The 72,089-nt window shown below is 45.4% G+C and overlaps 2 long non-coding RNA genes across 3 annotated transcripts; one reads left to right on the top strand and one right to left on the bottom strand.

Annotated features, from left to right (window-relative positions):
- The first annotated feature begins 36,069 nt into the window (after positions 1–36,069).
- LOC126067726 (uncharacterized) lies at positions 36,070–52,613 on the top strand. The gene is made up of 3 exons (XR_007515459.1): positions 36,070–36,230; positions 40,052–40,189; positions 52,509–52,613. It is a non-coding gene; the product is annotated as an uncharacterized LOC126067726 (long non-coding RNA).
- LOC126067724 (uncharacterized) lies at positions 39,669–57,016 on the bottom strand. Of its 2 annotated transcripts, none has more exons than XR_007515458.1 (3): positions 56,923–57,016; positions 45,278–45,352; positions 39,669–40,516 (listed from the first exon to the last, which is right to left on the bottom strand). It is a non-coding gene; the product is annotated as an uncharacterized LOC126067724 (long non-coding RNA). The 2 variants fall into 2 exon arrangements; XR_007515457.1 differs by lacking the exon at positions 39,669–40,516 and adding an exon at positions 43,229–43,351.
- Positions 57,017–72,089: the final 15,073 nt, after the last annotated feature.

The following is a 72,089-nucleotide window of genomic DNA, read 5'->3' as shown; positions in this document are numbered from 1 at the left end:
CACAGGGTCTCCTGTCCTAGCCATATTTGTCCCAGGACAGCTTGCTCAGGTATTTGGCCTGTATTACTTTACCCTCACCTCTCTGTGTCCAAGGCTTCCTTGTGGTGTGTGTGTGTGTGTGTGTGTGTGTGTGTGTGGTGTCAGGCTTGGGTAGGGATGTCACCAGTGCTGGGCTGGGATGAGGCACCCGTCCAGGATGGGCCAGCTAGTAAGGCGTCAGTCTGGGGTGTGGCCTAGGGTGCTGCATTCAATCGGGGGCATGCCAGCATTACGCAGGTGTGTGTGTGTATTGGGGGGGAGGTCGCTGGCTCTGCTCAAGTCCCAGGCGGTGCCACAGGCGCTGTGACAGTCCAGGACCCTGGGTGTGGTGCTGGTCCCAGGGCAGTGTTCTGGGCCCCGCACAGGTCTGCAGGTCCTTGGAAAATGTCTCAGGGTCTGTGCGGGTCTAGGGGCTTGGTCCTGGGTGCTTCAGGTTTTAGGGCTGGGCGTGTATGTCTATGGGGTCAGGTTTGGGCGGGGCTGTCCACAGCAATGCGCAAATGCTGTCTCCATGTTGGGCTGGGGTGGGTGTGTTTATGGCACCAGGTTGTGGTGGGTGCACCTTGAGGGGACGGGCCCAGTCTGGAGCAGGTCGCCTGGGTGTTCCTGCCATGGGTGTCGGGGTGGAATTCCCACCTCAGGCCAGTCACCTCCCTGGGAGGAGCTCAGCCTATGGGTGCTTCCTGCCATTGATGGCTAGGCTAGCCTCCGATGGATGGTGGGGCTGAGGGGCACCCCCAGCCGTTTACAACAGATGGGCTCCCTGGGTGATGCGTTCTTGCAGGTGTCCACATTGTTGCACTCCCTTAGGCTAGGGTGGCACAAACCTGTGCGGCGCCATGGCACTTTCTCTGTGCTCCTCCCCCATGACACTGGTACCAGCCTTACTGTTCCTTGCCTGGGATTTCCTGCAGTCAGGCTGCACCACTCCCTTTGGGTAGAACTCCCCTGGAGTTCCCGGGATGCCCCTCTCTGCTACACCCGAGCCCTCCTTTTGCCCAGGCCTGCCCAGTCCTGGTACATGCCCCGCCCATCTTGTTTCTGTCCTGCGACTGGTTCCCTAATTTCTCAGCTTCCGTCTTTTGTCAGAGTTGCGACCTCCCTGTGCTCTCTGCTGGGAGGTGCCTTTTGTCCCTGTCGGTGTTGAGCGGAATCTCGAGTCGGGTGTATATGTTTTGGCCAAACTCTGCTTTCCCACTGTGTTTATTCTACCCTCCTCTTGCAGCTTTCCCTCTGGTTCTCCAACTCTTCTTGCTGTCTGGGGTTTCAAAATCTTTGGTTACATCACTTCTTGGCTGTCTACTTCTGACATTGCTGCAGGGCGGATGCGACTGTAGAACCAGGTATGCCACCATCTTGCCCTCCTTCCTTATCTTTCACAAAGAAATCTGCATCTCTGTCTGAGTGAGGCAGAAATAACCTCCTCCTCCCTACAGCCCATCAACCTTGAGCAAGAACCCCAGGTGTCCGCACTGCCAACCTCACAGCATCTGAATTCTGGTGGAGAATCACTCCTCCCCAAAGCGCAGCCCAGAGGAACCCAGCAGACCTGAACTCCATGGCTCTCTGACGGCATAGTTGGACTAGAGGCATGGAGTCTGGGGCCATGGATCAGACCAAGATGAACTCTCCCCACCTTTGACATTGCCAAAACTGTGAAGCCACGTGACTGGGAGCTGCACTTTTCCTCTTGAGCAGAGATGTAATTGCCTTTTCTGGGAAATGCCCAGCCAGGAATGGAAAAACTTAAAATTTCTCCTTTTTCTACTCCGTAGAACAATTAGTTTATGGTTAGAACAGGAAGGTCCTAACATATTGGGGTGGGGAGAAGGGTGAGAACCACATCTTAAACCAAATTTAATCCCTACTTTCAGTACCAAGAGTAAAATCTCGCCTGTAACCTGTGAAGGAATGTGTGAAAAACCAGAGCACACCCACTCCACCCTCTAGGTTTGAACGATCGAAACTCTAGAGGCAAAGAGGCCTTCCAGAGGGAGAGAGGAAGCAGGCCATGAAACAGACCTGCAGCTGTGTGCGGTGGTAGTGTGTGGTTAGATGGTGACCAGCTGTGTGGCCTTGAAGGAGTCACCCACCCCCTCTGAGCCTGCATATAATAAGGAGTGGTCTGAAGAGCACCATAGTCCCTTCCTAATGTGGTCTTTTTTATTGGCTTAAAGGGAAAATTCAGGGAGACCTGGAGGGGCTTCTGACTTTTGGGGAGTGTCCACTCCACCACAGGAGGTTGGTACTGACCCCTTTCCAATAGCACTTAATGTACTCATTGTAATGATGTGGACACAGTGGTGACACCACACTCTGGGGTCTCTGCAGTTCATACTTGGCCTTGGGATGCTGTCGGACTACACACATCTAACATCGATTCCCCCTTCCCCTCCCACCACAACCCAGGAGTCAGGGACCTTGAACCTGATTGGGTAGAGGGAGGAAAAGTCAGTGTGTGGAGTGGTTAATTAGCCATCACACCATTAATGAGCTCACTGATGAGCTGAGTGACCCTGGGCAGGTTACCCCAATACGCTGACCTTCCATTTCTTCCTGTAAAATATGTTGTTATATGAAACTTTACAATGTTAAATCACGCAAATACTAAATGAAAATGTATATAGTGATGATACATATAGTTTATATATAGAAAGCACAGAAAAGTTTATTTTTTATATCCTATTGTTGAAAATTTTGTTGACCCAAAGGTTTAACTCAAACAGCCATACCACACACTTAGATATTCTCATTTTTCGGTTTCAGGCTTTTGACTTTGTTCAGTTATCTGTGAACACCTGAAACATTTTTTTTTTTTTTTGGTTGTTGTTGTTGCTGTACTAATTTTTCAGTGCTTATCTAAGACGGTTGTTAAAGGATTAAATGAAAAAAATCTACCTACAGCATGGAGCTGAGTGCCTGGACTTAGCAAATGCTTAACAAACAGCGGCTGCTACTATTTCCCCACAATGCTGGATGTCCCAGCTAATGAGGAATTTGACCTCAGCCCTGGCTGGCAGGGCTACTCAACAACTGTGTGCCAGGGAGGATCAAGTGTTGGGGATCCAGCCATCCCAGTCTTCCACCTAAGGTTATTCTCCCACTCTCCCCTCCTGTTGGGAATGGGATGACAGAGACTTGTCCCTTGTTGCTAATCCCTTGGTTGCTGCACGGATCAGAAGAGACTCAGAGATGTCAATTATGGCATCTCCTGCCTTCAGGTCGGCATCAAACCTTGTCATCTCCATTGTACAGCTAAGGCCATGGAGCCTGTCCTAGTGCCCTAGTGCTGTCATAACAGAAATACCACAAGTGGGTGGCTTTAATGAATAGAAATTTATTTCCTCACAATTAGGAGGCAAAAAGTCAGAATTTGGGACCCTGGCTCTGAGGAAGTCTCTGTCTGCTCTGGGGGAAAGTCCTTGTCTCAGCTTCTCTAGAGTTCTTGGAGATCTGCAAGTGGCAGCTATAGTTCCCCCATTTGTGCTTGCTTCCCTGTGCCCAATCCGCTCTTTTTACAGCTCAAAATTCTTTAGGTTTAAGACATACCCTACACTGATACTGCCTCATTAACATAACAAAGAAAACCCTATTTCCAAATGAAATTACCTCCACAGGTACAGGGGTTAGGATTTACAACACACAATTGTAGGAGACACAGTTCAATCCACGACGTGTCAGCTGAGGCATCTCCTGCCTTCAGGTAGGCATCATGGCATGGATTGAACTGTGTCCCCTCTAAATGTGTATCAATTTGGCTAGGCCATGATTCCCAGTATTGTGTGATTGTCCACCATTTTGTCTTCTGATGTGATTTTCCTATGTGTTGTAAATCCTGTCTCTATGATGTTAATGAGATGGGATTAGAGGCAGTTATGTTAATGAGGCAGGACTCTATAAGATTGGATGGTGTTTTAAACCAATCTCTTTTGAGATATAAAAGAGAGAAGCTGGTGGGGGGTAGGCAGCTCATACCCAAAAACCCACTGCCATCGAGTCGATTCTGACTCATAGCGACCCTATAGGACAGAGTGGAACTGCCCCATAGAGTTTCCAAGGAGCGCCAGGCGGATTTGAACTGCTGATCTCTTGGTTAGCAGTTGTAGCACTTAACCACTACACTACCAGGGTTTCTAGGCAGCTCATAGAGCCAAGAAATAAGAGCCAGGAGAATAGCATGTCCTTTGGGGTCCTGCTTCTCCACCAGGAGAAGACTGATGACGAGGACCTTCCCCCAGAGCCCACAGACAGAGAAAGCCTTCCCCTGGAGCTGGTACCCTGAATTCAGACTTCTAGCCTCCTAGACTGTGAGAGAATAAATTTCTCTTTGTTAAAGCCGTTCACTTGTGGTATTTCTGTTATAGCAGCACTAGATGACTAAAGCAATCTGTAACAGAGTCTGTCATTTTCCTCTTTGCCATCAGATCCATCCCTTACTCTTCCCTGCTCGGCTCTGCGTTGCAGGGCCTGATCTCTGTGGACTACATTTCCTAGGTTCCCTTGTACTCTGGTTTCCTGGTAGGTTCAGCCAATGGGAAGCACTGGTGGGAAATTGGAACTTACAAGGAATGGAGAAGCCAGAGTGATCCCCTGCTCTCCTTCCCCACAGCCCCAGTCCTCTCTGCTTCAGATGGCATCTACAACAATGGCTGTGTCTCTTCCATAGTCCCAGCTCCTGCCAGACATAGTTCCAGCTCCTGAAAATATTTTCTCTTCTTTTATCCCTCCAGCCCTAAGGAAATTAGTGGTTTCTTGCTGCTTCTAATCTCTGGGTTGCTTCATCTTCCCTGTTTAGGTTTTTCTACTCTTCCATCACCTTCGTAACTTGTTTCTTATATTAATTCGCTATTGAACTACTTGGCCTGGGCTCTATTTTTCCTGATCAGAGCCTGACTGCTGCAGCCCCGTAGTCAGACACCTAAGTGGGTCTGAATGTTCTCCTCATTGGAATTCCAAATGACCGTGACTTTGCAGAATAATTTTTGTGGGAATTTTTTTGGATAACTCCAGACAATCTGTCCTAAAGGGCAAAATGCCCAAGCTTCCTGTGGTAGACTGTAAAAATGGCTGTAATTATTCCCTTCCCTGTATCCATAACTCTTTGTAATGTGACTTTGCAGCTTCTCCCATAAAGAGCTGGAGTTAATTTCTCTACCTCTTAAATCAGGGCTGGTCTTGTGACTTGGCCAATAGCCTGGTGACATCCAACCTAGGCCTCAAGGGGCCCAGCAGTCTTCCGTTTGCTGTCATGGAAATCTGCCAGCTGCCATGTGAACAAGCTGGGGCTAGCCTACTGGAGGATGAACAAACAAGTGAAAGCAGGAAAGAGCCCACCCCAGCTGAGGCCATCCTAGATCAGCTCATCCCCGCTTGACCTGGCAGCTGACTGCACAGGGGCAGATTATCTAATAGGCAAGGTAAGCACAGTGCTTACCTGGTCATCTGTGGAGAAAAAATGTGAAATTGTTTACTACAGAAGACCTGGTAAGCAAGGTAAGCTTACCTTGCCTATTGGATAACCTGCCCCTGTGACTGCAGATGCATAGATGAGACCCAGCTGGGGTCAGTGGACTCCAGCCCAGACCAGTAGAACCATTCAGACAACTCACAGGCTTGTGAGTAATAATGAATGGTTGTTAATTTAAACCACTAAGTTTTGGGATGATTTGTTATGCAGCTAATGATACATCCGACTGCAAGTGAGAGTGGGAAGTAGAGAATTCCAGATTTGATTCCTTTGAGCTTCTGACTCATAACACATTCCACGTCCAGCAGACTCCAGTGCTAATGGGGATTTCCAAGGCCGTAGTGAGGAAGTCCGAGCTAGCTAACTCTGGGCTCAGTGTGTCCACTAGGAAAATGTGAGCAGATGGTTAATTAATTGGGTTGGGCTGGTCGTATTCAAAGTGTGGATGCTGGGCATAGTCCTCAGTTCCTGTAATAATCCTAGGTGCTAAGGCGGTGGTGTATCCTATTGTGGAACTCTCTGGATTTGGGCTGGCCACTCCATTCTGCTACACCTGGTTGAAAAGTGAGGCCGAAAAAGACTGCTAGTTGCCCTCAAAACCATTTCCCCTGCCTTCCCAGTTACAGAGTCCCTATACTATTAGGTGTGGCATATGTCCTGTAAACCTACGATTCCTGGCTTTCCTTGATGACAAGGCGGCAATCTAAGCAGAAATCATTGGGTGGGAATCTTGGCTCAGGTGGAAGGCATCTCCTTGTGCCCTTCTTTTTCCCCCTCCAGCTCCATCTCACACAACGGAAGTACACACATGGAGCCACCCCTACTCCATCTGCCCTCTTGCAGACAGTGACCCCTTGGCCACCCCTTGGGCTAGGGTTGTTCACCCACTGGCACTGTGCCCTCTACAGTGGGGTATGTGAATCATCTATCTGGGCGTGTCCCCTTGATCATAACTGGTGAAGAGGAACATAGCCAAAGAGCCAGAATGGGGCTCTATAAAGCTCCTTGCAGGGGCCACTCTCACCAGAGTCAAAGGGTAGCCTACTGCTGGGCACCTTGGTGTCACTGCTAAGACCAGGGTCTTAGGAAAGCCAGAGTCTACCTGCCTTCTTGGTGGGAACATTCCTCACTCCTTGGACAATCAGGAGCTCTTTGTCCTCTTCTAAGGGGCACCAAGCTCAGATTAGTTCAAGCTGACTTCCTGTCCCCACTCACCGTGTGATGTGGCCAAAAGACTTTCTGAAGCAGCAAAAACCCTACATTCAGTCTCTGCTGGGGCATCTGCTTTGGGGGTTACCTAACTAGAGAGGGAAATCGTAGCCCGGCCCTCCTCGGTGCTCAAAAGCCACAGCCTATGACTTGCCTGCTTCGCTCATGTGACCCTGTTCCTGCACCTGCAGGGACAGTGCCTGCCACCCCTTCCTGTTCTAGACCACCCTGGAGACCCTCAGCTCCCAGCTGTCATCCTGGGTCCTTTGCTACTCAATGTCATCCAGGAAATGTGTGAGACAGATGTTTTTGGCAAACCACTGGGCTGTGGCTAACCTGTTGGGGGATGGAGGTAAATGCAGATGTTTGGAGGGGTTTTCCCTCCCTCTGGCCTCCGCACCTGGTCTGGAGGGAGCTATATGTATAATTAGATATTTACAGTGGCAGGCACTGTGGGAGCCCTGGCAGTAAATAACGGCGGCTAAGGACTTTGGGCCCCATGAGCTGGAACTGACTTGGTGGCAACTGGTTCCTGGAGTCTCTGGTTGGTGCAATCAGTTAATGTTCTCGGCTGCCAACCAGAAGCACACATCACAGGGAGCTGCTCTGAGGAGGCCAGAGAACCTCCTGTGAGATGACCATGCCAGAAAAACTTTGCCAAGTGACATTTAAGAAATGAAAGAGAGAGCCTGTGGGTCTATGTGTGTTTGAGGTGTCTGTGTATCTGATGTGTGTATGTGTGTGTCATGTGTATGAGTTGTGTGTGTGTGTGTATGAGAGACAGCATGATATGTGTACACGCATGTGTATGATATATGGGAGATTTTTCTTTGACATGCGCACATGCACACGTCTGTGTGTGTTGGTGTGTATGGATGTGTGTGATGTGTGCATATGTGAGTGTGTATGTGTGCATGGGAATGTGTGTCTGTATGTGTGTTTGACAGTATTGTCACAGCATGCGTGTTTGTTTGCATGTGTATAATTTTGTATGTCAGGTGTATAAGCGTATGTATGTTTGTGTGTTTGTGAGTATGAGGTTCATGTGTGCATGTGTGAACATGTGGTTGTGAAGATCAGCCCAGACATGGCATGTTTCTGGATCCTGATTTTGTCCCCTCCCAGGGGAAGGACCAGCAGGAGGGTGATGAGCCATCTGCGCTGGCCAGTCGTCACTCTTGCCGGCACCTTTTGCTTTAGCCTTTGTTTGGGGCCTGTTACCAGTTTAGTGTTTCCTAAAGATTATCTGTCCTTTCCATTGACAAAACAGTGCATGTTCCTTGAGGAAAATGTGGACAATACAGAAGAGAACAAAGAAGGAAATAAAAATCACCTTTAGTTCCACACCTAGAGTCCTGGCTGTGGCTTAGTATGACCTTCCTTCCCTAGGCCACAAGTGGGACTTAGTGAGGCAGAAGAAGGGGAGGAAACATGAGCACCATCACCGCCCCGGGTGCCTTGGTCCCTGACCCCACACTGGGCTAGTCTTTGGAACCTCGATGTTCTAAGTTTTTTTTTTTTTTTTTACGTTGTTGAATTCTTCATGGTTCACAAAGTCCCTCAGGTAACACACTGCCTATTTTTAACTCACCAGCCTAAAAGTTGCTTCCCCTTGGTTGGTTCAGTCATTTAACGTCTCTAAGCTTCAGTCTCCTCATCTGTAAAATGAGGTAAAGATAACTACCTCGAAAGTAGTTTTCAGGATTAAAAATTGTGTCTTTCTTTTCCTGCACTCTCTCAGGTCCATTTCTCCCCCTTTCCACGTCCAGTTCTACATTACAGAAAGGGATATTTCCAAAGTCCCCTTGCCCTCTGGCTTCTAGACAGGTTTGGCCAGTGGAGTGGAAAGCTGGAAGGTGGGAAGAGGCGAGAAGTCGGGGTACTCCCCACTCCCTTGGGTAGTGTCTGTAGTAGTGACTGCATCTTTTCTGCGGCTCTGGCTCCTGCCAGGTGGCCCCAGACCACTGGCTCTGGTAACCCCACCTTCTTCTTCGTCTCCTCCTGTCCCAGCCCTAGTGGTGGTAGCAGTGACTTTGTTACTAATCTCTGGCTCACCTCACCATCCCATATTTGGCTCCTTGGCAATTCAAAGCCACAAAACAATTTCCTGTATTACATTTCCTCTGTTGAAAGCCCTAGAGTGGTTTGGGTTTTGTGATGGAGTGTGTACAAGTTTTTTAGGACAGCTGTAACAAAGTAGCACAAAGTGAGTGACTTTAAACAAAAGAAATTTATTGTCTCACAGATCTGGAAGCTAGTGGTCTGAATTCAGGGTGTCAGCAGGGCCATGGTCTTTGTGAAGACCCTAGAGAAAGATCTTTCTTTTTCTCTTTCAGCTTCTGGTAGCCTGAAAGGGGTGGGCAAATTTGCAAAGAGGCTGGGAAGTTTTGTGCGAAGAAAGGAATAGAGATCTTTTCTTTCAACGTTCAACGGCCTCAGAGCGTCTTGAGTGGATTGAGGTGGTCACCAACACAACAATAGACCTCACCATGATGAGGCTGGACCAAGGTCTAGATGGTCACAGCCACAGGGCTTGGCGTGGCACACAGTGTGACCACCAAGGACAGATGCCTGGAAGTGAAGAGCAATCCTGGAGTCTGATCTGTTTTCTATCCACAAGGCATTTAGAAGTTCCTGTACCCTGCCTCTTCTCTCCTCCGCACTTGACCCACGTGTTTGCTTCTACCTGAAATACCTTTCCCTTCTTGTCCATCCCTTCAGACCCTACTATTACGTCTGGGGGCTGGTGGTGACACCCCCAGGCAGAATTAAACACCACATTTCCTGTGCTCTCCTAACTTGTCCATTCTTCTATTGTGGCACTTAGCACATCCTCTCCTGTATACTCACGATACCTCGTATGTCCTTTAGTTAGGGCACTTAGCATGCTGCCTGCCAACAAGTAACCCAGTGCCATCGAGTCGATTCCGACTCATAGCGACCCTATAGGACAGAGTAGAACTGCCCCGTAGAGTTTCCAAGGAGCGCCTGGCAGATCTGAACTGCCGACCTCTTGGTTAGCAGCCATAGCACTTAACGACTAAAAAAAACCGACTAGGCACTTAATAAACGCCAGGTGAAATAGAAGAACATTCCGTTGCATCGACATACCGAGGCGTATTAAACCGTTTCGCTTATGCTGCTGGGAATATTTCTGAACGTATCTTTCCCTCCTCAGATGGATTATTTTCTTTGGGTCAGTTCATGGTAATGAAACGGCTGGGCCCCAGGGAGCGCCGTACACCACTCTGCCACGTCAGCCCCCACATCCCCGAGCCACCGCAGCCGAGGAGCGACCACTTCCTGGCCGCTCTGCAGGGCCTGTCCTCCCTGGAGGTGGCTCTAGCGCCGGCCACGCGCTCCCCGGGCCCAGCGGCCTTGGCAGGCGCGGCGCACGGCGCAAGCGCGCAGAGATTTTCCCTTGGCCGGCGGCCTGGGAACGCCCATCCCCGGCGGGGCGGCGGGCCCACCTCGCAGCTCCCCGTCTCTGCGCGGGTTACTGCTCGGCGCCCTCCGCTCCCCTCCCCCGCCGGCTGCCTGCTTGGCAGCTGGACTCAGCCCCGGGGGAGGGGACTGACCACTCCACTGCCTCGGGCTTCCTAACTTGGAGGGAGAGGAGGTGGGGAGGCAGTGGGTGGATGGAAGCAGCCCTGGGGGAGAAAAAAAGTGTAGCGCAAAGGGAGACAAGGAGATGGGCACGGGGGCCCAGGAAGTGGGTGGTGATTAAGCCTCCAGTCCCCCTTTCCATGGCCCTGGGGCCCAGGCCGCAGGAGCTCTCCGGACTCTGCAGACCTTCCCTCCGCTCAGAAGAAAGGCAGATTCTGACCCTGGACTGGGGCTGGAGCCCCTCTCAGGCCTGGGGCCTCTGTCGTCTGGGCCCTTGCTGGCCCCGCGGCCCTGGGGCAGAAGAGCAGGGAGGAGGCGGTGCTAGCAGCCAGGTGGTCCCAGGAAACCGCTCCTCAGCCCTTTCCCCTTCTCACTTACTTCCTCATCTTCTGTGGGTATTTCCATCCCAGCTACAAATAGTCTGTCAGTAAGAGACATCTGGATGAGGCCAGAGACACACAGGGAAGACCAGACACATCCAGTGAGGCCAGACACCCAGTTAATCTCAGACACCTAGTTAAGGGAGTCTCCTTAACTTGTTGAGACCAATCTATTTGTCTGTGTATTTTAGAGTTGCCAGAAAAAATACAAGACGTCCGGTTAAATTTGAATTTCAAACAGAGAAAGAATAATTATTTTAGTGTAAGTAGTTCCCATGCAATGTTTGATGTGTGTCCCAAATATTGGGTGGGACCTACTTAAACACTAAAAGATTATTCATCGTTTCTCTGAAATTCAAGCTTAACTAGGCATCCTGATTTTTATTTGCTAAATCAGCAACCCTAGGGTACTTCCCTTCTTAAACTCTAGAATTCTGCCCCCACCACCAGCTCTGCACTTCCACCTTCTTGGTGGAGACTTGGCTTCTTACTAGGCTTCTTCATTTCTCTCCTCCCTGGGTTTTATTTACTTTAGCGAAGTCACCCTGGGTCTCAAAGTCTTTGATGTTATTACTGAGGACTGGGGCTGAGGCTGCATGAGCTTTTAGGGAGGTTTCTTTAGGACATTGGAAGGAAATGAAACCTCGGAAAATATGCTTGACATTTTTTTTTCTTTCTAGAAAGAAAGTCTGTGGGTCGAGCTCCATGATGGTCACGGGAGCACAAACAATGAAGTTAAGGCCAGAAAGCTCATTTTTCTGCCGGGGCTGCCAGCTGCTGTAGCCCCAGCCAATGCGTGATTTATCTCCAGCTGCACGGGGCGTGTTCTCAGGGCTACCATCCTCAGCTGAACTTGTTCTCAGAGGCCCCTAACTTGTAGGCTCAACGGAATCTGAGAGACCAGCTACACCTGGGCTTTCCAAACTCTACTGTGTGTTTTAATCCCTTGGGGAGACTTTATAAACCCCATTGTCTTGGCTGTACCTCAGTCCCCTTAAAGCAGATCTCTGGAGGTAATTCCAGTTTGAGACCCTGTGGTCCGGAGCAGTACTTCTCAATGACTGATGGGAGTGGGTGGATGAACACACCAGCTCCTTCCCCCTTAGTAGAGAGGTTGTATCAGCCCCTGGCAAAATTATTCTTTCTCCACTGTAGAAGGAATTGTCCATTAGCCTTGGCTTTGTCCAGGGGTGGGTTCTCCAGAACAGATCTAAGACAAGGACTCATGAAGGAAGCACTCCCAGGGCAAACTGGAAAGGGACTTAAGGAAACACATCAGGAGCCAAACAAGGGGCTATTTTGGCAAAGTCCCACAGAGGGTGGTGTCGGCCTGATCCCACAGGGGACTCTGCAGCCTGAATCATGCCTCAGAGATGTCTTAGTCCGAGGCAAGGGGGCTGGGCTGTCATACTCCTGTTCCCATTGGTCATTGGCCGAGGATAGCAGGGTGGGAGGAGAATGGACATTTCTAGGCATCTCCAGCTCACTGTCCTTACAGGCAAAGTGGCCCCAGTAGCTTGAGGGAAATCCTGAAAGAAGACTCCCAGGGAGCCAGGAGGGGCCAGGGACCCAACAACTCCGGCCCTCAGTCATATTTTATTTAGTCACACTCTGCTGACCTGCCCAGTGCCTTAAAACTTTTGAATTTGTTGTCACCATTTAAATCTCAGGAGAGTTTTACAGAAAACTCCAGATCCTTAGCTCCTCTTGAAAAATCGGATTTGTCACCAGAGGCCCACATGGCCACGGTTAGTGGATGCCAGAGTCTGCCCAGGCTGAGAAAGTTTACCTGGTTGCCCTGACAACACAGTCCCCACCACCCTCTCTTGTGTCCCCAGCGCATGTGCTATTATTTTTCTTGTAGGAGAATTATGAGGAAAGAAAATATTTTTTTTAAACCCATATCTCTAAAGTGGAGGAAAAATACAGGGTGCGAGGTGGCCTGTTTCCAAAAACACAGGAGAGAGTAGCCTTTTTTGTGGGAATGAGGTTTTCTTCTATAGTTAACGTAGATAGAGGGTGTGTCTCATCTGAAGAATTCGGCCCAAGATGCCACTGTGACCTGGTGCCCACGGGGCTCCTCTGGGGCTTTTGTGTTTGCCCCTCTTGTTAGGAGCTTTCTGGCTTCACCAGACTCTTGCTTTTCCACCAAGATCCAGCTGCTCTGCCTCCCCCTCCCCCACCCTGTTTTGTGAAAAGCAGCTGTTTTCCAAGTGCTGATTTCATTTCTTTTCCAGCCAAAGTTTGGAGCCAGGAGGGAAAATGGTCTGGCAGGAAGTCAACATGCAATGGAAGGAAGACAACGACGTGGAAGAAGCAAATGCTGGGTGCAGGTCTGGGGCTGGAGTCTGAAGTGAGACCAGTCCGGGCTCTGCAGACCCCTAGAGGCAAGAGCCACCCGACCCAGGCAGGGCATGGGGCTGTATGGAACTCGCTGGTCTCTTCTGCAGTTGCTCCTAATCACCGTAGCGAGGGGTGGATCCCAAAGAGTTCTTTTCCTTGTAGTTTTTTCTCTGGCATGGAGCTGAGAGGGGTTCAGACAAGCTGGTGGGGAAAGAGGTGACATGCCAGAGGCTGCAGTGACTGACTCAACTCCCCTCGACTTGAATCAATGGGTAACTTTTCCGAGCATCTATTTTGTGCCCTGACTGCACTGAAGATAAAAGGAGATAGTTAGGAGATGATCAAAGACGAGAAGCTGGTTAGCAAAGCACACCAGTGTCAATATGGTGGCTCTGAGGAAGGACAGTCCTGGGCCAGAGGAGCCAGCAGCAACAACCAGTGAGTGCCCGCTCCCACTCTCCAGGGTCTCACGTTGTCCCCTGCAGCCACATCCAGCCACAAGCAGCAACCTGGTTTTTCTCATCTAGACCCCCCTCCCCTGCCAACCCAACTGAGCCAACATCCTTGACTGAGTCCTGGAAAAATTCCTTTCTCCTTAGTTATGCCAAAAAAGGGTTCAAAATCTCCAAAAGAGGAAAACTCAGAAAGCAGAGTAACAAGTAGTTTACCGAGTGAAGATTTCTGAGCCCAATGTGACCAAATGTCTCGTCGCAGGTTGGCTTGGCAGGCATGGTGTGTGGTGTCTGCTTCTTGGTATTCCTTGCCTCTGCCAGGCCTGGGGTGGAGGCCAGCAAACATAGGCAAACTTCTGAATGAAGATGCAGCTGGTGGCCCTTCCAGATCTCGCCCAGGTCCTTGTCTGGGAAGGGGTTCTCCACACCCCTGCCCTGCCCTGTACTGAACTAGGCCTCCCTCAGCAGCCCCGTGATCTTGAAAGCCGTCCTGGCTCTGCCTCCTTGCATCCGGAAGGCCCAGAACTTCCTCCTTCACCCTTTTTCTGGAGGTCACTGGCCCCAGGCTCAGAATGGCCTACCTCTCGCTGTCCTCTTACCCCTTCTCTCTCTCTGCCTGCCCAGTTTGCCCAAAGCACATTCTAAGGGGCTTAAAGCTGGTTGCACCCCGGAGCTACCACATCCTGTGAGGCTCTCCATGGGTGAGCACAGACCTCCTGGGGCCCCCTGTTTCCAAGCCTTCATCACTTTGTGGGGTCCTATGGCATTTAGTTTCTTACTCAAGGGACTGAACTCACCTCAGAGAAGACATGTTTGACATACCCAAGTATAACGGCTTCAACATTTTTCAAAATAGGTAATTATCTTAGTATCCTAGTGCTGTTGTAACAGAAATATCACAAGTGGGTGGCTTTAAAGAACAGAAATTTATTTTCTCACAGTTCTGGAGTCCAAATCAGGGTTTTGGCCATGTCGATTCCTTCCTTGTAGGAAGTCCTGGGCATTCCTTGATTCCTTGGCAGTCCTCACATGGTGTCTATCCCCCCCACACCTCGCCTCCCATGTATGTCTCTTTGTGTCTAATCTGCTCTTTTTACAACTCAGAAGTGATTAGATTTAGAACCCACATGTGATGGTTAAGGTTAGGAGGTGTCAACTTGGCTAGGCCATGATTCTCAGTGGTTTGGCAGATATTATGTAATCATCCTCCATTTTGTGATCTGATGTGAGCAGCCAATCAGCATTTCCTTGGGGATGTGGCCTGCATCCAACGCTTATGGTTATTCTGGCAAAGCTCTTTCTCTCTCCATCTTGTGTATGATCCTGCATTCACCTCATCATCCTCTGACCTCCAGTTCTTAGAATGTGAGCCAGCAGCCTGCCACCTGAACTACAGATTTTGGGTTCATTAGCCCTTGCTACCATGTGAGTCAGGAGACTCCTCCAGCCCACCACCTGACCCACAGATTTGGGACTTGTGAGCCTCCACAATTTCCTGAGCCATTTTCTTGAAATAAATCTCTCTATATGTATTTATTCGGAGCCCTGGTGGTACAATGGTTAAGCATTTGGATGCTAACCAAGAGGTTGGCAGTTCAAATCCACCAGCTGCTCCTTGGAAACCTTGTGGGGCAGTTCTACTCTGTCCTATAGGGTCTCTGTGAGTGGGAATCAACTCGAGGGCAACAGGTTTGATTTTAAAAATATATCTATATATACGCTTCACTCGTTTTGCTCCTCTAGAGAACCCAGCCTAAGACATCACCCTACTTGGGTATGATCTAATTGATATAATAAAGAAAACCCTATTTCCAAACAAGATTGCATCCACAGAGATAGGGGCTAGGATTTCAACACATATTTTGGGGGGAAATAATTTAATCTATAACAATAATACTTGTGCATGTTAATATAACCAAACATGAAACGTAAATGTCCTTCCATCCCTGTCTCCCTTCCACTCTCTGGAGGCAACCATTGTCTAGTTCCCTATGCACCTTCCAGAGATACCCTATGCAAACATATATAAATAAGCATGTATGTATTTTCAGCTAATATATTTGGGAGACAGTTCTATATCAGCACATAAAGTGCTTCTTCATTAAAACAAACAAACAAAGAAAAAAAGACTGCTTGCTTAGTATTCCATTGTAGGATTGTACGTTTATTTAACCAATGCCTTATTGTCAGGCATTTGGGTTGCTTCCAATCTTGCTATCTCACAAAGTCGCAATGAGCATCTTTGTAACTAGATCGTCTGGCAGCGTGCCTGCGTAGGATTAATCCTGTAAGTGGGAGTGCCTGCCCAAAAGAGGTGTGCGTTAAAATTTTTTTATAAATATTGCCAAAATGCCCTCTAGAGCAATTGTGCTGAGTTTTTACCCCACCAACAATATCCGAGAGTGTCGGTTTCTCTACACCCTCACCAACACTGAGTGGTAGCAAACGTTTTGATATTTGCCAATCCAAGAGCTAAAAGTAATTGGTATCAATATTATAATTTTTGCTTTCATTAATACTTTTTTTTTTTTTACTGCTGTAAATATATATGTGACAAGTCACTTGCTTTTTCAACATTCTTCATGTGTACAATTTGGTGACAGTAGTTATTTTTATCAGGTTGTTCAACCATTACCATTATTTGTTTCTAAATGTTCCCAATGGTCTTAACAGAAGCTTAGTTTCCCCGAAGCAATTGAGCCCTTCTTTCCCTCTCCCTCCCGCCTGCCCCTGGTAACTATTAATTAACTTTGGTCTCTATACACTTGCCTATCTTAGGTATTTCATGTAAGTAGAATCATACCATATTTGTCCCTTTGTGACTGACTTATTTCACTTGGCAAAATTTTTTCAAGGTGTATCCATATTGTAACATGTATCAGGACTTCATTTCTCTTTTTTGCTGATTAATATTCTGTTGTATGTATATAACATAGTTTATTTATCTATTCATCTGTTGATGAACATTTAGGCTATTCCACCTTTTGGCTATTGTGAATGTTGTTGTTGTTAGGTGTCGTTCAGTTGATTCTGACTCATAGCGACCCTATGTACAACAGAATGAAACACTGCCCAGTCCTGTGCCACCCTCACAATTGTGGCTATGCTTGAGCCCATCATTGCAGCCGCTGTGTCAATCCACCTCACTGAGGGTCTTCCTCTTTTTTGCTATCCTCTACTTTACCAAGCATGATGTCCTTGTCCAGGGACCGATCCCTCCTGATAACATGTCCAAAGTATGTGAGACTTAGCCCTGCCATGTTTGTTTCTGAGGAGCATTCTGGTTGTACTTCTTCCAAGACAGATTTGTTCATTTCCTTGGCAGTCCATGGTATATTCAATATTCTTTGCCAACCCCATAATTCAAAGGTATGGATTCTTCTTCAGTCTTCCTTATTCATTGTCTAGCTTTCACATGCATATGAGGCGATTGAAAACATCATGGCTTGGGTCAGTTGTACCTTAGTCCTTAAAGTGACATCTTTACTTTTTAATGTTTTAAAGAGATCTTTTGCAGCAGATTTGCCCAATAATGTGTCTTTTGATTCCCTGACTGCTGCTTCCATGGGTGTTGATTTTGAATCCAAGTAAAATGAAATCCTTGACAACTTCAGTCTTTTCCCCGTTTATCATGATGTTGTTTATTGGTCCACTTGTGAAAATTTTTGTTTTATGTTGAGATGTGATCCATACTGAAGGCTGTGGTTTTTGATCTTCATCAGTAAGTGCTTCAAGCCCTCTTCACTTTTAGCAAGCAAAGTAGTGTCATCTGCGTAACTCAGGTTGTTAATGAATCTTCCTCCAATCCTGATGCCCTATTCTTCTTCATATAGTCTAGTTTCTTGGATTATTTACTCAGCATATAGATTGAATAAGTCTAGTGAAAGGATACAACCCTGACACACACCTTTCCTGACTTTAAACCACACAGTATCCCCTTTTTCTGTTCAAACGACTACCACTTGGTCTATGTACGGGTTCCACATGAGCACAACTAAGTGTTCTGGAATTTCCGTTCTTCGCAATGTTATCCATAATTTGTTAGGATCCACACAGTCGAGTGCCTCTGCATAATCAATAAAACACAGGTAAACATCCTTCTGGTATTCTCTGCTTTCAGCCAGGATCCATCTGACAACTGCAATGATATCCCTGGTTCCACGTCCTCTTCTGAATCCGGCCTGAATTTCTGGCAGTTCCCTGTCTATATACTGTTGTAAAGGCTTTTGAATGATCTTTAGCAAAATTTTACTTGTGTGTGATTTAATAATATTGTTCAATAATTTCTACTTTCTGTTGGATCACCTTTCTTTAGAATAGGCATAAATATGGATAGTACTGAATTTTTTGCTTCTCTTAACGCAAGTGTGGTTAAGCATACAAACCATTTGTGTCTCCTTTCCTACGAGTTCTGCTCTATCTTTTCCCATTTTCCTCCTATTGGATTGTTGGTCTTATCTTTATTGATAACTAGAAGTGCTTTACATATGAAGGAAATTGGCCTTTGCCAACCACGTGTGTTGCAAATACTTTTACCACTTTGCCATTTTTTTAATAATTTTTATTGTGCTTTAAGTGAAAGTTTACAAATAAGCCTATATACACCTTACTCCATACCTCCACTTACTCTCCCCCTAATGAGTCTGTCACATATAAGCCTATATACACCTTACTCCATACCTCCACTTACTCTCCCCCTAATGAGTCAGCCCACTCCCTCCTTCCAGTCTCTCCTTTCGTGACAATTTTGCCAGTTTCTAACTCTCTCTACCCTCCTATCTCCCCTCCAGACAGGAGATACCATCACAGTCTCAAGTGTCCACCTGATACAAGTAGCTCACTCTTCATCAGCATCTCTCTACAACCCATTGTCCAGTTCCTTCCATGTCTGATGAGTTGTCTTCGGGAATGGTTCCTGTCCTGGGCCAACAGAAGGTTTGGGGACCATGACTGCCGGGATTCTTCTAGTCTCAGTCAGACCATTAAGTCTGGTGTTTTTATGAGAATTTGAGGTCTGCATCCCACTGATCTCCTGCTCCCTCAGGGGTTCTCTGTTGTGCTCCCTGTCAGGGCAGTCATCGGTTGTGGCCGGGCACGATCTAGTTCTTCTAGTCTCAGGATGATGTAAGTCTCTAGTTCATGTGGCCCTTTCTGTCTCTTGGGCTCTTAGTTGTCGTGTGACCTTGGTGTTCTTCATTCTCCTTTGATCCAGGTGGGTTGAGACCAATTAATGCATCTTAGATGGCCGCTTGTTAGCATTTAAGACCCCAGACGCCACACTTCAAAGTGGGATGCAGAATGTTTTCATAATAGAATTATTTTGCCAGTTGACTTAGAAGTCCCCTTAAGCCACAGTCCCCAAACCCCCGCCCTTGCTCCGCTGACCTTCGAAGCATTCAGTTTATCCAGGAAACTTCTTTGCTTTTGGTCCAGTCCAGTTGAGCTGACCTTCCGTGTATTGAGTATTGACCTTCCCTTCGCCTAAAGTAGTTCTTATCTACTAACTAATCAGTAAATAACCCTCTCCCGCCCTCCCTCCCTCCCCCCCTTGTAACCACAAAAGTATGTATTCTTCTCAGTTTATACTATTTCTCAAGATCTTATAATAGTGGTCTTATACAATATTTGTCCTTTTGCCTCTGACTAATTTCACTCAGCCTAATGCCTTCGAGGTTCCTCCATGTTATGAAATGTTTCACAGATTCATCACTGTTCTTTATCGATGCGTAGCGTTCCATTGAGTGAATATACCATCATTTATTTAACCATTCATCCGTTGATGGACACCTTGGTTGCTTCCAGCTTTTTGCTATTGTAAACAGTGCTGCAATAAACATGGGTGTGCATATATCTGTTTGTGTAAAGGCTCTTATTTCTCTAGGGTATATTCTGAGGAGCAGGATTTCTGGGTTGTATTAACATCTTTTTTTTTTTTATTGTACTTTAGATAAAGGTTACAGAACAAACTAGTTTTTCATTAAACAACTAATACACATATTGCTTTGTAACATTGGTTGCCAACCCCATGACAAATCAACACTCCCCCCTTCTTGACCTTGTGTTTCCCACTACCACCTTTCCTGTAGCCTCCTGCCTTCTCGTCCTTGCCCATGGGTTGGTGTGCCCATTCAGTCTAGCTTTGTTTTATGGGCCTGTCTAGTCTTTGACTGAAGAGTGAATCTCAAGAGTGACTCCATTACTGAGCTAAAAGTCTATCTGGGGGCCATACTCTAGGGGTTTCTCCAATATCTGTCAGACCAGTAAGCCTGGGTTTTTTTTTTTTTTTTTTTTTTTTTGGTGAGTTAGAATTTTGTTCCACTTTTTTCTCCAGTTCTGTCCATGACCCTCTATTGTGACCCCTGTCAGAGCAATCGGTGGTGGTAGCCAGGCACCACCTAGTTGTGCTGGACTCAGTCTGGTGGGGGCTGTGTTGGTTCTGGTCCATTAGTCCTTTGGACTAATCTTTCCCTCGTGTCCTTGGTTTCTTCATTCTCCCTTGCTCCAGATGAGGTGAGACCAGTGGAGTATCTTAGATGGCTACTCACAAGCTTTTAAGACCTCAGACGCTACTCACCAAAGTAGAATGGAATATATAATATTTTCTTTATAAACAATGTTATGCCAGTTGAGCTAGATGTTCCCTGAGATCATGGTCCTCAGCACCCTCAGCCCAGTAATTTGGTCCCTCAGGGAGTTAAGATGTGTTTAGGGAGCTTCCATGACCTTGCCTTGGACAAGTTGTGCTGGCTTCCCCAGCATTGTGTACTGTCTTACCCTTACTATTGTCTATTTAGTGTTTTCCCCTCCCACTCCCATCCTCCTTTATAACCATCAAAGATTGTTTCTTTTTGTGCGTAAACCTTTCCATGAGTTTTTATAGTAGTAGTCTCACACAATAATTTGTCCTTTTGTGATTGACTTATTTCACTCAGCATAATGCCCTCCAGATTCATCCATGTGAGACAACATCTTTTGGTGATTCCTATTTTTAGTTTTTCTGGTAGTTATTTCCAGACTCCAACTCACATACAGACTTATACCTGTATTTCTTGATTAGCAGCTTTAGACAAGAGCTCTGGTATCTAAGATGAGAATTTAGTGCACTATTTCCAATGTTTGAACTTCCTATTACTATTTTTGGTTCCTATGTGAACATCTCCTACGCCAACTACTGTTGCTGCTCTCTCTTGATTCCTAAATTTTGTAAGATAAGGGTACCAGTGTCCTCCCTTTCTTTCTGCTTTTCTCCCTTGTTCAGTAGCCTATTTGTTGCACCTCTACTTTTATCACTTCATAACGTTGTAGTGTTTAACACTACAAAATTAGGTGCAAAATTGTGTGTGTTTCAGTTCCATTTCCCGGGGAGAGTCCAGAGCTTTCATTGCATTCTCAAAGAGGTGTTAAGGCCCAGAGGTGGAAAAGGACTCTGTGCCGGATGTCTTCCATCTGCTGCCCAGATCCACCCTCACCCTTCTCCACTCACCCTCTGTCCTGGGAGGTGTCAAAAACCTAAATGTACAGAGAAACACCAAAAATTAGTGTAACAAAATACATTTATTGTCAGTAGATATGATTCGAGTGAGGCAGCATCATCCTGAATGTATTGGGAAGGTGTTCAAAGAGGAAAAAAGGGACAGTGAAAATGGGTTTTTTAGGTCATTGTTATGTCAATGGGGATGATAGCAGCTTAGTTGCTCCTCTCCTCAGGTCACTGCACTGTCTTTTGTGCTTCCACCACACCCATCCACCCACACCGTTGTAAGTAGTCCCTTTGATAACCCACTTTGAAATATCTGAATTTGACTGTGGAATTTGCTTCCTGTTGGAATTCTGTTATTGATCAGGTTCTTTGGACACTGGTTCTGATATGGAGATTGTGTGCAGGAAGTTTTTGTGGGGTGCACTTGGAATCATCTCCTGTGTAAGGAAGCATAATTGGGCAAAGGGAGAAACTGAACTGTGATGTCGTCTCAGTGGAAGTCTGAGCTGATCCTATGGGGACCTCTGAAATGGGATGGCCTTCAGAGTTATCTGGAATTGTGACAAGAGGAACAGGCCTTTAACCACATCCCTGTTAAAAATAAATAAAATTTTCACAATATTAAATGTGTATATGAACTCATTACCTTTATTTTTTTAATTCATGAATGGGGGAACTTCTGGTCTGGAAGTCAGGCGAGAGTTTTGAAGATGAGAAAACCTCCTGCTTTAGGAAATAACATTGGAATCTTTGTTCCCTGTCCTTGAGCATAGAGAATGTGACCCAGCTGGAGCTGGGCTTACAAGGACTCACAAGGACACATCGACTGGGGCCTGAGGTATAAAGACAATAAATAGAATAATCTTGGAAAATGTCTTATAGGGAAACTTTCACATAAGCCAGAACACAAAAGACTTTCCACTCTTATCTTTTTCTATTAATATATAGTAAACAGAAATTTGTTGGACCAGTGAAGACCCCCCTGACCGTCCTTACTGAAACCTGTACCAATGATCGTTAAGAAAGACAATTCAAATTGTAGGATCAGTTTCTAGCCAATCTGTGAAAAGGTGAAGCTTTCAATGGCTTTGCCCATTTGTAATGTTAATATATACTGATGACTCTGAAACCTTCCTTGGACTCAGGCAGACATGGATGCAGCAGCATGCTTGTCTGTTTTCCCATTCTTGCTTACTTCTTGCATTCTTGCTTACTCTGTAATATTTCCTTGGACTCCGGCAGACATAGCTCTGGCAACATGCTTGTCCACTTCTCAATTTTTGTCTTTTTGAATATATGCTGAATAAAACTTTATTTTTGCTTTACTAAACTTTGAGATGTTTTTTCCCCTACAACACTCCAAAGACTGTTATACCCCAACCCGTCAATGCTGCCGTGGAAATGGGGCCAGAACAGTGTTTTTATAGTAACAGTTTATCCTGTTAGTTGTTGTTGTTAGGTGTCATTGAGTCGGTTCTGACCCATAGCGATCCTATGTACTACAGAACAAAACACCGCCGGGTCCTGAGCCATCATTACAATCGTTGTTATGCTTGAGCCCATTGTTGCAGCCACTGTGTCAATCCACCTCGTTGAGGGTCTTCCTCTTTTCCACTGACCCTGTACTCTGCCAAGCATGATGTCCTTCTCCAGGGACTGATCCCTCCTGACAACATGTCCAAAGTATGTAAGACGCAGTCTTGCCATCCTTGCCTCTAAGGAGCATTCTGGTTGTACTTCTTCTAAGACAGATTTGTTAGTTCTTTTGGCAATTCACAGAATATTCAATATTCTTCGCCAACACCACAATTCAAAGGCGTCAGTTCTTCTTCGGTCTTGCTTATTCATTGTCCAGCTTTCACATGCATATGATGCAATTGAAAATACCATGGCTCCGGTCAGGTGGACCTTAGTCTTCAAGGTGACGTCTTTGTTCTTCAACACTTTAAAGAGGTCCTTTGCAGCAGATTTACCCAGTGCAATGCGTCTTTTGATTTCTTGACTGCTGCTTCCATGGCTGTTGATTGTGGATTCAAGTAAAATGAAATCCTTGACAACTTCAATCTTTTCTCTGCTTTTCATGATGTTGCTCATTGGTCCAGTTGTGAGAATTTGTGTTTTCTTTATGTTGAGGTGCAATCCATACTGAAGGCTGTAGTCTTTGATCTTCATTAGTAAGTGCTTCAAGTCCTCTTCACTTTCAGCAAGCGAGGTTGTATCATCTGCATAACGCAGGTTGTTAATAAGTCTTCGTCCAATCCTGATGCCCCGTTCTTCTTCATATAGTACAGCTTCTTGTATTATTTGCTCAGCATACAGATTGAATAGGTATGGTGAAAGAATACAACCCTGACGCACACCGTTCCTGACTTAAAGCCAATCAGTATCCCTTGTTCTGTCCGAACAACTGCCACTTGATCTATGTAAAGGTTCCTCATGAGCACAATTAAGTGTTCTGGAATTCCCATTCTTTGCAGTGTTATCCATAACTTGTTAGGATCCACACAGTCGGATGCCTTTGCATAGTCAATAGTTTATCCTAGAACGTAGCTGTCAGTCAGACCCTGGGGTTTCTGTTACTGGAAACTGACTGACTTCTTCAAAAGATCACAATGCCTTAGGCAAAATGGTCTTACTAACTAGCAAGACTATTGTTTGACTTAAGGAGCCCTGGTGCCGCAATGATTAAGTGCTCAGCTGCTAACCAGAAGGCCAGAGGTTCAAATGTGCCAGCCGCTCTGCAGGAGAAAGATGTGGCAGTCTGCTTCCATAAAGATTTACAGCCTTGGAAATCCTGTGGGGGCAGTTCTACTGTCCTGTAGAGTCACTGTGATTCTGAATTGACACCATAGCACAGAACAACAACATTGTTTGACTTAAAGGTAGCTTTTAAGAGACCAGTTTCTTCCAGGCTCGAAGTTCAAAAAGACATCTAAAGGCAAATGGCCTGGGTGGGTCACTCCAACTCCATGGACCCCAGAAATCTGTGTTCTAGGAGAATTAAAACTGTTTCCCACCCCCAAATGACCAGTCATTTGATGCTGGAAGGGACATAGCCTTGAGCAAAATGGATTTCCTTGGTGAGGGCAAGTCCTGGGAAGGGACTCAAGCATGAGCTATTGATAGGCAACAGCCCAGCCTCTAGGGGAGTGACAGCCTTGGTCTTGAAGGGGGATCAAGGGGAGTACGACAGAATCTACTACAGACCCTGAACCTGGTCTGATGTTTGTTCTCTGCATCTCTGATAACCAGCAGAATGTATGGCACATAGTTGGTGCTCAGTAAATGTCTAATAAATGAATATAAGCCTCAGAGCACTTGTGTATCACTGTTGTTATTTTTTAACTTTTTATTTTGAAATATTTCCTGTGAGGCGCGAAATCACCTTGCAAAAAAACAATTTGACCTTTGTTTTTGGTTGTTTTGAGCTGGACCAAAACCTGAGATTAATGAGTGGAGGCTGATCAGACCAAGAAGGACCACCTAGGGGCCTGATGCTGACTAAGGCACATGAGGCATGATGTAATCTATCATGGCCATATGGTGAGGTTGTTAAAAACCCTGAGCTCTTAGGCTCAGATGAGCTTCCTGGTTGGTGGCCATGCATAGGGGATGATGGCATGTCTCTCCTTGAGATGTGTAGGCTTCACCTTGTGACTTCACCCAGACCTCACCTATGTGTCTCTTCATTTGTATCCTTTTTGGTTGTAATAAAACTGTAGTCATAAGTATGGGATACTCTCCTGAATTCTGTGAGTCATTTCAGAAAAATTAACGAACCCAAAGGGGCAGTGAGAGTCAGCAGGAGCTGGTGTCTGCCTATTTGGCAGCCTGAAAGAAAGTATCCTTCTAACTTTAAGCTCTTACCCAGCTTTGAGTTGCTAAGGTTGGAGAGAGAGTGCTGCTTGGGTGGCTGGCAATGAGGACCAAAAAGAGGAAAGCTGAGGACTAGACCCATTTCCACACTTTGGGAATTGGATTCCTGCTGATCCTGACCATGCAGTTAACAACAAAGGTGGGATTTGTCTGCTTTGCTCCTTGCTTAGTGCCTTTCAAACTTACAGAAATCTTACAAAAATAGGACAAAAAAAATCATCCAGATTTCCCAATGGTTAACATTTGCCACATTCTCCCTTTCATTCTACACACACCCACACCCACACCCACACACACACTCCTCTTCTTATTAATTTCTGAAACACTTGAGAAAGTTGGAGACATCTTGCTCCTTTACCCTTTTTGAATAGGAAAATTAATAACCAACATCTTACTTTGATTTTAAGGTTTTTCTTATCCAGGAAACCAAATTATTAACCATAAAAAGCCTGATCAGAATTTGCAAAAAGCCTGCCAGAAACTGCTCTACAGCAATGTAAATTTGTTTTAATCCTACTAGAATACAATAGCTGTCAAACCATTACTTCCTAATTTAAATCTCAAAAAGTCTCATGGGTGCAGGGTGTGAAGGGCCAAATTATTAGCAGCCAGGCCAGAACAACCTGATATCAGTTGATATCAGTAAAGGGGGGAAGACAGGGTTCAGTTGATCGTGTTAAGATCAGCCAATGGTTGATCTTGTATAGTTCTCTCTCCTCTTGCCTTTATAAGCCTCGCTTCTTCAAGCCATTTGCTTTTTCTGGAATCAAAATGGGCTTCCTAAATGCATATAGAATAACTGCTCAGAATAAACCTTATATTCAAATTTCAGTGAGTTTTGATTATTTTTAACACCTGTAAATACTTCAGAGCCTACCTTTTAAGCAAAGGGCATCTTCCTACACATGCCCAGTACAATGATCAAATTTAGTAGGTATAACATTGACTTAAAACTCTTCCCAGTTTTCCCTATAATGTCCTTTATAGAACCCTCCCCTTCACCCCCTATTGGAGGTCCAATTCAGGATCATACATGCACTCAGTTGTCATGTCTTTAGTCCACTTTCTTTGTTCTTCCACTGTATACTCCTCACATCCCTCAGAGGAGAGGCTGCTACTCATAGTTTCTACTCTTATATCCAGGTAAAACAGTTAAATGACACGCTCAAGGTCATGTACTTCAGTAATGATCCATCTGAGATAAAATTCGCACTCTTAACTACAGCCCAGAATCTTTTCCATTGCCTGTTAAAATATGGGACAGTAATAAACATATTTTCATTCATAGCCTTTCCCCAATCCCTCATTCTCTAGAGGATTTTGCATCTGCCTTCTTAACCCAGGCTTTTGTTGTGCTAATTGGAATAGTGGGTAGAGAGGCAACCAGAAAAAGCTGTTGGTATTAGGTGCCATTGAGTAGTTCTGACTCATAGCTACAGTCTTAATTATCTAGGGCTACTAAAAAAAAAAAAAAAAAAACTTTTTTTTTTTTTTTTAGTTTTTAGCTATAACAGAATTACCACAAGTAGATGGCCTTAACAAAGAGAAATTTATTTTTCTCACAGTCTATTAGGTTACAAGTCTAAATTCAGGGTGTCAGCTCTGGGAGAAGTTTTTCTCTCTCTGTTGACTCTGGCAAGAAGGTCCTTGTCAACAATCTTCCACTGGTCTAAGAGCTTCTCAGAGCAGGAACCCCAGGTCCAATGGATGTGCTCTGTTCCGGGTACTGCTTTCTTGGTGATAGGAGGTCCCCATGTCTCTCTGCTTGCTTCTCTTTTTTGTTTCTCAAAAGAGGTTGACTCAAGACACAATCCAATCTTGTAGATTGAGTCCTGCCTCATTAACATAACCGCTACTAATCCCATCTCATCAGCATCACAGAGAGAGGATTTACAATGCATAGGAAAATCACATCAGATGACAAAATGGTAGACAATCACACAATACTGAAAATCATAGCCTAGCCAAGTTGACAGATATTTTTGAGGGGACACAAATCAATCCATGACAGCAACCCTGTGTACAACAGAACAAAACACTTCTGGCCCTGCGCCATCCTCACAATCATTGTTATGTTTGAGCCTATTGTTGCAGCCACTGTGTCAATCCATCTCTGAGGGTTTTCCTTTTTTTCCGCTGATCCCCTACTTTACCAAGCATGATGTCTTTTTCCAGGGACTGGTCCCTCTTGATAACATGTCCAAGGTACTTGAGACAAAGCCTCACCATCTTCACTTCTAAGGAACATTCTGGCTGTACTTCCTCCAAGACAGATTTGTTCATTCTTCTGGCAGTCCATGGTGTATTCGATATCTTGTGCCAACACCATAATTCTAAGGTATTTGTTCCTCTTCAGTCTTCCTTATTCATTGCCCAGTTTTTACATGCATACGAGGCTTAGATCAGGTGTACCTTATTCCTCAAAGTGACATCTTTGCTTTTTAACACTTTAAAGAGGTCTTCTGCAGCAGAATTGCCCAATGCAATACATCCTTTGATTTCTTGACTGCTGCTTCCATGGGCGTTGATTGTGAATCCAAGTAAAATGAAATCCTTGACAACTCCAATATTTTCTCCATTTATCGTGATGTTGCTTTTTGGTCCAGTTGTGAGAATTTTTGTTTTCTTTGTGTTGGGGTGCAAACCATACTGAAGGCTGTGGTCTTTGATCTTCATTAGTAAGTGCTTCAAGTCTTCTTCACTTTCAGCAAGTAACGTTGTGTCAACTTTATAGCACAAGTTTTTGATGAGTTTTCCTCCAAACCTGATGTCATGTTCTTCTTCATATAGTCCAGCTTCTTGGATTATTTGCTCAGCATACAGGTTGAATAAGTCTGGTAAAAGGATGTAACTCTAAAGCACACCTTCCCTGATTTCAAACCAGTGTAAAAATGGCATGGCAGAGGAGTCTGACCTCCTCTAACTTCAGGGGAGGAGAATCAAGATAACAGCCCAATGCTGATTCCTAGGAGGCAGAGGTCAGACATGCCTTTTCTCCAACCTTTTGTAACAATTCTGACAACAACCATCCCTCCCTTGGTGCTCTCTCCTTCTCCACTGGGTTTGATGATTTTGTTACGATGGCCGTACAGAACTCACAGATCATACTCACAATAAGGAGTTTATTAGAGAAGTAACAGGCTACAATTTAGTTTCAGAAACAACTCAGGATACAGTACTTCAATCAGGACAGCTTTTTTTGAGCCATGCCAGCAGGCAGATCTATCTCTGACCTGTAGTCCCTCGGCCTGGCCTCTGCCCTACTCTGGCAAGTGTTACATAGCTCTTTTAGCTCTGCCAATAAGTACCCAGAGGCACCCCACTCCACCAGTCAGCCTTGGCTGAGGGCACTCAGCTCTAGCTCAGTGGGTCAGTAAACCTAGCTCCAAGTGCCCAGAGGCATCCTAGTTTGCCTGCAAGCCTCCTGCCTGACGGCACTCAGCTTTCTCACTCAGTGGGCCAGGAAGTCCACTGCATGCTGTCCTGCCAGTCTCCTGCTTCTGCTGCCACTGCTTCTTGCCATCTTTGGTGCTACAGTTTTCTCTCCCAGTCTCCTGATTCCAGGAGCTTCTCATCTCAGGGATCCTGGGTCCAGAGGATGTGCTCTACTCCTGGCTCTTCTTTCTTGGTGGTGGTGAAATCTTCCCTTTCGGCCCATGAAATGGCTCATTTAAAGACTGGTGAGACGGCTCATTTTAAGACTGATGGGATGGTAAAACTGACCAATCCCTTCGTTAGGGTTCTATGTACTTATTTGCATGATCCCACTCCTGCAAGGGTGTCATGCACCTTATTTACATTATCAGCAAACCATCTGATCCCCTTGGTGGGCAATAAGCACCTCATTTGCATGGCCCCATCCAGTCATTTGGTGGGAGTTACAAAGGCTATGGCTAGAAGGGCCATATTAAGTACTTTACTGCACTGCAGCCACACAGTATCCCTTTGTTCTGTTCAAACAACTGCTTCTTGGTCTATGTACAGGTTCCACATGAGCACAATTAAGTGTTCTGGAATTTCCATTTGTCATGGATTGAATTGTGTCCCCCCAAAATATCTATCAACTTGGCTAGGTCATGAATCCCAGTATTGTGTGATTGTCCACCATTTTGTCATCTGCTGTGATTTTCCTGTGTGTTGTAAAACCTAATCTCTGCCTGTGATTAATGAGGCAAGATTAGATTACGTTAAAGAGGATTAGGGTGGGATGTAAAAACCTTGCTCAGGTCACATCCCCGATCCAAAGTAGATGGAGTTTCCTTGGGGTGTGGCTTGAACCACCTTTTACCTTACAAGAGATAAAACGAAAGGGAAGTGAGCAGAGAGTTGGGGACCTCATATCACCAAGAAAGCAGCGCTGGGAGCAAAGTGTGTTCTTTGGACCTTGGGCTCCTACACAGAGAAGCTCCTAGTCAGGGGGAAGATTGATGACAAGGATCTTCCTCCAGAGCCAACAGAGAAAGCCTTCCCCTGGAGCTGACACCTTGAATTTGGACTTCTAGCCTCCTAGACTATGACAGAATAAATTTCTCTTTGTTAAAGCCATCATCCACTTGCGGTACTTCTGTTACAGAGGACTAGATAACTAAGGCACCATTTTTAGAAATGTTCTCCACAATTCTTTACGATCGACATAGTTGAATGCCTTTGCATGGTTAATAAAACACAGGTAAACATCTGGTATTCTCTGCTTTCAGCCAAGATCCATCTGACATCAGGAATGCTATCCCTCGTTCCACATCCTCTTCTGCATCCAGCTTGAATTTCTGGCATTTCCCTGAAGATGTACTGCTGTAACCATTTTTGAGTGATCTTCGGCAAAATTTTACTTGTGTGTGATGTTAATGATATTGTTCGATAATTTCTGCATTCTGTTGGATCACCTTCCTTTGGAATGGATACATTCCAAGAGAGGTTAAATTGATTTTCAAAACAAAGCACTTAGAGCTACTCTGTTGTAAGGAAAGAATATCTCTTGAGAATGGTGTGTAGGAGAGAAAGAGAGGGTGGGAGAAGGCAGGAAGTGAGACAAAAAGCTATCAGGGCTGAAACGTTTGAGGATGAGAGAAGAAAGTCTTCGTTCGTGCCTGTCCTCTGGTGTGGCACTTTGGAGAGAGAGAAGTGAGCAAAATAATTTTTTAGAAAAAAATGTTTTAGAAAGTTTGTGGTGGTGTGTCCATGAGGAATTTGGCCCCCTTACTCTCCCTTTTTTCTGTACTTACTCGCCCTTTCCTCTCCTTGGTCCCCCTTTTTCTCCCCTTGATCCTCCTTTTCCTCTCCTTATATGTTTAACTCTTCAGGAGACTTTGTTGTTGGTGTTGTTAGTTGCTGTCAAAGGGACTCTGACTCATGACGACTTTATGTACCAGAACAAACATTGTCTCGTCTTGTGCTATCCTCTTGATTATTGTGGCTATAGAGAATTTAGAAGAGAAAAATTTAGACTTTAGAAAAGAAAAAATTCAAAGCTTTGGGAGCTAACTGTGTTTCATTCGAATGTGTCTCTGTGTTCGGATTGGCCCCAAGGGAACCCAGTTATATTCTGGTTATATATGAGTGGAGGTGATTTCTTTTGTGTCACTTATAGGTAAAATAGATTGTCCTAATTGGATTCCTGAAGGGGCTTCTTCAGGCCCAAGGTCATTTGAGATTTTGAGTTAGAGAAGATCAGGGGAAGAGCTTATCTTTATTTCCTTCTGATTATTTCATGAGTACAAGTTTTGCATCTCCAAGTAAGCTGGTGACAAACTGTTTTAATTTCTCCTGGAATCCAGATGGAAACCCTGGTGGCGTAGTGGTTAAGAGCTACAGCTGCTAACCAAAAGGTTGGCAGTTCAAATCCACCAGCTGCTCCTTGGAAACTCTATAGGGCAGTTCTACTCTGTCCTACAGGGTTGTGATGAGTCGGAATCGACTTGATGGCAGAGATTTAGTTTTTGGTTGGAATCCACATTTCTGGGTTCATGGAATTGGGGTGATCCACTCAGGCCATCTGCTCTTAGGTGTCCTTTTGAACCTTGAGAATTTAAGGACCTGTTTCCCTGGCGTCACCTTCAGGTCAAACAATAGCCTGGTAAGAAGTTTAGTGGAGATTGTTTTCCTTAAGCATTGGGCTCTTTTGGAGAATTATCTATGTGCAGTCAGATTTGAGGAGCAAGAACCCTAGGGTCTGACTGGAAAATGTGTGCCATGCCCTTAGTGACTCTCTCTCCAACCTACCAAGCCCGAAACCCTGCAAGTATCCTGATGCTATGGCCTGAGAAATCAACATGACAGCGACCTATATAACCTGTTTTCACCGTCCCCTCTTCAGAGTGCCTTCCTGGTACATTTGGGTAAATGCTGTCTGATTCATATTGTATCTGCTCACAATAAATATGTTCTGTTACACTAATTTTTGGATTTTCTCTACAGGTTTAGGTTTTTGACACCGGACATCCTAAGGCAAAAACAGGGGAAGGCTTTCTCTCTCTGTTGGCTCTGTAGGAAGGGCCTTATCCTCAATCTTCCCTTGGTTGAGGAGCTTCTCAGGTGCAGGGACCCTGTGCCCAAAGGACATGCTCTGTTCCTGGTGCTGCTTTCTTGGTGGTATGAGGTCCCCAACTCTCTGCTTGCTTCCCTTTCCTTTTATCTCTTGAGAGGTAAAAGGTGGTGCAGGCCACACCCCAGGGAAACTCCCTTTACCTTGGATCAGGGAGGTAACCTGAGTAAGGGTGGTGTTATTATCCCACCCTAATATTCTTAACGTAAAATGAAAGTCACAAAATGGAGGACTACCACACATGGCCTAACCAAGCTGATACATACATTTTGGGGGGACATAATTCAACCCATGACAGAAAGGGAGGCCTTGGAGAAGTCTCCTGTTGCAAAATTTCCCCTACAAGCTGCCATTAGAGAGCCCTTCGTTCCCTGTGTCTGGGAGACCTAAATGTGTGCAAGAATTGACCATTAATATTTCACATTTCTCCTGGAGAATACCTTCTCTGAGCAAACTAACAAATTATCCCTAGGCTTATAGCCTCAGAGTCAAGTCTAACATGGCTCTTTGACTTCTGTCCTGTTAGAGCCTATCTGTGCAGCTGAGTCCACTCCCTCCTCTATTCCACCTTCAGTCTTTGTCTCATTGTCTTCTATTGGGTGGCCCTGCCTCCCAGACTCATTCTGCTTCCAGTCTACCCTCCAGCCTGTTACCTAATTGGTCTTTCTAAATCATGTCAGTTACATCTTAAAAGCCTACCCTGGTTTCCCACTGCCTGATGAATTAAGTATTCACCCCTCAGTTTAGCTTTCAAATTCTTCCGAATGTGGGGTTACCTTGTCTTCCCCAGTCAGATCTTTAACCATTCTTCTCCTCCTCTCCAAACTCTGCCTGTCACTATTCTTCAAGATAGTCTAGACTTTCAAGAAATGGTTATTAATTCTTTTTCTAAACTGGACCTTTTTTTTTTTTTTTCCTAAACTGTTGCTTCTGCCTGGAATGTCCTCCTTGAGCTCTCTCACTAATCTTTAACCATCTGTGAGGTGAAGAGTCACCTGGCAAAATGCAATTTGGCCTTTGGCCTTGATTCCTGAGAGCCAGACCATACCTGAGACTAATGAGTGGGGGCTGACCAGATCAAGAGGGACCACCTGGGGGCTCGATGTTGACTAAGCCTCAGAATGTATGACATAATCTGTCATGGCCCGTGGGGAGGACAATAAGAGTCCTGCACCCTAAGGCTGAGATAAGCTCCCTGGTTGGTGAAAGGCATCCATGCCTGGGAGAGGGTAACCCATCCCTCTTTGGACATAGAAGCTTCCAAGACCTCAACCTACATGTCTCTTCATTTGTATTCTTTTTGGTTGTCATAAATCTGTAGTCGTAAGTATAATATACTCTCCATGAAATTCCATGAGTTATTCCAGTAAATTAACAAACCCACAGTGCTGCAGTGGTTAAAGGCTTGACTGCTAACCAAAAGGTCGGCAGTTTGAATTCACTAGCCACTCCTTGGAAACCCTATGGGGCAGTTCTACTCCGTCCTATAGAGTTGCTATAGGGTCGCTATGAGTTGGAATCAGTTTGACAGCAAAGGGTTTAGTTTAGTGACAGTGAGAGCCAGCAGAGGCTTGTGTCTGCCTATTTGGCCATCTGAAGGAAGGCATCCTTCTAGCTTATGAGCTCTGACCTAGCTTTAGGTTACTAGGGTCAGAGAAGGGCTACATGGGCAGATGATCTGAAGGGAGGTGCCTAACTTGTGAGCTCTGACCCAGGTGGTTAGGGTTGGAACAAGAGTGTCTTTTGGGCAGCTGGTGATGAGGATAGAGAAGTGAGAGGGTGAGGACTGGATCCACTGCACATTTTGAGAACTGGATTTATGCCAGTCCTTACCATGCAGTTAGCAATGAAGGTGGGATTTGTTCACTTTACCCCTTGCTTAGTGCATAATCCTTCAAGGCACCTCCCAAATTCCATCTCCTCCAGGAGCTACCACTCCCTCACTCCACCCCCAGCTAGATGCGGTCACTCCTGTAGTTGGTTCCTGGCATTGGCTGTACCAGTCTTATTTTCCTTCTCTTAAAACCTTCAGTGAGCACTGCAGCCAGGATGCACCAGCTTGCAAGAACCGATTTTATGCATCTCTTCCCAAACTCCAGGTTCATTGAAGACATGTCGGTAATTGGAGATCTGCTAAGGCAGGAGTATTTATGCCCTGAAATCAGCAAATGCTGCAAATTAGGGTTTATTTTTGCCCCCTAGGGAACTGGCTTCTTAGTACACCCCTGTATATTTTCCTATTCCCTTTGCTAGACTGTGAGTTTCTCCAGGGAAGATAGGGATTCTCTCCAAGTCCATTTATCTTCCCCATAACAACTCATGAGATGCACTGAACTCTTTGGAGTTTCAGTATTGGTTGAATGGATTGACTTATGAGAGGCAGGGTCTTCTGAAATGGGACAATTTACCAAGGGGTGGGTAAGGTGATACATTCAGGAGAAGGGAAAGAGGCTCTGGACAGTAAGGTGCCAAGTCCTTCAAGGCAGCTTGTCATAGTTGTCACAGATCAAAATGGCCCCACCACTCTTCTGGCCTCCCATTTTTATCTTCCTTGTTTGAAAAATTTAAATAGTTAATATTACCCGGGTGCTGCAGTAGATTAAAAATGACCACTAATTCCTTTCTACTCTTCCCATTGAGATGTGGGGTATGTCCCTTCTCTGAATTTAGAGAGGCCGTATTTTTTTGTGTGTGTATGTCAGCTTGACCAGAAGAATATGGCAGAAGTGATGCCGTAGTAGTTTTTGGGTCCAGGCCTTAAGTGTCTGGCAGCTTCCACTTCCTGTCTGGGAGCCTTGACCCACCATTTAGGGAGAGTGACTACCCTGGGCTTGCCATGCTGGAGAGGCCACGTGTAGGCATTCTGATCCATAGTCCCAGCTGGGTCTAGCCTTCCAGCTGTCCTCACCAAGACACCAGACATAAGAATGAAGCTCTTTCAAACCAGCCCACCCATCAGCTGAGCGACCACCATAGATGCCAATGGAGCAAAAGAATAACAGCCTAGACCTGCCCTAACTCCTAATCCACAAACTGGAGAAATGCTTGTTATGTTTCAGACGCTGTGTTGGTTATTTTACTTGCTTTAATCCAAACTTCATACTCTTCCACGGAGCGAGCCTTATTATCATCTCCTTTTTACAGACAAGGCAACTGAGGCTTAGAGAGGTTGAGAAAATATCCCAAGGTCACACCAGTACCTCTCTAGTCCCTGGCACAGGAGCTCCTGCTCTGCCCTCTGCTCTGGCCTTTCTCTGACCCACAAGGTGAAGAGTCTGGGGGATCCTGGGAGCACGCCTACCCAGAGCCCATGACACCCTTCCCAGTTGCTGTTTAGTCCACTCTAACTCATGACAATCCATTGTGTCTCAGGGTAGACCTCTGCTCCATAGGGTTTTCAATGGCTAATTTTTCAGAAGTAGGTTGCCTGGCCTTTCTTGTAAGGCATCTCTGCAAGGACTTGAACCTCCAACCTTTTGTACCCAGGACTCTGGATTCCTGCCCAAATGCCACCAAGCCTCCTTCCAGGGTTTGTGTGGGTCTCCTCCCTAGGTTCGTCCTCCAACAGTGACCACATGACTAGAGTATACAGGTGCAGAGGTGCCCAAGAGACAGCTCCTTGTGGAAGTGTGGATGGAACTTGGACTTACTTTAGGGCTGAGGTCTCACTTGCATGCACTTAGGGCACTCGTAGAGCCAGACGGAGTTGTATGGGGGACAGGAAAGGCACTGGGCCATGGCCTGGACTGGGCTTACCCTATGCTGCAGGATTCTGGAGTCAAATTTTGCAGATACCAAGAAGGCTGAATTCAAACCTGGCCTCCCCGGTCTTCCTGAAAATATGTATTTTGAGATAGGAGCATAGCACAGAGTTTATTGAACAGCCTGTTTGCTTGATTTACCAATTCTAAATATTTAGACATATGGCATATAGGCCGTCATTTGTACTGCTGGCCCAAGCCTGAGAAATGCAAGGGCCAGGACTACGTCTCACGGCCAACCAGTGCTGGGCCAAGGTGGCCACTGCAGCCCTCCGAGGTGACTGCATGCAGCCAGTCCCCGGTTCCAAGGAGTAGAAAGGGGAGTGGGTGTGCTATGAAGAGCAGCAAAATGCTAATACTTTTAGGAGTGCTACTAATAACGTTGGAAACCCTGGGTGGTGCAAATGGTTAAGGCACTAGGCTGCTAACGGAAAGGGTGGAGGTTCGAGTCCACCCAGCAGCACCTCGGAAGAAAGGCCTGGTGATCTGCTTCTGAAAAATCAGCCATTGAAACCCCTATAGAGTGCTATTCTACTTTGGCACATATGGTCCCCATGAGTTGGATTCAACTTGGTGAAAACTAGTTTTTGGTTGGTTTTACTAACAGTGTTGGACCATCTCAAAACAAGCCAAAATTCACGTGGCTGCAGAGTGTGGCAAAGTGCCAGTATGCTGGGTTCAGGGATACAGGGAGCAGGACCCTCAGGAAGGGAATGAAAAGCCATCAGGGCTCTGTCCTGTCCCCATGCTGAGAAGCTAATGGTAAGGCTGAGACTAGTGGCCAACAGTGTGCTGGCTGCTGGGAGGCAGGGAGACGAGCCCGCCCTGTCTGTAGAAACATCCCTGGCATTCTCTGACCTGAAAACAGCGTCCCAAACCGCTGGCAGCTGCTCTGACTCCGTGCGTAGCAGGGTCTGCTTTCCTAGTTGCTGGCTGGCAAAGCCCCTGGAAGACACAAGGCCAACGGGCCTGGTGGTGTTGGGTTCTTGTCAAGGGGGCGTATGTCTTGTGGCCAAAGGAAATTTCAAGATATTTGCTTATAACTAAAGAATTGAAGACAGAAGGAAAGTCTGGAGGTGAGCTTCTTTTTAAAATGAGTGTTTTGGTGAGCATGAACTTGGAGCCTGGGCTTCCCCAGCCTTCTGGGGAGCCACGTGGCAGTGAGCTCCTCTCAGCTCCTTAGAGTTTCTGACTCTCTCTCTGGCCATTGACAGTGTTTCCTGAGAGAGACTTGAGATCACTTTTTCCCTCTCTTAATAGGAAATTCTGAGTGCATGAGGTAAACCATGTCTGGGAGAGAAGGAATGTGTGGGGTGGAGTCACTAGGGCATTGACTCCTGGCGGGAGTTCTGGGAAGGAGGCTGCCGACGCCTCCTTCGAGAACTGAGATTGGGGCATTTGGGAGACTTTGAGTTACTTTTCCTTGATTTTCTGGTGACTGTCCATGTCCAATCTGACAGGGGAACCTGGGCCTTCCTAATTCAGGGGGCGCCACCTGAGCCTGGTTGGGCCTTGGGGAGACCAGTTCCAGCACGAATGATGGGTGTCCCGGCGGAGAGCAGAATCTGAGTCCAACGACAGGGAGATCTGGCTCCTCAGTAGGAGCAGCTGGAGAGAAGCTCTTGTGTTGTTTCTCAGCCTTGGAGTGAGGTTTCTGCTGGACCTAAACCAGCAAAGGCAGGACCAGGCGCTTAGGCAAGAGTCACACCAGTAGGCGAATCCTGTTCCCTGCAAGGGAGTAGGGTGAACCTTCCAGCCAACACTTGACTTCCACTTGGGTGTTGGCCTCATTGCTGCTGTGCAGGAATTCTGTGGAATTTGCTGCTCTTTTCTCTATGGGAGCCATGGAGCCCACCTATGGAGCATGAGGCTGGAAATTCTTAGGGCAACTGATTGGAATAGGGATTGTGCGCCAAACTGGTTTTCCAGCATGTTAGGTGGGGTTTCTGTCGAGGGCCTTGGAGGGTTCCTGGATGAGGATTTGAAAGAGCTGCTAAATGACGCCCTTGGTCTCGTAACACAGAAGTGATGGTCTTGCTGTTGCTGGAGAGGCAGGCTTAGGTTTGAGAATCCCAGGCTTAGGGCAAAGCTTTTTCTACAGCACTTGTCACCTTCAAAAGCACCTTCGCCTTCTCTCTTCATTTATTCAGCTGGTATTTTATTTATGGAAGGCGTATGTTTCCTGAAGAACCTGGGTAGTGCAAACCGTTAACACGCTAGGCTGCTAATTGAAATACTGGAGGTTCGAATCCACCCAGAGACACTTTGGAAGAAAGGCCTGGTGATCTACTTCCAAAAAATCAGCCATTGAAAACCCTGTGGAACACAGTTCTACTCTGACACACATGGAGTCACCATGAGTCTGAGTCAACTCAGTAACAACTGGTATTATTTTCCTGTGGTGGCTATAACAATTTACCACAAGATTGGTGGCTTACAACAACAGAAATTTATTATCTCTCATTTCTGGAGGCTAGAAGCCCCAAATCAAGATGTCAGCAGGACTTTGCTCCCTCCGAAGGCTCCAGGGGATAATCTTTTCTTGCATCTTCCAGCTTCCGGTGGATCCAGGTATTTCTTGGATTGTGGCAGTATCACTCCAATCTCTACCTCCCTCTTCACATGGCCTTCTCCACTTCTCACTCGAGTGTCTGTCCTCTGTGTGTGTGTCTCTTATAGGGACACCTATCATTGTAATTAAGGTCCACCTGGATGACCCAGGATGACTTCATCTCAAGATCTTTAACTTAATTATATCTGCATTCATAGGTTCTGGGGATTAGGACATGGACATGTCTTTATGGGGCCACCATTCAACCCACTGCAGAGGGTTTCTATAAACGATGCATTGGGCCAGGCCCTCAGATATCTCTTAGAGTGTAGGGGGCACTCGGCTGTCAGTGAAGGCCCTGGGCTCCAGGACTGGCTGCAGGGCGACCTCCTTGGATCTCAGTCTACTCATCCCAGAATGGCACAGGGAGCTCCAGGGCCTCTCCTTCTGGTGTCTACATTTCCGGTTCAGATCCCATCAATCCCTCGGCATCAGCGGTGGTGGCTTTGGATGTTCTGTGTTTTCACAGATGTATATAATTTTTTACAAAGGTGGAGCAAGAATACTCATTCCCAGGCCCAGCAGGATTTCAGGGTAAAACTTCCCATAGAAGATGCCTCCACCACAGAGTCTGCCATTCACGCCTGTGTGACACACCAGGAGCAGAACCACAGAAGGGGAGCCAGACAGGACTGAGAACAGGGGTTAACCCAAAGCAGCAGCCCAGGACCAACAGTGACCCAGGGACCTTGATGTAGATGATCTCCCCAGTCCCCAACTGTGGGCTCCTCCCTGTCCTGTTACGGCATCCACTTTTTGCTCCTAGACCAGCAGCATCAGGATCACCTGGCTGAAATGAAATTGTTCAAAATACAAATTCTTGGGCCCCACCTCAGATCCACTAAATCAGAAACTGGGTGTGGGGCCCAGCAACCTGTGTTTTAACAAGTTCTCCAGGGGGTTCTGATCCAGCTAAACTGTGAGAAACACTGCTCTGGGTCTTCAAAGCAATCCTGATTTCAAATAACTCACTCTACAAAACTACAATTTTTATTACTAGAAGCTATATGAATAAATAAAACAGGAAAGAGTCAGTAAGATTATGCATTGTCATCCAAACTCCTTGAGGGACCGAATTACTGGGCTGAGGGCTGTGGGGACCATGGTCTCAGGGAATATCTAGCTCAATTGGCATAACAGACTTTATAAAGAAAATGTTCTACATTCCACTTCGGTGCGCAGGGTCTTAAAAGCTTATGAGCGGCCATCTAAGATACTCCACTGGTCTCACCCTATCTGGAGCAAATGAGAATGAAGAAAACCAAAGATACAAGGGAAAGATTAGTACAAAGAACTAGTGGATCACAAGTACTGTAGCCTCCACCAGACTGAGTCCAGCACAACTAGATGGTGCCCAGCTTCCAGCACTGACAGGGATCACAATACAGGGTCCTGGACAGAGCTAGAGAAAAATGCAGTACAAAATTCAAACTCACACACACACACAAAAAAGACCAGACTTACCGGTCTGACAGAGACTGGAGAAACCCCAAGAGTGTGGCCTCTGGACACCATTTTAGCTCAGTAATGAAGTTACTTCTGAAATTCACCCTTCAGCCAAAGTTTAGACAGGCCCATAAAACAAAATGAGAGTAAAGGGGCACACTAACCCAGGGTAAAGGACTAGAATGCACGAGGGCACAGGAAAGCTGGTAATAGGGAACCCAAGGTTGAGAAGGGAGAGTGTTGACATGTCGTGGGGTTGTTAACCAATGTCATAAAACAATATGTGTACTAATTGTTTAATGAGAATCTAGTTTGTTCCGTAAACATTCATCTAAAGTATAATAATAAGAAGAAGATAAGAAATAGACACACACTGGAAGTATCATGCAGATTTGAGGAAAAAGCCATGATTATTTAATGTATATTTTAAAAAGCTTAATTAATAAAAATGCACTAAGTTAAAAAAAAAATCACATGTTGTCAGACATTGCAAACAGACTGCCCAAGGGCACATCTTACCCTTGGATTTGTTTTGCTTGCACATGTCAAAAACAAAACAAAACAATTACTTGCCAGTACTGAGTGGTGCATATGGTTAAACGCCGGACTGCTTGCTGAAAATTTGGCTGTTCAAACCCCCCCAGAGGCCTGGCGATCTGCTTCCAAAAGGCCACAGCCTTGAAAACCCTATGGAGCACAGTTCTACTCTGACACACATAAGGTCGCCATGAGTCAAAACAGACTCAATGGCAACTAACAACAACTAAAGAAATACGATATTTCACACAGAAATCTAGATTTCAATATTCCTTGAAAAATTGGTGTTTTTCTTTTTTTTAGCATTCCTGATCAGACACCATGTTTCCATGTGAGAGCGGACTGGAGGTAAGCATGGGGTGCCCTGTTTAGATGAAGCACGGGCTGCGCAGATGGTTACAGTCTTCACTCTGCCCCATGTGAGGAGGTGCGTCCCGACTGGTGAGTCCCGCTCGTGCCATCGCACTGGCTGCTGGAGGGATTTTGAGTTTGAATGAGGGCACAAACTGTAGCTGACCCTGTGGGGGTTTTGTTTTTTTTTTCTGTTTTAATTTTATTGTGTTTTAGGTGAAAGTTTACAGGGCAAATTAGTTTGTCATTCAAAATTTATACGCAAATTGTTTTGTAGCATTGGTTGCAATCCCTGTTCTGTGGGTGTTTTTGTTTGATGATGATCCTGGGCCATTCAGGGACCAATAGACCACTCTTCTGTGTGCTGGCTGCTTTTGGGGATACATTCTGCTTCAAACCATGTCTCCGAGATGGAGCCTGTAAAGATAGTGAGCGGTCTTATAAGAGTAATAATTATTAATAAATAATACTAATAAATAAAAATGACCAATAACAATATTTATTGAGCATTTATTATATGCCAGACTTTGTGCTAAGGATTTCCTTCTAATTCGATTATATTTAATCTTTGGAATACTGATTGAGACAGGTACTATCATCAGCACACTCATTTTACTGATAGAACAGCCATAGTAAGGAAGTAACTTGATCGAGGTTTCTTAGCTCATGGGTGGTAAGAACAAGATTTGAACCGGGAGTCAGACTTCAGAGATCGTGTGCATGACCTTTATACCATACTGCCATTCTAGAGTATGGACTTCACCTTGAATTTCTCAAATGAGAGCATATAGTAGAATCCCCTGGGGTTAAGAAATCTGAGACTGTAGATTTGGATTCAGGCAGCCCTTGGACCACAGGCTGCCATGTTCAGCTGCATAAGTTGTGTACTGTACAGCTGTACTCAGAGGTACAAATGGAAATACAGCAATGAAGAGGAAAAAATAATACATGCAACAAAATGGATGAATCTCAAAAACTTTGTACTGAGCAAACAAAAACCAAGCACAAAAGAATACCTACTGTGTGATTCCATTTATAGTGGAGAAACGTGGTGGACACTAAGTTAACCAAGTGATCAAGCTTAACATCACTAGTAATGAGACATATTGACACCACGAACCCCTTGATATGATGAGAAGAACACATCATTTCAATGATATTCTTACCTAAAAAGGTACAACCTCACTCCAATCGTGAGAAAACATTGAACAGACCCAAATTGTGAAACGTTCTACAAGATACCTGGCCAGTACTATTTTAAAGTGTCAAAGTCATTAGGGATAAGGAAAGACTGAGGAACTGTTCCAGACTGGAGGAGAGGAAATAACAACTGATTGCAATGTGGGATTCTGGATAAAAAAAAAAGGGGGGGGGGGGTGGGCATCAGAGGGAAAAATTGGTGAAGTTTGAATAAGGCCTACAGTCTAGTTAACCAATGTTAACTAAATTCACCAATGCTAATTTTCTGTTCTTGGATAATTGTGCTGTGGTTATATAAGATGTTTACATTAGTAAAGAATCTAATGTAGTGTTCTTCTAAATTTTCTCTAGGTCTAAAATTAGTTTAACATTAAAAGTTTAAAAAAAAACAAACTACCTAATGAGCTAGGTAATGAACTACCTGGTCTCCTTCCCTCTTGTACTCAGTGGACCCTGGAAAGGAGGGAACAAGGTTCCAGGACCGTCAGCTAAGAACAAGCAAGAAGTCATTCTCCGTGCACACAACCTCCCCTCTCTCAGACACCACACAACTCGCCTCACTTTCCAAGCTCAAAGATGGCCAGCTCTGTTTACCCAGCTGCCTCCCAAGGGCCATGCATGTCGCCACACTGAAAGCAGCCTTGTTGGCAGTCTGGAAAAGTCAACCAGCAATCAGACATACCATTTGGATCTGCAAAGAGAGGAAACGCTTGGTTTTCTGATTTAGCCTCTGGGACTGTCATTAGCATTTATGGACTAAAGCTTCCACTCAAGAACGGGTTGGTTAGGAATGCTTTTCCAGACGCTCGACTGAAAGGCAGCCAGTGAAGAGAGTTTAAAGTTCTCACTTTTCTACTGGCTGGTGGCTGCTCCCCCGGTTACTTGAGGACATAAGCCAGGGCTAGTGGGTGCACTGAGGCTGTGCCGTTGTTCTGAGTCCTCTGCCTGGTGTGCAGTGGTACTGTAGGAATGGTGTGGGAGGGGAGGCTGTGCTCTGACCAAGCCCAGGGGCGGTGGGAGAAGGCAGCAAGGTGGATCTTTCTGTGAAATCGGATGGGCCCGCACAGGGACGAAAGGGCATGCAGGAAGCTAGGATGTGGCACCTCTTCCCTTCCTTGGAATCCCGCTGTCCCTGGGACCAACTGTTATGTGTCCAGCACCTTAGCCTCTGGTTTCTACTAAGCTCTGGGTACTATCCCAGGCTCTTGTGGTGTCTCCCTCTCATCTGACGCAGAGCTGAGGACTCATAAGGCCCAGGCTTCCAAGGATTGGATACCAATGGGCTGGGCATCTTTGGGGACTCAGGCCCATTTGTAGGGGTGGGGGCTAAATCTACCTTCCAAGAGGGAAGGTTGTGACCCTTTCTCACTCCTTTCAAACCCACAGGGGTCACTGAGAGGAATCACAATAGAGGGTCCCGGATAGAGCTAAAAAAAAATGTAGAACAAATTCAAACTCACAGAAAAAGGCCAGACTTACTGGCCTGACAGAGACTGGAGAAACCCCAAGAGTATGGCCATCAGACACCATTTTAACTCAGTATTGAAGTCACTCCTGAAGTTCACCCTTTATCCAAATATTAGACAGGCCCACAAAACAAAATGAGAGTAAAGGGGCACAGCAGCCCCGGGGCAACGACTAGAAGGCAGGAGGAGACAGGAAAGCTGGTGATAGAGAACCCGAAGTTGAGAAGGGAGAGTGTTGACATGTGGGGTTGGTAACCAATGTCACAAAACAATATGTGTGCTAATTGTTTAATAAGAAGCTAGTTTGTTCTGTAAACCTTCATCTAAAGTACAATAATAAGAAATAAAAAAGACACCTAAGAGAGCAAAGGAACTAAAAAAAAAAAACTTGCAAGTGGTGATCTAAAATATATCTATTGGTCCCATCCCATCAGGAGCAAAGGAGAACGAAGAAACCCAAAGACAGAAGGAAAACATTAGCCTAAAGGACCACATGAATGAGAGACACCACCAACCTGAGACCAGAAGAACCAGATGGTGCCTGACTAACACCGATGACCACTCTGATAGGGATCACAACAGAGTCCTAGACAGAACAGGAGAAAAATGTAGAACAGAATTTAAATTCACGAAAATAGACCATACTTACTGGTCTGACGGAGACTGGAGGAACCCCTGAAACTACGGTCTCCAGACACTCTACTAACCCAGAACAGAAACGATTCTCAAAGCCTACTTTTTAGAACAAGAGTAGACAGGCTTATAAAACAAAAAATAACACACGTGAGGAGTGCGCTTCTTAGCTCAAATGTACAAGACCAAATGGGCAACTCCTGTCCAAAAGCAAGAGTAGAAGACAGGAAGGGACAGCAACTGGACGAAAGGGCACAGGGAACCCAAGGTGGAAATTGGGAGTGTGCTGTCACATTGTAGGAATTGCAACCAAATGTCACAAAACAATATGTGCATAAATTTTTGAGTGAGAGATTAACTTGAGCTGTAAACTTTCACCTAAAGCACAATTAAAAAAACAAACAAACAAACAGATTTACAGCCTTGGAAACCCTATGGGGCAGTTCTACTGTGTCCCATAGGGTTGCTATGAGTCTGAATCGACTTGAAGGCAACGGGTTTTTCCTTTTTTTTATACAGGAGAAAGCTACTGTTTAAAACTCTATTCAGCCCATTCTCCGTATTTTTTAAACTGAACTCCAATAGTCCTTTTTTTTTTTTTTTAATTTTTATTGTGGTTTAAGTGAAAGTTTACAAATCAAGTCAGTCTCTCACACAAAAACCTATATACACCTTAGTAAAATATACACCTTAGTGCATACTCCCAATTGCTCTCCCCCTAATGAGACAGCCCGCTCCCTCCCTCCACTCTCTCTTTTTGTGTCCGTTTCGCCAGCTTCTAACCCCTTCTACCCTCTCATCTCCCCTCCAGGCAGGAGATGCCAACATAGTCTCAAGTGTCCACCTGATTCAAGAAGCTCACTCCTCAACAGCCTCCCTCTCCAACCCATTGTCCAGTCCAATCCCTGTCTGAAGAGTTGGTTTTGGGAATAGTTCCTGTCCTGAGTCAACAGAAGGTCTGGGGGCCATGACCACCACAGGCCTTCTAGCCTCAGTCAGACCACTAAGTCTGGGCTTTTTATGAGAATTTGGGGTCTGCATCCCACTGCTCTCCTGCTCCCTCAGGGGTTCTCTGTTGCATTCCCTGTCAGGGCATCTGTTGTAGCCGGGCACCATCTAGTTCTTCTGGTCTCAGGCTAATGTAGTCTCTGGTTTATGTGGTCCTTTCTGTCTCTTGGGCTCGTAATTACCTTGTGTCTTTGGTGTTCTTCATTCTACTTTGATCCAGGTGGGTTGAGACCAATTGATGCATCTTAGATGGCCGGTCGCTAGTGTTTAAGACCCCAGACGCCACTCTCCAAAGTGGGATGCAGAATGTTTTCTTAATAGATTTTATTACGCCAATTGACTTAGATGTCCCCTGAAACCATGGTCCCCAAACCCCCGCCCCTGCTACGTTGGCCTTTGAAGCATTCAGTTTATTCTGGAAACTTCTTTGCTTTTGGTTTAGTCCAGTTGTGCTGACCTCGCCTGTATTGTGTGTTGTCTTTCTGATCACCTAAAGTAGTTCTTATCTACTATCTAATTAGTGAATACCCCTCTCCCACCCTTCCTCCCTCCCCCCTCTCGTAACCATCAAAGAATATTTTCTTTTCTATTTGAACTATTCCTTGGAACTCCAACAGTCTTGTTCCCCATCACCTAACCCCAATAATCCTAACTAATGAAATTTCAGAGCTTGCTCTTATTAACAAATGAGTCTAAAAAAAGAGTTAAAGGAGATATCTCCTCTTCTCTGCATCTGTGGAGGAAGAAATGTTTGTTTCCTTTCTAAATTTAGTTCAGAGAATCTGATTTGATAAGATGTTAAATTTAAATCTTTCACAATAATATTGTTCTTGTTTTCTTGTGCAACAGGGAAACTCATATGAATACTTACATCATTAACTTACTCGTTTTGTTCTCCATTAAAATGACTGTGTCCTTCACTTTAGACTGTGTCTGCATCTCCTGTCTGGAGGGGAGATGGGAGGGTAGAGAGGGTTAGAAACTGGCAAAAGGGTCACGAAAGGAGAGACTGGAAGGAGGAAGCAGGCTGACTCATTAGGGGGAGAGTAAGTGGGAGTATGGAGTAAGGTGTATATAAGCTTATATGTGACAGACTGACTTGATTTGTTAACTTTCACTTAAAGCACAATAAATATTATTTAGAAAAAAAATATGACTGTGTCCTTGAAAGTATAATTTGAACAAAGCTGTTTTCATAAGACTCTGCAAATTGCTGCCATGTTGTATAATAATAACCTCTAAAAGGTAACTGAAATTCTGATTTGGTACCTTATTACATTGTTTTATTGTACTGGGAACAAGGGTATAATTGGCATCTCTGTTCCTAAAGTGTATAAAAATTGTTGTAAGGTTGTTCTTGCTAAAAAAAAAAAAAAAAAAGAATATCAAGTATAACCAAACATGCACAAACTCCAGAAGATAAATTAGATGACTGGGACCTCCTAAAAATTAAATACTTAGGTTTATCAAAAGACTTTATCAAGGGAGTAAAAACAGAATCTACAGTCTGTGAAAAAACCTTTGGCAACAGCATATTTTATAAAAGTCTAATCTCTAAAAGGTATAGAAAACTTGGACAACACAACAACAAAAAGACAAACAACCCAGTCATAAAATGGGCAAAGGACATGAACAGACACTTCACCGAAGAGGACATTCAGGTGGCCAACAAACACTTTAAAAGATGCTTGCAATCATTAACCATTAGGTACAAATCAAAACCACAATAAGACACCATCTCACCCCTGCAAGAATGGTACTCATAAACAAACAGAAGTCAGTAAAAGCTGGGAAGGTTGTGGGGAGATTGGAACTCTCATACGCTTCTGGTGGGAAAATAAAATGGTACAACCATGATGGAAAACAATATGGCACTTTATTAAAAAGCTAGAAATAAAAATACCATATGATCTAGTAATCCTACTCCTAGGAATATATCCTAGAGAAATAATAGTCATCACACTAATAGACATATGCATACCTATGTTCATTGCAGCATTAATCACAATAAGAAAAAGATGGAAACAACCTAAATGCCCATCAACAGATGAATGGATAAACAAATTATGGTACATACCCATAATGGAATACTATGCAACAATAAAGAACAATGATGAATCTGTGAAACATCTCACAATACGGGTGAACCTGGAGGGCATTATGCGGAATGAAGTAAGTCAATTACAAAAGGACAAATATTGCATGAGACCACTATTATAAAAACTCAAGAAAAGATTTACACGTAGAAAGAAACAATCTTCAAAGGTTACCAGGGAGGCAAGAGGTAGGGAGGGGAAACCACTGACTAGATAGTAGACATGTGTGAACTTTGGTGAAGGGAAAGGCAATACACAATATAGGGGAAGTCAGAACAACTTGATTAAGGCAAAGGAAGCCACTGAGAGACAGGGAAACTGGACAAATGGAAATGGGGAATGAGGGAGGAGGGGATGACAATGCTGACACATTGCAGGGTTTGCAGCCAATGTCACAAAACAATGCTTATAATTTTTTTTTGAATGGGCAACAAATATGCTCTGTTCACCTAAAGCACTGTAAAATGTTCAAAAAAAAAAAAAAAACCCAAAATTACAGTTCAAAGCCCTGGAACGGGAGAGGCATAGTAAGCCCTTTCAGGAACCTGACATGTTAGACTGGATTATTGGCAGGACTGTGGAGAGTGACACAGATTCAAACCCTCTTTGAGTGGGCACCACTCTTACCAACTCAGATCACAATCCGAAGGGAAAGTGTTTTTGGTTGCTAGGCAACATTTAAGCTGCCCTTGTTTTCTAAGAGGGAGATTAAGTTTCTGGCAGGGCTTTGACTCATAGTTTTTCCCATTCCAGTTTATCCAAATTGTAAAAATTTGAGTCTGTTCCAGTTTTGCTTCCTTGGCCATGACTGAAACTGAAAGAATCAGTTCGAAGCCCTGCTCTGAAAAATGCCTACATCACACACACACTTACCTTAATTATGTACCTCTATTTGATTCTAGAGCTTTCTTGTGCTGCTTTTTAATTGCTTGGGGCTTTAGTCTTTGTCTGAGGTTGGGTTCTCCCAGAAGCAGACCCCAAAACAAAAAATTTCATGGGTAGGTGGTTTATTTGGGAAGGAGAGTGTGAAGGAGACAGGGGAGGAAGGAGCCAATACAGAGTGTGGGATTGATCAGGTTTCCACTATCAGCAATGGAGGCTCAGCGCTACTGGGACCTCTGGGGCAGTGCTCCAAGTTATTTCCCTAAGGGGCAAGGGAGTAGGGTGTTTGTATACAATTGCTGGAGCTGTGAGTCCCCCATACTTCTTGAGAGGCACATCTGTGTGCAGTAAGGCCCTGGAAGTCAGAGATTTGCTCAAGCGAAGAGCTGCAGGGCCTGCAGAGGGTGCTACCTGGGGCTTTCTGGAATGTATCAGTTGCCATTGAGTCAATTCTGACTCATGGTGACATCATGTGTGTCAGAGTACAACTGGCCTCCATAGAGGTTTTTTTTTTTTGTTTTTAAATGTTTTAATGTGTTTTTAGTGAAGGTTTACACAGCAGTTTAGGTTCCCATTGAACAATTTGTACACAGGTTGTTCAGTGACATTGGCTACATTCTTCACAATACATGAACATTCTTATTTTTTCCATTCTGGTTGTTCCATTTCGGCTAATCTAGTTTCCCTGTCCCCTTACATTCTCATCTTTGTTTTAAAGAATTGTTGAATGCTTGGTCTCATATAGGTGACTTTTTAAAAGAGCACAGTACTTACGAGTGATAAACACTGAGCCAATTTTTTATTTACCTACAAGGTGACTTAGGTTAGTTTTGGTTGAAGGTTTGAAGAGTATCTCAGAGCAATAGTCTCAGGAAGTCCTCCAGTTTCAACCAGTCCAGTAGCTTTTTTTAAGGAATTTGAGGTTCTGTTCCACATTTTTCTCTCATTCTCTCAGGTCCATCTATTGTGGCCCCGATTAGAACAGTCAGTAGTGGTGGGGTAGATGAGACCATGGTTATGTAGAATATTTGTCCTGTAGGCTAGTTTCTTCTTTGAGTCTTTGGTTTCCTTCTTTCTCTCTTGCTCCGAATGAGTACAGTAGAGAGCAATAGTTGTATCTTAGATGGCTGCTCACAAGCTTTTAAGACCCCTGACACTACTCACCAAACTAGGATGTAGAACATAACTTTATTATGCCAACTGACTGAGATGTCCCACGAGACTATGATCCTAATCCTTTAAAACCAGAAATTCGATCCTGTGAGGTGTTTGGTTATGTCTAAGAAGTATTCATAACTGGGCTCCCATGTGCTTGTATATATATAGTCACACAGATGCATATACATAACATATGCATACACCTATGTATACACACACATATACCTACGTATATACATATATGGAGCCCTGGTGGCACAGTGCTTAAGAGCTAAGTTGCTAATCAAAAGCTCAGCTGTTCAAATCCACCAGCCACTCCTTGGAAACCCTATGGGGCGGTTCTACTCTGTCCTATAGGATCACTGTGAGTTGAAATTGACTCAATGGCAATGGGATATATATATATATATACACACACACACATATGCCTACATACATAGTATATACCCATATGTACATTTTTTGGCTGTTTTTATGTTGTTTCAAAGTTATATATGCCATAGCAATTACCAACAGGCCCTTTTTTCTTGTGTACTTATTTTTTTTTAATTTTATTTATTTTGTTGTTGAGTATACAGCAAAACACACGAATTCAAAAGTTTCTACATGCACAATTTAGTGACATTGACTACATTCTTTGAGTTCTGCAACCATTCTTACCCTCTTTTTCTAAGTCCTTCCTACCCCATTAACATAAATTCACTGCCCCCAAAGTTTTCTATCAAATCTTTTGAGTTACTGTTGTCGATTTGATTCCATATAGATAGATCTTAAAAGAGCACAATGCTCAAGACAGATATCTTTTTTCTTTCTTTCTTTCTTTTTTTTTTTTTTTACTATTGTACTGTAGAAGGAGGTTTACAGAACAAACTAGCTTCTCATTAAGTGTACATATTGTTTTGTGACATTGGTTACCAATGCCACGGCATGTCAATGCTCTCCCTTCTCAACTTTGGGTTCCCTATTACCAGCTTTCCTGTCCCCTCCTGCCTTCTAGTCCTTGCCCCCGAGGTAGTATGCCCCTTTAGTCTTGTTTTGTTTTATGAGCCTAATATTTGGCTGAAGAGTGAACCTCAGGAGTGACTTAATTACTGAGCTAAAATGGTGTCCAGGGGCCATACTCCTGGGGTTTCTCCAATCTCTGTCAGACCAGTAAGTCTGGTCTTTTTTGTGAGTTAGAATTTTGTGCTACATTTTTCTCCAACTCTGTCCAGGAACCTCTATTGTGATCCCTGTCAGAGCAGTCAGTGGTGGTAGCCAGCACCATCTAGTTGTGCTGGGCTCAGTCTGGTAAAGGCTGTGGTAGTTGTGGTTCATTAGTCCTTTGGACTAACCTTTCCCTTGTGTCTTTGGTTTTCTTCATTCTCCCTTGCTCCCAATGGGTCAGATATTTTTTACTAGTGAAGCTAAACTTTTGTCTGGTTTTAAGAAGACTTCAGGGAACATTTTTGGTTTAAGTTTTAAAGATGACAACAGGGCAATAGTTTCAGGGGTTCATCCAGCCTCCATGGCTCCAGGAAGTCTGGATTCCATGAGAATTTGAAATTCTGTTCTACATTTCCCCCCTTTTGATCAGGATTATCCTACAGAATCTTTGATCAAAATATTCAGTAATGGTAGCTAGGTACTATCCAGTTCTTCTGGTCTCATGGCAAAGGAGGCAGTTGTTCATGGATGCAATTAGCCACACATTCCATTTCCTCCTCCTATTCATAACTTTCCTTCTTCCTCTGTTGCTCCAGGTAAATGGAGACCAGTTATGGTGCTTTGGATGACTGCTTGTAAGCTTTTAAAACCCCAGGTTCTACACAACAAACTAAAAGGTAGAACAGAAGGACTAAACACATAATTAGGCCAATTAACTGGGATCCCCATGAAACTATGACATAAGCAACCACTCCATAGGGTTTTTAACAGCTGATTTTTTCGAATTAAGTCATCGTGTCTTTCTTTAGAGGAGCCTCTGGGTGGACTCAAACCTCCAACTTCTTGGTTAGCAGCTGAGTGTGTTAACCATTTGCTCCACCCAGGGACTTTCTCTGAAGCGCAAGGTCTGAGGAATATGGAGCTCAGCCAGCAGTAGCAACATACCCTGCGGAATGAATAAAAACATATCTAAGATTGGACAGGTTGTTTAAACTACTTCATAAGGAGAGGAAACAGGGCTGCAACAGAAAGAAGGCCCTGCAAGGCCTTCTTCTGGAGAAGGGTGGGGAAGCAGAGCTGAATTTGGGAGCAAGAGAAGGGTTTTATAACTTAGGTCAAGCTCATCTTCCCTACGGGCACATCCACCCTGCAACAGGTTGTCCTGCCATAGGTGAGCCACAGCAGGCCTGTGAGCATGGCTGAGGGCCTGGGGCTGGGGTGGGAGGACAGAGAGCTTCAGTTAGGGTGGAAGGAAGGGGCCCTAAGTCCTTCCTGGCCTGTACAGAGTTGTCCTGGCAATGGGCTCAGTGGTCCTCACTGCTTATAGGCCCAAGCTATTCTGAAACCAGAATTCCTTAAAATAATTTTGTCAAAGAAACAAGAAACACTGCCTTTTTATCGGCTACTGTTATGGATTCAATTGTGTCCCCTAAAAAGCTATGCTGAGGTCCTAACCCCTGTACCTGTGAATGTGGCCTTCTCTGGAAATACAGTCTTTGAAGATGCTAGCAGTTAACATGAGGTCATACTGGAGTAGGGTGGGCCCTAATCCTACATGACTGGTGTCCTTATAAAAGGAGAACAGACACAGAGAAAAAATAGCCATGTGGAGACAGAACAGGGATGGGAGTATGCCTCTATATGTCAATGAATGCCAAGGATCTGCAGAAGGTAGGAGAGAGGCACGGAACAGACTCTACCTCCAAGTCTCAGGAGGAATCAAAACAGCTTGATTTCAGACTCTTGGTCTCCAGAACTATGAGGGAATATATTTCCGTTCTTGTCTGTCACCCAGTTTGTGGTCCTTTGTTACAGCAGCCTGAGGAAACCACATAGCCAATTTTTCAGAGCGGTCAAACAGTGGGCAGAAATCTCCTTCAGCCTCAGGGCTTGGTGCCTGGAGAGCCACCGGAGCTCACTTAACCAAGGTGTCCACCTTCTCTTGGCACATCCCCAGACCGTCCCAGCCACAAATGGCACTTTCGCTAATGTTTGTTTTTAAATAGGAAAGATGGTATTGCAGAAAGGAGAGGGCACTTTTGCCAGTGGCCAGAACTCTCCACTGTCTAGAGGTGTCCTCTGAGTCCCTCTAAGTCACCAGAACAGTGCTATCTGGTAGAACTTTTGGTAGTGGTGGAAATGTTCTGTATCGGCGCTGTCCAAGATGGCAGCTACATGTGGCTATTGAGCACTTGGCATGTGGTTAGTGCTAATGAGGAGTTACATTTTTAATTTCATTTAATTTTAATTAAACTTTAAATAGTCACATGTGGCTACTGAACTGGATGCACAGCTCTTGAAAAAAGGAAATCTTGAGCTTGGGAATCCTTTGCTCTGGATGCCTTCCCGGGTTGCCTCTGCAATGAGGCTGAGTTGGGGATAGCAGCCCCGCAGGAACCCCAAAATGTGTCACAAGCAGTGCTGGAGACCAGAAAGAAAGCTTTGGATGATGTCTTCTCCAGCTCAGGTCTTCTCTTGAGTTGCAAAGGTTATCAATTAGGTATCAATGATGTTGTGTTTATGACTTGTCCTTCTGCCTGTGACAATGACCTTGACATAGGTCATTAAGACAGCTGGAGCGAGCAGAACCTCAGCACCTGCCCGTGTCAGCTTGCTCACAGGGATACCTCTGCCAGTAGGTACTGCTGTTTACCCCCAGCAAACTGGACTGCTCTACCAGGGCCCTCACAGTGAAAAAAGTGGTCGAATTTGAACTCAGGTCCACTGAGGTTTGTGACACCTGGGCACTCAAAGTTGTGGGGTTTTTTTGCTAGACGTATGTGGTGGTGCTCTGAACCTTCTCCCATACTCTTCTCCCAGCTCCCAAATGACCATGACATCCCCTGGAATTCTGGTCCCTGGAATGAAGAATTTCAGCTCAGGAAGCTTCTTGTCTTATGATGATGGACTCCAGGACCATTCACAACATCTCCAGCCATAATCTACCCTGCCCCACCCATGAACGTCATGTTAAAAATAACAAAGAATGACAAGAATTGGAGCTCTGCTGTCAAAAGGGAGACGTATGTCTTTCTTTTTCTTCTTTCTCTTCTCTGAGGTCTCTAGAAGTGGATTAAACATTAAAAAGAGCTTTCTGACTGAAGGACTGAGAGATGCTGGAAAGGGTTGTCAGATAGAGAAATTGTTCTCCAGAGAATTTTTCAAAAGGCACTTTTTATTTAATAAAGCATCTCTCAATTATAAAATTAAGACATATTCTTTAATGAAAACTTGGAAAACAGATGAGTACAGAGAAAAAAATGTATGGTCACTCCACACCAAGAACCTTCATTGAACTTTTCCTTTTATTCTTTTCAGTTTTTTAATGCATAATTTGTTTTGTTTCTTTGTCTGCTGCAGTTTTGATCATCGATTTCAGGGGGATTGTGGATTATAGTGGGAGGATTTGGACACTCCCTGGGGTCGAAGGAATCATTTAGATCACAACTTCTCAAACCTTCTGGGGTGAAGGACCAGCTTTTAAGATTTCCAACCCACCACTGACCACGTGCTGTCCTACAGTGCATGACAAGGAAGCAGCTCCTCTCACCTGGGACTCATCTTATGGGGTTTCCCATCACCCAACTTGGTCTCCACCCTTGTATGGGTTTTTTAGGGCTGCTATACAAAACTCTACTAAGTAGGTGTCTTAGGCATCTAGTGCTGCTATAACAGAAATACCACAAGCAGATGGCTTTAACAAAGAGAAATTTATTCTCTCACTGTCTAGTAGGCTACAAGTCCAAATGCAGAGTGTGAGCTCCAGGGGAAGCCTTCCTCTCTCTGTCGGCTCTGGAGGAAGGTCCTTGTCATCAATCTTCCCTTGGTCTGGGAGCGTCTCAGCAGAGGAACCTCAAGTCCAAAGGGCAAGCTCTGTTCCCTGCACTGCTTTCTCAGTGGTATGAGGTTCCCAACTCTCTGCTTGCTTCCCTTTCCTTTTATCTTTTGTAAGATAAAAGGTGGTACATGCCACACCCCGGGAAAACTCCTTCTACATTGGATCAGGGAGGTGACCTGAGCAAAAGTGTTACATACCACCCTAATCCTTTTAATCACAGGCAAAGATTATGATTTATAACTTATAGGAAAATCACAAAATGGAAGACAACCACACATGGCCTAACCAAGTTGACACATATTTTTGGGGGACACAATTTAAGCCATTACAGTGAGTGGCTTATAAGAACAAAACACTATTAAGTGGGTGACTTATTGTCTTACAGTTCTGGAGGCTAGAGTCCAAATCAGGGTATCAGTCACATTGATTCCTTCTGCGGCTCTGAGGAAGAATTTGTTCCATGCCTGTCCCTTAACTTCTGATAGTTCCAGGTGTTCCCTGGCTTGCAGCTACAGTGTCACATGGCAGCCTTCCCCTGTCTTCCTGTCACTGTGTGTCTTCTCCTCTTTTATAAGGATAACACTCATATTGCATTAGGACCTGCACTCATCCAGTATGACCCTCATGTTACCCTAACCGATAATACCTTTAAAGACCCTATTCCCAAACAAGGTCATGGTCACAGGTACAGGGATTAGAACTTCAACATATCTTTTGGTGGGGGGACACAAGTCAATAGGTAACGGCCCTGTTTGATGAGGCCACCAGACACTTGTTTGGATGTCATGGCAATGTCAAATTGCTCTAAAAGTTTCTAAATACTAGCTCTTAATTTCTATATGCATTTCCTCATAGTAGTGCTGATCTAGATCAGGGGTTGGCAAACTATGGCCCTTCGGCCAAATCTAGTCCACCACCTGTTTTAAGCTAAGGGTGTTTTTACATTTTAAATGGTTGGGGGCAGGGGAGGATCAAAAGAAGAAGAATATTTATAACATGTAGAAATTATTTAAAATCCAAATTTCAGTGACCATAAATTAAGTTTTACTGAAAGACAGCCATACTTGTTCATTTATATATTGTCTGGCTGTTTTTAAGCTACAATGGTAGAATTAAGTAGTCATCACAGAGAACATATGGACTGCAAAGCCTAAAATACTTACTCTCTTATTATTCACAATAGCAAAAAGATGGAAACAACCTAAATGTCCATCAACAGATGAATGGATGAACAAACAATGGTACATACACACAATGGAATACTACACAACAATAAAAAACAATATGAATCTGTGAAACATCTCACATCATGAATGAATCTGGAGGCCATTATGCTGAGTGAAATAAGTCAATCAAAAAAGGATAAATACTGTCTAAGACCACTATTATAAAAACTCATGAAAAGGTTTACACACAGAAACAATCTTTGATGGTTACGAGGGAGGCAAAGGATGGGGAGACAAAAATAATAAATAGTAGATAAGTTGTAACTTTGGCGAAGGGTAAGACAGTACACAATAATGGGGAAGCCAGCACAACTTGACCAAGGCAAAGTCATGGAAGCTTCACAGATAAATCTATACAACTGAGTTACTGGTCTGAGGGCTGGGGACCATGGTCTCAGGGGACACCTATCTCAATTGGCATAACATAGTTTATAAGGAAAATGTTCTACATCCTACTTTGGTGAGTAGTGTCTGGGGTCTTAAAAGCTTGTGAGCAGCCATCTAAGATATGTTTATTGGTCCCACCCCATCCGGAGCAAGGGAGAATGAAGAAAACCAAAAACACAAGGGAAAGATTTGTCCAAAGGACTAATGGATCACAAGCACTATAGTCTCCACCAGACTGAGTCCAACACAACTAGATGGTGCCCAGCTACCACCACTGACTGCTCTGACAGGGATCACAATAGAGGGTCCTGGAAAGAGCTAGAGAAAAATGTAGAACAAAATTCAAACTCACAAAAAAAAGACTAGACTTACTGGTATGAGAGAGACTGGAGAAACCCCAAGAGTATGGACTCTGGACACATTTTTAACTCAGCACTGAAGTCATTCCTGAGGTTTACCCTTCAGCCAAAGCTTTGACAGGCCCCTGCAAAAACCCAATAATACCCATAGCTCAGCCATATGTAAGAGAATAAATGAGCACACCAGCCCAGGGACAAGGATAAGAAGGCAGGAGGGGACAGGAAAGCTGGAGGAATGGAAACGGGAAACCCAAGGTAGAGTAGGGAAGAGTGTTCACACATTGCAAGCTTGATGGCCAATGTAACAAAACAATATGTGTATTAATTGTTTAATGAGAAACTAACTTGCTTGCAAACTTTCACCTAAAGCACAAAAAAAAAAAAAATTTTTTTTTTAATCGGAAACAAAAATTTAGTATCTACCTCTTTATAGAAAATGTTTGTAGACCCTTCCTCTAGATCAGGAAACCCTGGTGGCATAGTGGTTAAGAGCTACAGCAGCTAACCAAAAGGTCAGCAGTTTGAATCTAGCAGGTACTCCTTGGAAACTCTATAGGACAGTTGTACTCTGCCTACAGGGTCGCTATGAGTCGGAAACGACTGGATGGCCATTAGAGGAACAGTTATCAAATTTGCTGACTCTCATAATCACTTGGGGTAACTAAAAAGAATACAGCTCGCCAGGCCCTACACCAGCCCTATGGAATCAGGGTCTCTGGAGTGGGGTCTGGGACTCTATCTTCTACCTCTCCTTCTCCACCTCCACGTCAAGGTGCACCCTCAGGAGATGTGCTTCCCTGAGCCCATAGGTGGAGATGGTCAGCCAAGTCCTACTGCCCTGTTCAGAGTCTTTTGAGGCAAGCCGCTGTGTCCTGGGTCCCAGATGTGCGCCTGCAACTCCCTTCCTGGCGTGCCCCCGTGCGGAGGCACACAGCTGGGACTCACAGGCCTAGTCCGGCTCTACCCTGGAGCTCCTCCTTCTACAGGTCAAGCCTCTTCCCCAAGCCTGTCAGCTTTCTCCTCACAGCTGCAGCAGGCGATGGGCTTCCCTGATAACCCTTAGCCCCGGCCTCCACAGCCTCTCCCAGGTCTTGGTTTTTGGAATTTTTGGCCTGCTTAGTAATGGGGCCCTGTGTCCTTCTGCCCTGCTGCTGGCCTTGCCTCATCTGGGACCCCTGCTCCGCCCCTCCCACACTCAGGCTTAGGTTTCTGGCCCCAGAACCAGAGTTCTGCACCAACAGTGTTGCTGAGGGGAATGAGCTGGAAACGAGAGTGATGGGAAAGCAGCATCTCTCGGCTGGTTTCATTTCTTCCCCGATTTTCCAGATGGCCCCTTTCTCTATGGCTGGGATTCCTTCCCCATGCCCCCTTGCCCTCCTTGCCTGCTACCCTCAGCTCTGCCCTCTCGCCCTTTTCCTTCTCACCCTGTTTCCTCTTTCCTTCTTTCTTTCTTTTCTTCTCCGCATCCTGCTTCTTCCTCCTTCCAGAGTCTGGCTGTCCAGCCAAGCATCCATCTGTCTGGCCTTGACTCCTCTAGTCAGACCAGCTGCTTCCAGGCAGACCGGGCCCCGCCCCCTCAGAGGACCAGCCCCCTGGGAGGCCCCGCCCCCTCAGAGGACCCGCCCCCTGGGAGGACCAGCCCCCTGGGAGCCCCACCCCCTCAGAGGACCAGCCTCCTGGGAGGCCCCGCCCCCTCAGAGGACCCGCCTCATAGGAGGCCCCGCCCCCTCAGAGGACCAGCCCCCTCAGAGGACCAGCCCACTGGGAGGACCCCCCTCAGCGGACCAGCCCCCTAGGAGGCCAGGCCCCCTCAGAGGACCAGCCCCCTGGGAGGACCCGCCCCCTCAGAGGACTAGCCCCGTAGGAGGCCCCGCCCCCTCAGAGGACCCGCCCCTGGGAGGACCTGCCCCCTCAGAGGACCAGCCCCCTGGGAGGACCCACCCCCTCAGAGGACCAGCCCCCTGGGAGGACCCGCCCCCTCAGAGGACCAGCCCCCTGGGAGGACCCGTCCCCTCAGGGGACCCCCTCCTCTCTGGAATGGGAGGATACCAGGATCGGCTTTGCTAACTGGGCCAGCGGCTCAGGCCTTTGGGTTGGAAATGTTTGCAGAATTTATTATTCAGGGAAAAGGTATCCAGGCCCCCTACTCGCAAGGAGCTCACAGTTTATGGGATAGACAGACAAGCCACAGATGGTCATAGGTCTTAAGTCAAAATACCTTTTTTTTTTTTTTAATTTTCATTATTATTGCCTTTTATAATCAGTATCTTTATAAATCCCATCTTTATTTGTCTTTGGGGGTTGGAAACATGACATATAAACTTGCAGATTTATTTTAATAAATACATCCATATTACTAATGATAAAATGTAAAAACAAAAAACAGTTGTAAGTCCGATTCGTCATAACTTGAATACCTTGTAAGTCGAGGGCTACCTGTACCCTAAAGGGTGACCTGGAGTCCCTGGGTGGCGCCAACAGTAAATGCACTCGGCTGCTAACTGAAAGGTTTGCGGTTCCAGTTCACGCCGAGGTGCCTTGGAAGAAAGTCCTGATGATCCCCTTCTGGACTATCAGGCTCTGAGGATGGAGGAGCACAGCTCTACTCGGAACCCCGTGGCTCTCCATCAGGGGGAGCTGACCTGACCGCAACCGTGTTTATAAAGGATGACTTGGGGTAAGCGGTAAGGACGGGGTGCCGGGCGGGCCAGTGCCCCGGTGCCGGGCGGGCCAGTCCCCGGGTGGGCCAGTGCCCCGGTGCAGGGCGGGCCAGTGCCCCGGGTGCCGGGCGGGCCAGTGCCCCGGTGCTGGGTAGGCCAGTACCCAGCAAGATGCTCAAACAGCAGGAGCTGGATGGAGGTTCAGGGTGAGAAGTGTCCCCTGAAGGGAAGGGATGGCATGCACCTAGGGAAGCTGCTGGAATGTGCCTTCCTGTGACCCACTGCCACTCCCCAGATTAAAACCGACAGAAGGGTCTTAAGTGGAAGAGGATCATGACCTGATTCACGCTTCAGAAAAATCACTCTGGCTGAGTTAGAGTGGGTACGAGGGGCCGGTCTGAAGCCAGAAAGGGCCCAGGGAAGCCACATCTAACACAGAGAGATGAGGCCTGAGCAGGGCTGAGGCCGAGGGGGATGGAGAGGGTGGAACAGCTTTGAGGAATATTTAGATCTTGGGGACTCGCTGGATATGAGCCGTGAGGGAGAACTGGAGTGAAGGGTGACATTCAGGTTCCTAGCGTGACTCTTTGAATGGGCACTGCGTCAGTTTTTTCTGTGACGATGCAGCGTAACAAACAACCCCCTAGTCTCACTGTCTTACTTCCACAAACGTTTCACACTCAGAGGACTGTAGATGGGCTGCAGCTTGGATGATCCGGAGTGGGTTTGGCTGGGCTTGGCTGGGCTTGGCTGGGCCAGGCTTCTGGTTGGGTTCAGGTCTGCTTCGCGTGACTTTATTCTGCAGCCCAGGCCCAAGGGCAGTAATATCTGGTACAAGAAGTTGTCCTGGAAAAACCACAGGCAGATTATGCAATTATCTTTAAAATCTCAGCTCTTATCAAGTGCAGAGGTGGCCTCAAGCCACCAGAGGAGAATGCAAGGAATGGCCCTGAGGGCAGAGGGTTTGGGACTGGCTTCTTTGGAATATTCTCCCAGGTACAAGAGAGATCACCCTTGTGATATGTTTCTCAAGTCCTTGAAAGGATGCCAGGGAGTAGTCAGAAATAGGTACTATTGATGTCTATAAAAGTCTTCCTCCATTCAACACGTTTCTATGCCAGGCCCACTGGTCCCTGCTGGGTGGTGTATAGACCTGCTAGAATCAGGACTTTCTGGAAAGCCACTTCACCTTGGCACGGCAAATAGGCTTTTGGTGTCTTAATGGCTAGTGGTGCAGTGGTTAAGAGCTCAGCTGCTAACCAAAAAGTCAGCAGTTTGAAACCACTAGTCGCTCCTTGGAAACCCTATGGGACAGTTCTACTCATAGGGTTACTATGAGTCAGAATCGGCTTGAAGGCAACAGGTGTTTTTTTTTTTTTTTTTTTGATGGCTAGTCACACCATCAAGTTGGAACTTCATTTAGAATTTCAGAATAATCAAAAATGTAAACTTTATAAATTTGAAATTGCATAAGGCTATGAGTAACAGAAATGTGAAAAATAGTGGCTTAAGCCCCCAAATATTTATTCTCTTAGGAGGTTTAGAGGTAGGCAACCCAACGCTGGAGCTTTCAAGGACCCCACCTTGTTACATCTTTTTGTTCCACTGTCTTAGCATTCACCCTCATGATGTGCTCATGGTCCAACACGGTTGCTGGAGCTCCAGCCATCATATGAGCTGCAGGCTGGAAGAAGGAGGAAGGTAAAGGGGGGGGGTATTCTCTGAATTGAGACAGGTCTCTTTGAAACGGACTTTCTGGAAGTCCTCTGCAACATGAAGGCTTACATCTCACTTATTCGTATGTCCACACTTAGCTGCAGGAGAGGCTGGGAAATAAGATTTTAGCTGGATACATTGGATAAAATCAGTGTTCTTTTATCAAGCCAGAAAGGGAGAATGGCTATTGAGTGGCAGCCAGCAGTTTCTGCAACATCTTCCAATATTTTTTTCAACAGAGAGAGGAGCGTACTATAGCAGAAAGCACAGTGGATTAGACTCAGCGCTCCTGGACTCAATTCCCAGTTCATCTACTTGCTGGCTACACCATCTAAGCCAAGTCACATAACCTCTCTGAGCTTTCAGTCTCTTCTAAATGGGCTGATGATCACATTTGCTCTCCAGCACCATCAAAAGGACCAAGTGGGATGAAGAATTCTGTGACCACAGGAACTCTATGAATCATAGCACACCATAGGGTTGCTATGGGTTGGAATTGACTTGACGGCAACAGGATTAGTTTTGGTTTTCATACAAATATTAATAATTTTTATAGTAAAAATTTGAAATACAGCAAAAAATATCTCTTTAGACTAGAAGGGAACACCTGATGGTTAGCTTCTACCTACCAAAGAGTGATTCCCCTTTGCTCTGGTTGCTGCCTATCCCAGCACGCTGTCATGCTTAACACAGGGCGTCGCTGGAAGGTTACGGGGGTGGAGATGGGGGCAGGACTCAGAGGGTAGATGGAGCTGGGTCCTTCTTGGTGCAGATGGTATCATCATCCCTTAAGGGCATAAATGCCTTAGGAATGTGTTTACCTGTGGATGGTTACTCATGATTCCATGGTCCTCAGCTGTTTCAATTGACTCTTGCTGTGTAACAGACAATGATTCCAAAGCCCACTGACTTTACACAACAACTCATGATTATCTCTTCTGGTTCTACTAGTTGACTGGGCTCACTTGGGGTCTTTCTCGTGGCTACAGTCAAACATCAAATGAGGCTGCAGTCATCTGAAGGCTTGACTGGGCTAGACTTGCACAACGACTGAAGCTGTTGGCCAAATCCTCCTCATGTGGTCTTTCCTCTAGCTTGGGCTTCTCACAGCATGGCGGCTGGGTTCTGAGAGGGAAGGCGCCACAAGAAATGTGTCAAGAAGAAGAAAGTAGAAACTGTCACTCCTTGTAAAAGCTAGCCTGGGACTGGTATGCATCTCTTCTGCCCAGATTCAAGGGGGTGGAGGAACAGATGCCACCTCTGGATTGGGAACTGCGTGGGTGTTAAGAAGGGAAGCAAGCAATTGGTGACAGCCGTGTAGGAGACCAGCTACCACATCTGCCTTGGATGTCCATTGAAGTCACCTGGTGGGGAGAGGCTTAAAAACATTGGAACCTACCTTGGTGCACCCTCAGGAACTGATGTTATTGGTGGTCTGAGGTATGGCTTGGGTCCCATGATATTTAAAATCTCCCTAGTTTCTAGTTTGCAGCCAAGGTTGAGAGCTATTGGCTTAACTCAACCCTGAAAGGAAACAAAAAACCCAGGGAAGGAAAGAACTCAAGGCTTGGACCATGAAACCTGGCAGATTCTTCTTTAGACATGTAGGATGCTCGACCTCCTGCCCTCCACTCCAGTGTTGAATCGGTTCCCGTGGGGCTTTCTGCAGCGTAATTTCTTGCATTTAGTTAGCTCACATGGTGAGGGACCAGCGTGATGGCCAAGGCAGGAAGAGTTATTATTAAGTGTAGATGGGGCCAGTAGACTTTCTAAAACCACCCAGAGGGCTCCTTGATCCCAGGCTTTTGATCTGAGTTTGATAGTTAGGTCTTTTTTTTTTTTTTGCATTGCTTTTTTTTTTTTGCTAGGAATTAACTTGTGTCAGAACATGGTGCAAGTTCAAACAAAAAATGCCAGAAATCCCATTTTGAGAGCATTTTGGGTCATCCAGCATACTGATAGTTTATATATCTTTTCCCCTAAATGGGCAGTACCTAAAAGAAGGTTTCAAACACCTTCATTTTGAGATGGAGGGGCAGAGAACATGCCTCACATTGGAAATACTATTTATTCCTAAGACTAATGAGCTCTTAAATTTCTTTTGTGCTGGAGAAAGAGGTTTTGTTTTTCTGGATAATTTATTTTTGGAGCTCATCCATTTTCTGGAAAGGATCTTTTTCTTAAAACCCTGGGCACATTTCAAAAGGAGAGCGGAGTTTAAAATAAACCCCGACACAGAGGAACCAACCAGCCTGGTGAGGAAATGAACAGAGGCTGCTCCAACAGGCAGAGAGGCAAAGGGATGAGAAGTTAGCTGGGAGCCCAGCTCCCAGGGAGATCAATATCTAATGGGAACAACACAATCAGCACCTCCGAGAAATGCATAAAACCATACAAGACAAGACAAGGCAGAGGTGGAAATGTGCATGTAGACAATTGGAATCCAAGACCCTTGGGCATTGAAGGGACCTTATAAGAAAGACATCTTGTCCAATGACCTGTCAGATATTGGAACCCTTGGTCTTACCACTGCTGAAGCAACTCAGTAGAGAGGGGTTGGTCTCTCCCTGTCTCATTTCATCTTTCATCCAGTTCTTTCTGTTAGATAGGCCTTCCATATACATAGCTTCATCCAAATATTGTCTCTACAACTTCCACCGTGAACCATGAACCAGTTATTTGCTCTTGGCTCCATTCATGTTCTCTGTGTTCTGCTCTAGGTCAAAGGGGCTGAAACACTGCAAATTGCACTTCCCAGGCCTGGGCCAATCACGGTGCCAAAGGGGATGAGATATTCTAGTTGCCCAGGCTGGGTTACATGCTCACTTGCACTGGTGTGAGAAAGATGGGGGTGGGTGTCATGATTTGCAGCCCCCCCAGGACTCTGTCAGGAATGGGACCTCCCAGAGTAAATAGCAGAATGGGAACAGGAAAGCACACTGGACAAACAAGTGCTGTGGCTGCTACTGACCATCTGGACTGCCTGCCCTTCAATGGCTGTGACAGGTCCTGTGTTGCAATAGCAAATACCGTGGGCTGCAGGCAGGCCTTTAACCTCTCATTCCACCCCTTGTTGTTAAGGGGACATACATATTCTCAGGGCCAGCCACCCACTTTCCTAAATATAAATGTATCTCTGTTTGGGATCCCCCAAGACAAGCACTGGGCATAGGTAGTTTATTTGACTCCAGGAAGCACTGGGAGGGAGGGAGTAAGGGAGACAGGGGAGGAATGAAAACCAATGAAGGACGTGTTAATGAGTAAGGGAAATAGGGACCTTCTAACCCTCGAGGGACCTACTAGAGACTGGATGAAGTTTTGTCACACCAAATTATCTCTCAAAATTGTACAACCGCTAGTGAGGAGGCTGGGGCATTTTCCATCACCTCCTATCCCTTATCGCTTGCAGGCTGCTCCTGGGAGTGTCTCTCGCCAGCTCTTTTCTCCATGCTGTGTGGGGGCCAAGTGTGCTGGGGTTGGGGGATAGAAAGCCTCAGGTGCTCCAGGGAGGGAGCCGTTGACGTCCTGGGTATTGTTCCCAAAGCTGTAAGTGATCTCTGGAGTGGGCCCGGGTCAAAATCTGTGGATCAAAATCTAATTGCTCAAGCAATGATGCTACCGGCTCTGCTGAATCTGTTACTTATTTGGTTGTTACAACAGCTCTTAGTGGGAAATATCGCTCCATTCACCACCCAGGCACATCGAGGCCCAGACAATCCCCAGGTGGGGTACCAGGTGTGCTCTAACAGTGAGTGGAGAGTCTGTTGTTGGTTTTTTTTATTTTAATGACCCAGTTTTCAGAGTTCAGAGTTTTAAAGATTTATTCCAAAAGTTTGGCCTGCATCCTATTTTCAGAGTTTGTTACTACAGCTACTTTTTAATTGGCGATACTACAGTCCCTGGGAGTTATTATCTGATCATCAAAACAATTTAGAATCTTAGGAAATGATACCATGAGTAAGAAATTCCAGGGCCTGGTGCTGCAGACTGTTGCTCTGGGCTCTAGATCAGCTTGGCCCTTTGAGGCTCAGAAGACGGGGCTGATGCTTGCAAAGCATTTCCTGTTGCAAAGAGAAGCCACCACTTGTCACCAGGACCACTTACTTCCCCACCATAAACCAGGATCAGCCAGCAGCACTCCCGGGGAACCAGCCTTCTAATTTGCCAGACATCACAAATACGATATTCATGTATGGGCCTGAAAGCCTAAAAAACATCAGTTCTTGGAAATCAAGGACTGGCTGGGCCCCGGTCTCTGTCACTTATCTCTCAGGGGGCCAGACCAGGCTGCTCAGCACAAAGGGACTTCAGGGAATGATTTGGCTGAGACGTTGGTGATGAGGCGATGGGGTAAATGCAACTTTCCATTATGCTGCAGAATAGTGTAAAGAGGGCAGCCAGCAAGCAGCTCCCTGGCCACACCTGTGGGGCCTTGGGCAAGTCATTTAACTTCTCTGGGGTCAAGCTATTTATATGTAAAATGGAGGAGTTCCCCTGGCATATGGTGCTATTAAATTATGGCGTTTTCCCTCTGAGGTAGGTGTTGGCCTCAGAACCCTTCTCAACACAGCGAAACAGGAAGCCACTCCTGAGCAATCAGATTTGCCAGGTGGACTGAAAGATAGTTGCCAGTCCTGTACCTGCTGAGCCTCGAAAACGCCTTCAAACATGTTGGATTCTGTGAACACGTAAACAGGGGTCAAAGAATACCAGCAGGCCAAATCTGGCCTGCTGCCTGTCCACAGCAGGTGAATGAAGTTTTATTAGAACACAGCCAGGTCCGTTGGCTTGCATATTGCTCACGGCTGCTCTCATGTGAGTAGCTGTGACAGAGACACAGAGCTGAAAACATTTACTATCAGGCTTTTTACAGAAAAAGTTTGCCACCCCCTGATGTAAACCTCCTTCCTTTACTCCCTCCAACCTCTTCTCCTAGGGCAGAAATCAAAGCTCTCTTGTCCCTGAGGGGGTGACCATAAGCTCAGCGGCATCCTGGAAAAGACCTCGGGAAAATACAGGCATGAAAACGTGTATACCAATGATATGAGGGAATGGAGAGCTAGGGTTATAAAAAGAAAACATAAAGATGCATCCAGATCAGAGGGACAGAGGCCCCCTCTTCTTCTGTCACTGGATGGCCACAGTGGTATTTGGAGAGCCCAGTCAGCCCGGGTTTCTGGCCTGGCATCCAGGATGGGGGCCAAGCCACTTTCTTTAGCTTTGTGCTCCAAGAACCCTGAGACAGCAAGTTGCTCACTAGCTTCAACAAGCCCTTTGGCATGAAAAATACAGGCTTGGGCCTTCATTGTTTCCTGAAGGAAACCACCACCTTTTCCTGGTCTGGGGGACCACCACTGCCTACCTGGACTTTTGCAGAAGTATTAACTTGTGCCCTGGATAGTGGCCTCCCCTGGGGATCTAGGTGATGCTCATGCAGCCAGCCCGTAATCGTTTCAGTGTGTGGGTCAAAATCTAATCACCCAAGCAATAATGGTGAGAGTCTTACGTGGTATAGAGGACTCTCCACCATTCTCTCCACTGTCTTAGTTTCCTAGTGCTTCTGTAACATAAATACCACAAGTGAGTGGCTTTAAAAAAGGGAGATTTATTTTTTTGCAGAGAAATTTATTTTTCCTGGAGGCTGAAGTCCAAGTCAGAGTCTTGGCCCTGTTTATTCCTTCCTAGTCAGTTTTTTTTTTTTTAAAGTCAGTAGCCCAAGAGTTTCTTGATTCCTTGCTGATGCTCACATGGCATCTGTCTTCCCTGGTGTGTGTGTGCCCGTGTCTCTGTGTCTGTGCTGTTCTTTATATAACTCAGAAGAGATTAGGTTTAGGATCCACTCTACCCTGATATGACCTCAACTGATTGAATGTATTACGTTAGATTACATCTGTTGTCGTTGTGAGGTGCTGTCAAGTTGGTTCCCACTCATGGTGACCTATGTATAACAGAACAAACGTTGTCCAGTCCTGTGCCATCCTCGCAATCATTGCTATGTTTGAGCACACTGTTGCAGCCACTGTGTCAATCCATCTCATTGAGGGTCTCCCTCTTTTTCCTTGACGCTCTACCTTACCAAGCATGCCCTCTTTCTACAGTGATTGGTCCCTCCTGATGACATGTCCAAAGCAAGCAAGACAGAGCCTCACCATTCTCGCTTCTAAGGAGCATTCTGGCTATACTTTCTATGAAACAAATTTGTTCATTCTTCTGGCATCCATGGTATAGTCAATATTCCTCAACAACATCACAATTCAGATTCCTCAATTCTTCTTTATTTTTCATCATCCAGCTTTCACATACATACAAGGTGATTGCAAATACCAGGGCTTGAGTTAGGCGCAACACTTTAAAAAGTGTTTGCAGCAGATTCGCCCAGTGCAATACGTCATTTGATTTCTTGACTGCTACTTTACTTCCATGGACATGGATTGTTGATCCAAGAAAAATGAAATTCTTGACAACTTCAATTTCTTTGCCATTTATCATGATGTTGTTTATTGGTCCGGTTGTAAAGATTTTTGTTTTCTTTATGTTCAGATGCAATCCATACTGAAGGCTATAGTATTTTACCTTCATCAGTAAGTGCTTCAGGTCATCTTTACTACGGCAAGCAAAACTATGTCACCTCCATATCTTAGGTTGTTTATGAGTCTTCCTCCAATCCTGATAGCACATTCTTCTTTGTATAGTTGAGTTTCTCAGATTATTTGTTCAGCATATAGATTGAATAAGTAAGGTGAAAGGATACAACCCTGCCACATACCGTTTTCAATTTTAAACCACACAGTATCCCCTTGTTCTTTTGAATGATTGTCTCTTGATCCATATACAGGTTCCACATGAATACAATTAAGTGTTCTAGAGTTCCCATTCTTCGGAATGTTATCCGTAATTTGTTATCATCCACACAGTTGAATGCCTTTGCATAAGTCGATAAAACATAGGTAAACATCTTTTTGGTATTCTCTTCTTTTGGCCAAGAGCCATCTGACATCAGCAGTGATATCCCTCATTCTACACCTTTTTCTGAATTTAGCTTGAACTTTTGGCAGTTTCCTGTCAACATATGACTGCAAGTTTTTTTTTTTAATTGTCTTTAGCAAAGTTTTGCTGGCATGTGATATTAATAATATTGTTCAATAATGTCTACATTTTGTTTGATCACCTTTCTTTAGAATGAGCACAGATATGGATCTCTTCAAGTTAGTTGGCAGATACCCCTCTTCCAAATTTCTTGACATAGACGAGTAAGCACTTGCAGGGTTGCAGCTGTTTGTTGAAGCATCTCAATTGATATTCCTTCAATTCCTGGAGCCTAGTTTTTTGCCAATGACATCAGTACCATGAGCTCTTGATCATACGTTACCTCCTGAAATGGTTGGATGTCGATCAATTATTTTTGATACAGTGACTATCTTCGTTTAATATTTTCTTTTTCATTTAAATATTTTTCCCATAGAATCTCTCAGTATTGCAACTCAAGGCTTGAATGTTTTTTTGGTTCTTTCAACTTGAGAAATGACAATTATGTTCTTCTCTTTTCGTTTTCTAACTCCAGGTATTTACCCATTTCATTGTATACTTTACCTTGTCTTCTTGAGCCAACCTTAGAAGTCTTCTGTTCAGCTCTTTTACTTCATCATTTCTTCTGTTCACTTTAGCTACAAAGTAGATTACATTATGCAAGATATTCTGCTCTACCTAAGTCCAACTTATTTAATTACACAATTGATCATAACAGCATATGGCCAGGATTTCAATACATATTTCTGGGGGACACAATGCAATCCATAACACCCACCCAGGACTCCAGATCCTTGGGAATGCTTTTTCCAGAGTCTCTGTTTTTGGTGCTCTTGCTCACACCTGCAACCTCCAGAGACCTGCCCCTAGGCACTGGAGCCTCCTTGTCACACTGAATTTCCTGAAAGTTTTTCTCCCTCTTTGGTAGCCCCTAGTCAATGACTGGTGGATGGGAGGACAAAGCCCAGCCGCATTGACTTAAGGCGTGAGTCACACTCCAGAGCTCCCTGTGGGATTAGGCAGAGGCTGACGCTTTGTTGAGCTCACATATGTACAAGAGGGGCAAAATCAATCTCTGACTGATTCGACTGGTAAATCAAACCAGCCATTTTGAGATTTAGACAATGGTATGGATTGAATTATGTACCCCTAAAATATGTGTTGGAATCCTAACCCATATACCTATGGATATAATCCTATTTGGAAATAGGAATCTTTTGGTATGTTAATTAGATCATGCCTAAGTATGGTGGGTTCTAAATCTAATCACTTCTGAATTATAAAAAGCAGATTAGACATAGAAACACAAATGAACACACAGGGGAAGACAGGTGTCATGTGAGGATCACCAAGGAACCAAGGAAGGAATCAACAAGGCCAAGACCCTGATTTGGACTTTTAGCCTCCAGAAGCTTGAGAAAATAAATTTCTGTTCTTTAAAGCCACCCATGTGTGGTACTTGTGTTACAGCAGACTGGGAAACTAAGACAGTTTGTTACTTACATAGCCAGTGAAAAGACAGTACCTGCTAAAGGTGCTAGTTCCCCGCGTCCTTGTCCCACACACTAAAAAGGACGACACCAAAACAAAAGGGGCCAGATGACTGCTATGTGAGTTGTGGGACATCTTGCTGCTGAGGAGCCAATTCCAGGCTGTAGCTAAGTAAGTGGTTTTATAGTCTGCAGCTCTGGGTGGGGGGGGGGGCGGGGGAGAGGAAGGGCAGAAAGCCTCAGACCTTGTTAGAACTTGAGACATGATGAGAAGCTATCTCACGACAGCATCCCAGGGAGACAGGCGGGCAAGTGGGAGATGGCCTCCAGGGCCTCCCAGGCCTCCCATCCACTTCTCTTGTGGGAGGATCACAGGCATTCCACCAAGATGCAGTGTATTAGTTTCTTATTACTGCTGTAACAAATTATCACAAATGTGATGGCTTAAAACTACACAAATTTATTATCTTACAGTTCTGGAAGTCAAGTCTGAAATGGGTCTCATTGGGCTAAAATCAAGGTGTTGGCAGAGCTGCGTTCCTTCTGAAGTCTCTAGGGGAGAATTCATTTCCTTGCCTTGTCCAGCTTCCAGAGGCCGCACACGTTCCTTGGCTCGTGGCCTCCCCGTCAGTAACCACATTACTTTGACCTCTGCTGTCATCGTCATACCTTCTCTCTGACTCTCCTGTCTCCCTTTTATAAGGACTCTTGTGATTACATTGGGCCCATGCAAATAATCCGGGATAACCTCTCCATCTCAAGACTCTTAACTTAATCAAATTTGCGAAGTCCCTTTGGTCATTTGCAAGTTCCGTGGATAAGATATGGACATCTTTGAGATGCCGTTATTCTGACCACCACGGTTGTATTAGCTGCAGTTCAAGCCTTTGCCTGTGTGGCCTATTTGGATATGTGCAAGCTTACCAGGGTGCCATATTGGAGCCAATCTCTTCACATGAGATTGTCCCCCTGATCAGCTTCTTATTCTTCCCTGTCCTGCTTCCCTCACACCCTGATTAGTTTTCCCTGGGACCACTTCCTTAACAAATTACTTGCACCGAATCTTTGGCTTAGGGAACCTGACCCAAGACAGTGAGCTTCTCCATGTGAAGAAAAGGAGTAATTAGTAGAGTGGCAAGACTTGTTTCTCTTTTGGTCCTTATGTGGGATTATAGATTAAGAGTCCCAGCTCTTCATTTAATTAAGAAGAAAGCTGAGGGTTTGTACAAGCCTAACCCTTATAAAAGGAGCCCTGGTGTCAGAGTGGTTAAGCACTCAGCCTCTAACTTAAAGGTCAGTGGTTTGAGCCCACCAGCCACTCTGTGGGAGAAAGAGGTGGCAGTCTGCTTCTGTAAAGATTTACAGCCTTGGAAACCCTATGGGGCAGTTCTACCCTGTCCTATAGGACCACTATGAGTCAGAATTGACTTGATGGCAGTGGGTTTTGGGTTGGACCCTTATAAAGGAGAGCAGGAGGGAAGGCCGAGTGGAAGCATCTTAAACTCCTGTGTAGTCTAAAGAAGATTCAGCAAAGCCTTCTGGGACTCCAAAATTACCCATGAGGGAGTCCTGTGTCTCCTAGAAAGGGGTCTGCCTTAATATCTCCGTACACTAAGTCATTGGCTGGGATCAGCTTGGGGGAGGTATGGCCTCCACATAAAATGTGGAAGCTGGGCCCTTGGTCAACTACGCTCCCATACTTGGAGGTTGCATGGCCACCACAGAAGGGATATAGAATTTGAACTTTATTCCAGGTAGGCTCTGGGAACACTTGAGAGAATTTAAACAGGGGAGTGACAAGATCTGATTGACATTTTTGAAAGATCACTCGATGGCCAAGTAGAGAATGGATGGTGGTGGAGGAAGAGAGGAGGCAGAAGCCCAGCAAGGAGGTTGTTGCAGGTGTGCAGGGGAAAGATGATGGTGGCTGCATCTGCGGCACCCTAGTCCTCAGGAACACTCAAAGAACGTTCTTGCTGAACAGAGCAGAGAAGACCTCAGCTTCATTTCCTGCCTCACCTGTCAAATCCCATTGATTCTGCCCCTTATTTTCTCCCTCAGCTCCTTTCCCATGCACCTTACCTTTTACCACGCTTCTTCAGGCTTGCTGTCAGGCACATTTTTCCCTGTCTCTCCAGAAATCCCCCTTATTCCTGGTTCTTTGTATTTCTGCTCCAGCTCTCATCCTTGAAGAAGATAGCTACCCTGTGGATTAGTTTCCTGGGGCTGCTGAATGAAACACCATAAACTGGGTGGCTTATAGGAACATAAATGTATTGCTCACAGTTCTGGAGGCTTACTAGCCTGAATTCAGGGTATGGGCAGGGCCATGTTCTCTCCAAATGTTCTAAGGGAAGATACTTTCTTATTTTCTCTCAGCTTCTGGTAGTCCCAGATGTTCCTTGGCTTGCAGCTGCGGCATAATTCTGTTGTCACATGGCCATTTTCCCTCTGCCTTTTGTCTTTTGTAAGGAATCACTCAGATTGGATTAGGACCCACCCTACTCTGGTATGACCTCTTGTTAACTGATCAATCTTAAAAGACCTTATTTTGAACAAGGTCAGGATCACAGTACTGGGGGATAGGATTTCAACATATTTTTTGGGGGACACAACATGAGGTCACCATGAGTCAAAATCAACTCTGTGGCAACTGGTTTTTTGTTGTTGTTATTCATTCAATCCTTAACACCCAGTTTCCTGATAATCTCCTATACCGAGTGTTAGAAGTAAAAATCCTAAAGTCTCATCCCAGGACTACAGAATCAGAAACTCTGGGGCTGGGGCCCAAGAATCTGTGTTTTAACAAGTCCTTCAGGTGGTCCTGATGCTAGATCAAGTTTGAGAACCCCAGGTCTACACATGTTGGAATCACCTGGAGGGCTTTTAACCCCCCCCCACCCCACACTTGGATCTCAACCCAGACCGATCCAGTCAGGATCTCTGGGTAGTAGGTCCTGAGCATCAGGACGTTTTTAAAGCTTCTCGGGTGATTCCAACGTGCAGCCAAAGTTGAGAGCTGCTGTATCCGGTATGGCTGGTGCACCTATGTGTGTGTACATGAGTGAGCACAATTTATTCAACAAACAGTGTTAGGTGAGCTCTGAGGACCTATAGCTTATATCTAGTGGGTTAGGGAAATAAACAGGGCATTGCAGTTCTGCATGTGCATCCACGTAAGTGTGGCAGAGGGAAGGCCGAAGGAAGAAAAATAAGAACCAAGACGGGGTTTTAAGAGAAGGCATTAAGAGTTGGAGAAGTTGTTGCTTCTGAGAAGTCAACTCCCTCACATCCTTCCTCCCACCTCTGTCACCCTGACCCTGGGGGTTGGCAGTGGTCCAGTGATATCTGGGAAACCTCAAACCATGAACCTGGACATGGCTCTCAAGTTCATAATCCATAATCACACTGTTCCCTGGCCCCTTGCAGCTTGGAGAGCGTAGAAAATGGCCAGCCCTCAAAGAGTGGTGGGGTTGGTGTTGGAAGACAACCAGGATTCTGCCAATGTGACTGTCAGGAGGGAGCAAAGATCCCCTGTGCCACTGAGGGAGGAGGGGAAGAAGCTCGGACGGGGGCAAGGAGTGGAGGGCGAGAAGTATGGCTGGGCACAGGAGCCTGCAGGTGGGTCTCACGCTGTGGGTGGCTCTCATCTCCAGGTTATGGGAGGTCGCTGTGGGCCCTCCTGGTTCTGGAACGCAG

This window comes from Elephas maximus, chromosome 25 (assembly GCF_024166365.1).
Source record: "Elephas maximus indicus isolate mEleMax1 chromosome 25, mEleMax1 primary haplotype, whole genome shotgun sequence".
NCBI lineage: Eukaryota > Metazoa > Chordata > Mammalia > Proboscidea > Elephantidae > Elephas > Elephas maximus.
The sequence above is the reverse complement of the archived record's forward strand: the minus strand, read 5'-3'. Positions and strand labels throughout refer to the sequence as shown.